The sequence below is a fragment of the Cervus elaphus genome, chromosome 13 (genome assembly GCF_910594005.1).
Source record: "Cervus elaphus chromosome 13, mCerEla1.1, whole genome shotgun sequence".
Lineage (NCBI taxonomy): Eukaryota > Metazoa > Chordata > Mammalia > Artiodactyla > Cervidae > Cervus > Cervus elaphus.
Window position 1 is genome coordinate 29,069,091 of NC_057827.1, and position 72,089 is coordinate 29,141,179.

Consider the following 72,089-nt stretch of genomic DNA (forward strand, 5'->3'; position numbering starts at 1 on the left):
GTTAGTAGTAATAGCAGTGTTATTGGTACTAACAGCTATGACTTTGAAAGGCAAACAGAACAATCAAACAAAGTCCCTGGTCAACCTTTTAACAATATAAGAAATACAAAATGGATCATTAAAAATGAAAATGAGAATCTAGTAACTGACAGTAAAAGAAAAATTTTAAGTTATGACATTATTACATGTAGTTGTAAGATAAGACATTTATCATCCTTTTCTCCACATCCTCACCAACATTTGTTATTTCTGGTCTTTTTGATAATAACCATTCTGACAAGTGTGAGGTGATATCTCATTGTGGTTTTGGTTTGCATTTCCCTAATAGTTAATTATGTTGGACATCTTTTCATGCACCTGCTGGCCATCTTAATGTCTTCTTTGGGAAAATGTCTATGCAGGTCTTCTGCCCATTATAACCAAGTTGTTTGCTTTTTGCCATTGAGTTTTATGAACTATTTACATATTTTGAATATTAACCGTTTATCTGTCACATCACTTGCAAATATTTTCTCTCATTTCATAGGTTGCATTTTTGTTTTGCTGATGGTTTCCTTTGCTATGCAAAGGCTTATAAGTTTGATTAGATCTCATTTATTTATTTTTGCTTTTATTTCCTTTGCTTTAGGAGACAAGCCACAAAAACAGTCTTATGATTTATGTCAAAGAGTGTTCTGCCTACATTTTCTTCTAGGAGTCTTACCTTTAGGTTTTGGTTTTGGTCTTACCTTTAGGTCTTTAATCCATTTTGAGTTTATTTTATATGATATTACAGAATGTTCTGAAAATGACCATTTTTGGCATAGTAAAAATGCAATGAAGTTAAATAAAAAGATTAGAAAATATATGTGTGACACTTCTAAAGACAAAAAATTAACTTCCAAAATACCTAAAGAGCCTCTACAAATTAGTAAAGAAAAGAAAAAAAGAAGGAAAGAAAAGAGAATGAGCAAAGATAACAACTGGGCAATTCTGAGATTTATAATGTACAACATAAAAAATAGAAATACCTCTATGCTCTCTAAAAATAGAGAAATGTTTTTTTCACAGCAAAACCAGGGAAAATATTCTAGAAATATTCATATCAGTTATATCTAAATGAAGTGATATTTTGGTTTTGACTCTCCCTCTCTCCACCCCATCTCTGCACTGTATCAGGAAATGGAATACATCTATATCTGTATGTGCTGAGTCATGTATGACTTTTGGGATCCCATGGACTGCAGCCCACCAGGCTTCTCTGTCCATGGGATTCTCCAGGCAAGAAAACTAGAGTGGGTTGCCATTTCCTTCTCCAGGGGATCTTCCCGACCCAGAGATTGAACCCACGTCTCCTTTGTCTCCTGCATTGCAAGCAGGTTCTTTACCTGCCGAGCCGTGTCTGTATATCTTACACTAAATGTGCTGCGCACACAGGCCCACAGTAAATGCAGAACTGCTGAACTGAATTATAAATTATACTAGGGGCATGAGAAAAAGTGGTTATTTACAAGAGAGGAAATCCAACTAGAAAACTGACATATGGAAAAAGATCTGGTCTCCCCAGCGATCAAAAACATTGCAAATTAAAACAGCCGGGCATTGCCATCTTTCACCTACTTCATTAGCAAGAAGTCAAATAAGATCACAGCCTGGTGGCCTCAAGCAACAGGGCAGCTAAGTTGTGACCACTCTCGCCCCTTCATTGGAACAGAAGTTGCTGAAGATTTACTGTGATGGTTTCAGCACTGCTGTTCCTTTGATTTGCTTACAAAAAGGTGGCAGTGAAAACAAGACGTAAGCACCTTGGCTGCCGGAGACCCTGTATGCCCCATCTTTCTCTCCTGCAGTTACCCAAAAACCTCGAAAGGCAGCTTTAATTTCCTTTCGCTGTTCATCTGAGATCTGGTTTCCCAGGCAGCCAAGGCGCTGGGGGAACGCAGGAAAACCCATCCATCAATTTTGTGGCTGCCATAGCATGGCGATTTCGAATCTTGCAATAAAACAAGATTAATGGGCTTGACTTCAGTTGCTCTGACATTTCAGCAATGAGGGCTGTGTTTGCCAGGTTTCTACACCGCGTTCCTTCTTGCCTCCAAGCCATTTTGTCATCACCAGCCGGGTCTCTCCCGCTCCCTCAGATTCCTGAAGAGAATTGTGTAAAAGAAGCATGTATTGCAAGCTCGGAGGAGGCAAATAGCTCCCATTTTTGCTCATCTTCAAAGGCCAACAGGGATTGCAGTGGGAGATGGACCCTCAGAGCCATGGTTATGAGACCAAGTATTAATTATTTCATTGGTTGAGTGATCATTTCATCCAAAAAAATGCACCTACTGTGTATCCAGCACCACGCAGACCCTGGGAGAGGCAAGAGGGGATATACAAAGAATTTCAAGGTGTCTTATCTCAAGGAGTCTGAGGGCTGCTGGTGTGGTTAGAGCTCGGGGACGTGGTTCTAAATAAAAGTACAAGGACGTAGAGAACAGATGTATGGACACCAAGGGGCAAGTAGGGGAGGGATTGGAGATTGGGATAGACATATATGTAAATACTACTATATATAAAATAGATAACTAATGAGAACCTACAGTACAGTATGGGCTTCCCTGCTGGCTCAGATGGTAAAGTGTCTGCCTGCAATGAGGGAGACCTGGGTTCGATTCCTGGGTCGGGAAGATCCCCTGGAGAAGGAAATGGCAACCCACTCCTGTACTCTCGTCTGGAAAATCTCATGGACAGAGGAGCCTGGTAGGCTACAGTCCATGGGGTCACAAAGAGTTGGACATGACTGAGCGACTTCGCTTTCTTCTTTCTTTGCAGTGTAGTACAGGAACTCTGCTCAATGCTCCTTGGTGACCTAAATGGGAAGAAAGTCCTAAGGGAGGGGATGTATTATAGGTATGGTTGGTTCATTTTGTTATACAGAGGAAGCTATCAAAATACTGTAAAGCAACTATTCTCCAATAAAAATTAATTATAAAAAAAGTACCAGGAAAGAGCACATGAGTTAGAGATTTTGAGACATGTTTCTTGGGAAAAGTGGACTTTATTTTTTTATTTTCTTGGCTGTGCAACAAGGTATGTGGGATCTTAGTTCCCTGACCAGTGATTGAACCTGTGCCCCCTGCATTGGAAGCACAGTGTCTTAACCACTGGACCACCAGGGAAGTCCTTTGAGCTGGACTTTAACAGAAGATGAGGGGACATTCTACAGGGAGGTAAACAGCATGGGGAGATGCTTGGAAGTAGAAAGCATCCATCAGGAACCCTGCTCTTCCTCCGGAGCCTGTCCTTCTCGGCTCTCCCTTTTGTCTTCTTCTTTCTGCCTCTTCCCCACCTGACTTATGTTGATGTGGTTCTAGTTGCTACACTGCTTTATAGCATTTTTTAAAAATTACTTTATATTCATAGTAAATTACTATTCATACTGCCTTATCATTCTTGTTGTAGCTATACGTTCCAGGAAACAAACTCACTCAGAAGGACAATGCAGATAGTGGAGAGCAGTTTATTACACCAGCAGGCCCAAGGCAGAGTCTCCTCTTAGCCAAGGATCCTGACCAGTTTTTGTGAAAACCTTATACACCTTAAATGTACTTGCTCAAACCCACCTCCCCAAATTCCTTGAAACTAGTCTGGACAAGGTAAAAGATACAATCAAAGTTAACCCATGATTCATGTGTCATAAGACTAGATAAACAGTGGACATTTATCAATAGGACTGTGGTCATATCCCGATAAACATAATGGAATCTGCCACTTTGTTCTGTTACAGAGATAATTAGCATATTCTTTTAGGCAACGGAGAGTCCAAGTCCAAGTCTTGAGGCTCTTTTATCTGGGGGGTCTGGTTTCCCATTGGTATGCCACTTCTACAGACACCGGGCACAAAGTTCAGAGTCCATTGGTAGGGTGACCATGCGTGTAGCCTAATGTTCGCAGCCTGGCCTAAGATGGAGTCCAGCTCTGTCTGTTTCCTCTTTCATTCTTATATTGAAATATCCATCTCCTGCAATAGTTACTGAGCAGCATGGCATCTGGAACAGAGAGGTTGCTGTTGTTCAGTCCCGAAGTCGAGTCTGACTCTTTGCAACCCCCTGGACTGCAGCACGCCAGGCTCTTCTGTCCTTCACTATCTCGTAGAGTTTGCTCAAATTCAAGTCTATTAAGACAGTGATGCCATCAAACCATCTCATCCTCTGCTGCCCCCTTCTCCTTTTGCCCTCAGTCTTTTCCATCATCAGGGTCTTTCCCAATGAGTCAGCTCTTTGCATCAGGTAGACAAAGTATTGCAGCTTCAGCATCAGTCCTTTCAATGAATACCAATTTTTCCAATGAATATATATACTATTAACATATATGCACACAGACATACATATTTGTATATGTACATATAATCTGGATATTCATGCAATATCCCAGGAAAGATATAGAAGATGTCAGCATTGGTAATGCCTCTAGAGAGGGGCAGTGAGTGATGGGGGGCAGGGGAAGGAGGGATCCTTTCTTTTAACTATGATCCCTTTGGTATGTTTTTAATTTTTTAGATAAGTGTATACTGCCCACTTAAAAGCAAACAGGGAGGGACTTCCCTGGCACTCCAGGTTAGGATTCCATACTGACAATGTAGGGGGCATGGATTCCATCCCTGGGTGGGGAGCTAAGATCCCACAGACCATGTTGCACAGCCAAAAGATTTTTTAAAAGGAACTGTTTTTTAAAAATGCAAATGGAAAATTCCTGAAAAGTAGGTCAGAAACTATTTCCTCTAAAACAACTACAAAAAACTTTTACAAACACAAAGCAAACGCTCTAAGGAGGAAGTTGATTGGGCAAAAGACAAAATGGAACAATTCACAAGAGAAGAATGGTCAGTCGACAACTAATTGTTCAGTCTTACCAAGAAACTGCTACTGCTACTGCTAAGTCACTTTAGTCGTGTCTGACTCTGTGCGACCCCTGTCCCTGGGATTCTCCAGGCAAGAACACTGGAGTGGGTTGCCATTTCCTTCTCCAGTTCATAAAAGTGAAAAGTGAAAGTGAAGTCGCTTAGTCATGTCTGACTCTTCTCGACCCCATGGACTGCAGACCACCAGGCTTCTCCATCCATGGGATTTTCCAGGCAAGAGTACTGGAGTGGGGTGCCATTGCCTTCTCCATTAAACCCAGTTTCTCAACTGAAAGTGCAGGCTGGGCAGTGATGTGCTTAGATGCTCCAGCATGGACCCCCAGTGGGAGGAGGTAAAGAGGCAGGGAGGCAGTCAGGAGAGATGTAGGGATGGAGGGGGTATATCTGATCTGGTCCTTAGGTGGGAGCATCACACCGGAGACTGGGATGGTTTTCTTCCTTGAGCAGGAAACAGGATCCCAGGCTACACGTTCGGTTTCCCAATCTAGGGTTTATCATCTCTCACAGTATTTATCATCACAGCCCCATGCAAATTTCTGTGAATTTTCTTCCCCTTCCCTGTTTTAAAGTAAAGATCTTAATGAGTCAAAGAACAGAGCCTGAGGAAGAGACTCTGAATGAGCTAACTGCCTCATTCAAGAGTTAACTGTTTCTAGAACAGTTGTAATGGCAATTAGAAACCACCCAAATGTTCAACAATTATAAGCTGTTGTTTGCTCTCCTCTACTTTTAATATCTCACCTCATTTAATTCCCCCAATAGCCCTATAAGTTAGAGTTTATTTCCACTTTGTAGGTGAAGTCGTGAAGGCTCAGAGCATTTAAATAACTTTCCGAACATCTCACATGCCAAAGGTGGGGTGGCCAGGACTTAAAACCAGGCTGCACAGTCCTCTTACATGATGTCCAGATGGAGACAATTTTCTCTCATCCTCACAAGGCTGAGAATAGTGTGGACAAGATGGCCAACTTTATAGTCAGGAGTGGGTAGGTCTCACCCCACCTGTCACCCTCTGGACCCCCAGACACATGGATGGAGTGAGGAGAAGGAGCCAGGAAAGGTCACTTGCTGACATGAGCACAGAGAGAGATGATTAACAAATCAACAAGATGAGTTTCCATGGAAACCATCCACCTAACGTGATACCAATGAGTTCCTGGATGGATGAAGGACCTTCTGAAATCTTAATAACCAGCTTGAAGAAAGGCAAGCTGTAAGGCTATAAGTGGAAGAATCCCCTTGTTCAACACTTTTTTATACACCACTGGACCAGGCAACAGAGTGGACAAGAAACTCTATTGCAGCCAAAAAACTTTTGTTGATTAATAAGGAATTTCAGAAAAGTGAAGTTGGGTAAATCACTAGTACTTGTCCATAACTATCCAGAAGTGAGACCTATCTGAGAAGCATCACCCCCAGATAATAAATGGCATCTCTCTTCCGTCAGTCCTCATCTCACTGCCCCTTTGTGGTACTTGATCACACCTGCCATCCTGTCTTCCTTTCTTGCCTCTCTGCATCACTATCTCAGTGTCCTCACCTGGGATATCTTCTCTGAACACCCCAATTGTTTGTCTGTCTTCTACCTTCTCTAGTGCCCAAGCAGCTTGTCCAATCCTCACCCCACTTTGAGTAACTATAACCCCCTCCATTCAAGCTCAAATTACCTCCCCCTCCTCCACTTCCACCTCCTCCTTCAATGCTTTTCTTGGGTCAAGAGACCACCCACCCTCCAAGTACCTTAAGAAACAGACTCAATCATTCCTTTCATTCACCTCCAGGGTTTAATCAGTAATCATTTTTTAATTGATCTGCTTTCTCAATATCTCATAAATCTAGCCTCTCTTTTCCATCTCCTTTTATACTACCTTGATGTGGGGTCCCCATATCTTGAACTTAAAGAAAAAAAACTTTATTGGCGTTTAGTTGCTTTACAATGTTGTGTTAGTTTCCACTGTATGGCGAAGTGAATCAGCTCTGGGCATGCATGCTCAGTCACTTCAGCCATGTCAACTCTGTGTGACCTTATGAGCTATAGCCCGCCAGTCTCCTCTGTACATGGGATTCTCCAGACAAGAATACTGGAGTGGCTTGCCATTTCCTCCTCCAGGGGATCTTCCTCATGTAGAGCTCAAATCCACATCTCTTACATCTCCTGCATTGGCAGTCTGGTTCTTTACTACTAGCACTACCTGGGAAACCCTTCCCATGCAGGTCTCCACAGAGCATTGAGTAGAGTTCCCTGTGCTATACAGGAGGTTCTTATTAGTAATCTATTTTTTTAAATCAATAGTGTGACTATGTCAATCCCAATCTACCAACTCATCCCATCCTCTCTTCCCCTCTAGGTTTGTTCTCTACGTCTGTGTCTCTATTTCTGCTTTGCAAATAAGATCATCTATACCATTTTCCTAGAGTTCACACTGGCTCTGATCCCCCTACCCCCAGAGGTTAAGCTTTTCCTGACTTCCTGTAAAACACTCTCTCTCCTCAGCTATGTGCTCATAGCTCTTTTTTTCATCAAAAAGAAGACGAGGGATAAAATTAACAGTAGCCAGCATTTATTGGGTGCTCCTGAGTCATGCACTGGGCTCATAACTACTCTGGTGCATTATTTCAGTGAATCCTCACCATAGTCCTCTGAGCTCACCTGCTTTAAAGGCAAAGAAGCCATCATCAACATGTTTATTCTGTATTGCCTGGTTTTTGTTTTGTTTAGACATTTTTTTCATGTGGATCACTTTTTAAAAGTCTTTATTGAATTCTATCTTTCAAACCATCTTCACCAGAATAGACAAGCAATGCACTAAGACTTGACTTTTCCTTTATTTCAGTTTCCCTCCCATCTAGCCATTTCTTGGGGCCTAAGTTTGATCTCATGTTCAGATCTACATATGTCATGTTGACAGGCTGGCTGGCTCAACAAACCGAGTCTTTCGTGCATTAAGGCAACAAAAGGACTTCCCTGGCAGTCCAGTGGTTAAGATACTGCCCTTCCACTGCAGAGGGCATGGTTTCCATCCCAGGTCAGGGAACTGAGATCCCACGTTCCACGAGATACAGCCAAAAAATAGGAAAGGAAAGAAAGAAAACAACAAAGAAACTGGCTTATGATTAACAAGGAAATGACTACATGGGAGAAATTTTCCAGACTGCCATCCAACAATTTATATATGGGCAGACAAGGGTACTGTTTAGATGGCCACACCACAATATTGACTTCCTGAGATGAAATATCAGAGCTAGACGCAGGACTTAAAGAGATCAATCTCACTGAGCCTGGCTGCACAGAACTGTTTTGTAGTGTGATTCAGCCCCAAAAGCTCGGTTACTTCTTTAATGCATCTGAGTCTGTGCTTCGTTTTTCATTAAATCTGTCATTTGACAAATGCAGGCTTCAACGTGGCCAGCCGCGGAGGCGGCTGGCTGAGAGAAGGTCTGTCTGGAATGGCCATTTTTGGAATCTGAGGGAAAAGAAAGTATACCAAGGCAATAAGAGATGCCCTGGGAAGCCTGGGCCTGGGTTAGGGATACAGGGTCAGGCTTGGTCATTGTCCCACATCAGGAGATCCTGTTCAAGTGTCCATGACCAGACCAAGAACACAAGGGAGTAAGATCTATTTCAGTCCCTGCCTTTAGCTGATGTGGTTGCTTTTCTCCAAAGAAATGAAAGGGGTAAAGATTCAGCACTTATTAAGCACTGATTGTGTGCCAGCCACTGGGCATTGTACTCTGTATTTTGTTCTTTTCAGTTGCTAAGTCGTGTCTGTACATGACCACTGGAAAAATCATAGCTTTGACTATACAGGTAAATGCTAATCTCTCAATTAACTTAAAAGCTTTTGCACAGCAAAGGAACCCATAAGTAAGATGGAAAGATAACCCTCAGAGAGTGGGAGATAATATTTGCAAATGAAACAGTGGACAAAGGATTAACCTCCAAAATATACAAACAGCTCAATATCAGAAAAACAATCCAATCAAAAAATGGACAGAAGACCTAAAAGGCTGTCTCTCCAAAGAAGACATAAAAAATTGCCAAGAGGCACGTGCAAAGGTGCTCAACATGTCTGTATGGATGTGAGAGTTGGACCATAAAGAAGGCTGAGCACTGAAGAATTGATGCTTTTGAACTGTGGTACTGGAGAAGACTCTTGAGAGTCCCTTGGACTGCAAAAAATCAAACCAGTTGATCCTAAAGGAAATCAACCCTGACTATTCATTCGCAGGACTGATGCTGAAGCTGAAGCCCTGATACTTCGGCCACCTGATACGAAGAGCCGACTCATTGGAAAAGACCCTGATGTTGGGAAAGAGTGAGGGCAGGAGGATAAGGGGGTGACAGAGGATGAGATGATTGGATGGCATCACTGACTAAATGGACATGAGTTTGAGCAAACTCTGGGAGATAAAGAAGGACAGGGAACCCCGTTGTGCTGCAGCCATGGGGGTCGCAAAGAGTTGGACATGACTGAGCGACTGAACAACAACCCAAAGCTCTGACATGTACACTACCACGTGTAAAATAGACAGCTAGATGGAAGCTGCTATATAGCACAAGGAGCTCAGCTTCATGCTCTCTGATGACCTGGGCCGGGGGGTGGGGGGGAGGGCAGGCAGGGAGGGAGCCTCAAGAGGGACAGGATATATGTATACCTATAGTTTATTCAATCTGCCTCACAGCAGAAACCAACAGAGAATTGTAAAGCAACTATAGTTTAATGAAAAATAAAAATAATTTTTAAAAAAAGGAAGAGAAGAAAAAGGATTCCACCAGAGAGGAGTCAGGAGGTGACAAAGACTTCCTGCTTCACCAAACTTGAGTCAGGCTCCTCTGAATCCTCATTCTAACCTTGTGCTCAGTTCCTGGCCTGCTTTTTCCAATTTTAGCAAGAATCTTGCCAGTTTAGTTTAAAGAAAATCCCCCATCCTTGATCCTATCTGATCAAATTCCTTGCTTTTCACCCTTGAGAGCTTATTGCCCTGGCCTGCCCTCAGCAAATATCCTGTCAAGTTGGTTTAGACAGGATCCTCCTTAATTCTGCTATTTCGTCTTAGTAATTTTCCATCTATAGCCCTTACCTGCTCTTTGGATATAAATCTCCACTTGCCCTTAATATATTCATAGATGAGCCCAGTCTTCCTCCCCTGCAAAAGCCGTTGTAGTGGGGTTTCCTTCATGGTCCAGTGGTTAAGACCCTGCCTTCCAATGCAGGGAGGGTTCAATCCCTGGTCAGGGAACTAAGATCCCACATGCCACAGGACAACAAAACCCGAGTGCCAAAGTGAAGACCCAGTGCAGCCTAAATAAAATAAATAAACTCTTTAAAAAAATCCTACCTTGAGTAAAGTCTTCCTTACCATTTTTAACAAGTACCATAAATTATTTTTCTCTTTGAGGAGGCAGCCAGTTCCCAGAAACAGAATGATATAGAGTGCATCTAAGTAGATGAAGAGCCGACTCACTGGAAAAGACCCTGATGGTAAAAGGAAAAGAGGGCAACAGAGGGCAAGATGGGTAGATAGCAACATTGACTCAATTAACATGAGTCTGAGCAAACTCCAGGGAGATAGTGGAAGACAGAAGAGTCTAGCATGCTGCAGTTCATGGGGTTGCAAAGAGTTGGACTCGACTTAGCAACTGAACAACAACAGTAAAGTAGATGAAACCTTATCTAGCCTCCTAAAGACATCCTTGGCAACTTCCCCACACCTCCACAAGCATACACCTGTGGACAGAAGGAGTGGAAATGTCCCCAATCCCCCAAGTATGACATGGAAACAACTTATAAAGGGACCGTTTGGACAGGAATAAAAGATGACTCTGCTCTTGCCTGCATAAGTGCTAAGTCATATCAGTTATGTCCGACTCTCTGTGACCCTATGAACCACAGACCGCCAGGCTCCTCTGTCCATGGGATTCTCCAGGCAAGAATACGGGAATGGGTTGCCATGTCCTCCTCCAGGGGATCTTCCCAATCCAAGGATCAAACCTGTGTCTCTAAAGTCTTCTGCATTATTTGGTGGGTTCTTTACCACTAGCGCTACCTGGGTGTGGACACACCATCAAAACTTTACCCCAGCACCTACTGACATGCAAGACTCTTGACACTACCCTTGACTGAGGTCAAGTTTCCTTGGCTCTCCCATGACGTGACAGAACTAAGTCACATTATGGACAGACAGGAATGTTTCTTGCATGCAGCAGAAGATGTATTGTCTTTCTATGCCCCTCACCAGCTAGACTGGGATACTTAACAGAGGTGTCCATGTCTTACTCACTTTCATATCTCTTATGGAATTGCACTTAAATAAGCGCTCAATGGATGCATATGAAATAACAGTTTAGAATTAAAAAAATCAATCTCAATTATCTTAGCATATTGAGTTGACATTCTTGATTGCCCTCTGACTTCTCCATCAGATGAGTAAGTCCTCAAAGGCAAGCACCATGTTTAACTCAAGCCTGGGTATGTAGAAGATGGACACCCAGAGTTGGTGGCCAATCAAAGCAATGGATGAAGGAGTATATGAATGCTGGTAGGAAACAGAGAAAAGGAAAGCTGTCTCTTTCTGAAACTTACTGATCTCTTAATTCATAAGATAAAGATAACAATATCTATTACACAGACATGTTTTGAAGATGAAGTTAAAGGTGACAGTATTTGTGAAAAGACTTTGCAATACAAAGCATGCAGGACACCTCTTAAAAATGTGAAAAACAATAAAAATTCACACTCATTGATTACATACAGATATGCCATTTGAAATAATTCCTTTCTCCTCCCAGATCCAAAATAAGAATAGTAGTTCCTGCCTCTGTGTAATGGTATCTTCTTGGAATTCCTTATATGTGCACAGATTTAAATTGCAATTTGGGTTAAAAAAAAGGAAATAAAACAGAAGAAATTCCCCAGAGAATAGCATTATTTTAAAAAATGAAGCCTCAAGTCAACCCCCAAAATGTTTACTTAGAAAATTGGAAATGTTGAGCCCTATCACAAATACATTATCATTTTAGATTATCTGACATTAGGATTAATAAAATGTCAAAACCAGGCTGCTCGAGTACATGCTATAGATCATTTTCCAGACACCAGGATGGGTACTGCTTCTGATAGGTGCTCCCAGATCCAGGAGTGTTGTCCAAATGGGTGGGCACATCACCTAGGAAGCTCTGACTCATAGATTCAAGCTCTGAATCCTGAGAGAGTCAGTCGTTAGGACCAGTCCTGGGTGGCTCAGTGGTAAAGAATCTGCCTGCCAATGCAGGAGACGCAGGTTTGATCCCTGGGTTGGGAAGCTCCCCTGGAGGAGGAAATGGCAACCCACTCCAGTATTCTTGCCTGGGAAATCCCATGGACAGAGGAGCCTGGAGGGCTACAGTCCATGGGGTCACAAGGAGTCAGACAAGAATGAGCGACTAAACAGCAGCAGCATTAAGGCTCCAGAAAGGCAGAGCAAGGGTCCCCTTGGAGAACTTCTCTATGCTTCCAGCAGGGGGTGAAGCGCATTCTATGGCATCTGAGGTCACATCACTGAGGTCAGGAAGCAGAGCCTCCCAACCAGCATGCTTCCTTTTCTGCACTGTAGCCTCCAGCAGGGATTGATTACTTTGTTCAGAAGGCAGAATCAGCAGATGTTACTGATATGGGACTGGAATTCTGCACTGCGGCTACCACACAAAGCTTTCTTTCTTTCTTTTTTTTTAAGCCAAAGCAGCATTAGTAAAGTCTCAGACATAAAAAGGAATGAAGTTGGGTCATTTGCAGAGATGTGAATGGACCTAGAGTCTGCCACACAGAGTAAAGTAAGTCATAAAGAGATTTAATATCATACATTAACTCATGTAGCTATGGAATCTAGAAAAATGGTACAGACGAACCTATTTGCAGGGCAAGAATAGAGACACAGACATAGAGAATGGACTTGTGGATACAGGGAGGAAGGGAGTGTGGGATAAATTGAGAGAGTAGCATTGACATATATATACCACTGTGTGTAAAATAGAGAGCTAGGGGGAAGCTGCTGTGTAGCACAGGGAGCTCAGCTCAGTGCTCTGTGATGACCTAGAGGGGTGGGATGAACAGAAGGAGGGAGACTCAAGAGAGAGGGGATGTATATATGCGTGTGAACTAAGTTACTCAGTTATGTCTGACTCTGTGACCCCATGGACTTAAGACCACCAGGTTCCTCTGTCCATGGAATTCTCCAGGCCAGAATACTGGAGTAGGTTCCCATTTCCTCCTCCAGGATATATATATATATACATATAGCTGATTCATATTGTTGTACAGAAGGAACTAACACAATGTTGTAAAGCAACAATTTCCCAATAAATAAATAACTTTAATAATAAAAAAAAGCCTTCCTGTTTTAATAGATTCAGTGTTGGGCCATGTGCGAGATCTGCTATTTAAGATGTGCATTTACAGGCCACTGTTGAAAATAGCTGCTTTTAAAATTCCTTGGGCTGCAGACTTGCTACACGCAGCAAGACTCTGTCATCAGAGTTGTCATTTTTACCAGCATCTGTCTGCCCTGCTCTGGTGGAGATGCAGGCATGTCTACTACGGCATCAGTTCAATTCAGTTCAGTCACTAAGTCGTGTACAACTCTGCAATCCCATGGACTGCAGTACGACAGGCTTCCCTGTCCATCACCAACACCCAGAGCTTGCTCAAACTCATGTCCTTCTAGTAGGTGATGCCATCCAACCATCTCATCCTCTGTTGTCCCCTTCTCCTCCTGCCTTCAATCTTTCCCAGCATCAGGGTCTTTTCCAATGAGTCAGCTCTTCACATCAGGTGGCCAGAGTATTGGAGCTTCAGCATCAATCCTTCCAATGAATATTCAGGACTGATTTCCTTTGGGATTGACTGGTTTGATCGCCTTGCTGTCCAAGGGACTCTCAAGAGTCTTCTCCAACACCACAGTTCAAAAGCATCAATTCTTCAGTGCTCAGTTTTCTTTATGGTCCAACTCTCACATCCACACATGACTACTGGAAAAAACCATAGCTTTGACTAGACGGACCTTTGTCAGCAAAGTAATGTCTCTGCTTTTTAACATGCTGTCTAGGTTGGTCATAGCTTTTCTTTCAAGGAGCTTTTAATTTCACGGCTGTGGTCACCATCTGCAGTGATTTTGAAGCCAGAGAAAATAAAGTCTGTCACTGTTTCCATTGTTTCCCCATCTATTTGCTATGAAATGATGGGATTGCATGCCAAGATCTTTGTTTTTTGAATGTTGAGTTTTAAGCCAGTTTTTTCACTCTCCCCTTTCACTTTCATCAAGAGGTTCTTTAGTTCCTCTTTGCTTTCTGTCATAAAGATGGTGTCATCTGCATATCTGAGGTTATTGATATTTCTCCCAGCAATCTTGATTCCAGCTTGGCCTTTCCAGCCCAGCATTTCACATGATGTACTCTGCATATAAGTTAAATAAGCAGTGATAATATACAGCCTTGACGTACTTCTTTCCCAATTTGGAACCAGTCTGTTGTTCCATGTGTGGTTCTAACTGCTGCTTCTTGACCCTGACCCTATGAGGGCATAACATACAACATTTGCCCCGCTTTTGTCTCCAACAGCAAATGAGAGAGCAAGGACACTGGGCACTGGTGAATGAGAGTGAAACAATCTAAAAAGAAATAGAATTTAAACAAACCTCTTTCCCTGAACACTCTGCCCCTAAGAGAATGCTCCAGTCACACAACCTTGCCTTTGAACCCTCAGTTTTTCTCTCCAGGCCCTACCCATGTGTCATCTTGAGCTCCCCCTAGAGGTTGGAGCACATTAGGATCAGGAATCACAGCTCCACCTGAGAGGACTGGACCTAACTCTCTCTCTTTTTTTTTTAAAGTGTGTGTGAGTGTCCAGTCACTCAGTCCTATCGGACTCTTTGAAACCCCATGGACTGTAGTCTAGTAGACTCTTGTCCATGGGATTTCCCAAGCAAGAATACTGGAATGGGTTGCCACTTCCTCCTCCAGGGGATCTTCCCAACCCAGGGATTGAACCCGAGTCTCCTGTGTTTCCTGCATTACAGGCAGATTCTTTACCCCGTGAGGCCCTGGGGAAGCCCCTTCAAAAATATGAGAAACTATATATTTACTGTCCTCTCTCTTTTTTTAACCTTAAACAATATCTATAATTGGCTTCCCTGTTGGCTCAGATGGTAAAGAATCTGCCTGTAATTCGGGAGACCTGGGTTCTATCCCTGGATTGGGAAGATCCCCTGGAGGAGAAATGGCAACCCACTCCAGTATTCTTGCCTGGGAAATCCCACGGGCAGAGGAACCTGGTGGGCTATACTAGGGTCGCAAAAAGTCAGACACGACTGAGCGACTAACACATACACACCCCTAACAACCCTTGCAGTTCCTACCATCCGCCATCTGGGTTCCTCTTTCAGGTCCTCCAGTCCTCAGGCTCACATTAATGCAGTGATCATGTGCAGTGTTGGCTGGGTTTGTGGACATCCACCATGAACCTCAGGAGTTAAGCCAGTCTGCCTGCACCATCGTCAGAGCTGGTCACTCAGAGCTATGTCTGTGGAAACCTATGGTCCATGAACAGATGGGCGTTTCCTCTCAAGATATCCCCTGTGAACTCCTTCCACACCACTTGGCAGCCTCTTTTCTCATCCAGACCCTGAGGGTCAATTTGCAGGCAAATGATGCCCATATGGACGATGTTTGAATGGAAGCGTGTGCAGCTGTTGGGGCTGCCAGGACCAGATGTTTAGCTGATCATATTCTTGGGCTCAAGATGAACTTGTCTGAAGTGGTGTTCACAGGAGACTGCCTGCTGAGAAACTACTGCTCTACCTTAGAAAACGGTTGTCTTTCAGCTAGTCTAAAATAGCCTGAGATTCAAGGAACTTGGTAAGAGAGACAGGCAAAGGTTTTGTAAAGCAGAGGTCCCCCACTGGTAGGTATGTAGTTTGCAGCTATTGCTGTTTGGCCTCCCAGACATTTTAAAAAATTAATTGCCATGATTTTATGAATTGCTCATGTAGGTACCACCTCCAACATTGCACACCTGGCTTGCTTTCTTATTTCACTACACCTGCCTGGCTAGAGCATGCCACTCAGTTCTGTTTTTCCCAGTTTTATGAATCTGAGGCATGGCAGGATTCAGGGACTTCTCCTGAGTTGCTGTTCTTGGCTGAGTGTTGAAGAGTAGCTCATAGAGTAATCATGTCTCGTTTTTTGTTTCACTAAAGTGGGGGAAATTAGTTTTTAGCTTCCTTTTGAAGAATACAATGATGCTTTTTACTGAAAGGAGTTTTGCAACTCTCACCCACTGCTGGAACCAGCCGAGAATACAGCCATGTCAGAGATCCTAGAGGCCCACAGGCTGCTCAGATAAGGGATTCTGAGGTCTGAGATCTCAGCCATAACCAACATCAGATGATGTCACCAGATGACATCATCTGTCAAAGGGAGCAGAAGTTTCATAGTCTCGACTGATGTAACCACATCTGTTGGGATGGTTCTTGGAGTAATGGCATGCCGCAGACTTTCCTACCCCACTTCCTTATCTTTCTGGGGGTTCAGAGGCCACAATTGCCAGCCTCCTTTACACATTGATGGGACATGTGGCTGAGTTCTAGCCAGCTGGGCGGAAGCAAGGTGTTTCCTATGCTCAGAGCTTCATCGTCTCTCCCTTTCCACAGGTGGCATGGGAGGAGCTTTGATGTTCAACAGAGCCATAAAACAGAAGAAGGATCCTGGGTTCCTGAGTCACCGCTACCTCCCACTGAAACGACTTTTCTTCCTTTCCCTCTTCCGCTGCTTTCCTTCCTCATCCCCTGCTTTGAATCTCCGTGTTCTCCAGGATGGAATACAGAGAAAACCTTAAAGATGCCACACACACACACACACACACACACACACACACACGCCCCTTAGAACTAATCAATGAATTCAATAAAGCTGAGCTGCAGGATACAAAATAAATATACAGAAATCTGTTGCATTTCTATACACTAATAATGAACTATCAGAGAGACAAATTAAGAAAACAATCCCACTTACAATTTCAATAGAAAATAAAATATCTAGGAATAAATTTTAATCAAGGAGGTGAAAGATCTGTACACTGAAAACTATAAGACACTGATGAAAGAAGTTGAAGAAGACACACATACATGGACAGGTATTTCATTCTCATGAATTGGAGGAATTAGTATTGTTAAAACATCCTTGCACAAATTCAAAGCAATCCATGTAAAATTTCCATGGCATATTTCACAGAATTATAACAAATAATTCTAAAATTTGTATGGAACCACATCAGTTGTGTTAACATTACTCAAACCTATCAGGTAGATTTCCTTTAAGCCATATCCTTCTCATTCTTTTTAAAATTTTTAAAATAATTTTATCTATTTATTTTTGGCTGCACTGGGTCTTTGTTGCTGTGTTCAGGCTTTCTCTAGTTTCAGCGAGTGGAAGCTACTCTCTGGCTGTGGTGCTCAGGCTTCTCACTGCAGTGACTTCTCTTGTTGCAGAGCACGGGCTCTAGGGTGCGTGGGATTCAGTAGTTGTGTCACATGGGCTTAGTTGCCCCGAGGCATGTGGGATCTTCCTGGACCAGGGACGAAACCCATGTCCCCTTCATTGGCAGGCAGATTCTTAACCACTGGACCACCAGGGAAACTCCTAAATCCTTGCTTTAATTAATTGATTTGGTGCCTAGCTAATTATCAAACACCAAAAACTAGTTTTACCCAATAAAGATCATCTTCAAAATGTGCTACTCCAAAGTTAAAAAAAAAATTACCTACCTAATACCCCATTACCTGGAACACCAGTCTGGAGTTCACAGATAGGACTCACAAGCCCCTGAGTATCTATGAAGACTCATCAAATTCTGCATCAGCCTGCCTGGCCAGCGATGTTTGCCAACTTTTCACATATATCTTCCTCTTCAAAATGGAAACAAGGCTATTTCTCAGCTGGAGATATTGAGGAGAATAAATAATAAGCACATGTTTGTAAAGCAGTTGACACAAGCTAAAGGACCTGCTGACAGAGAAAAAGTGAAAGAACTCATAAATCCCATTAACATCATCCTCTCTGTCTCGACCTCTCCCTGTCCACTTACTTACCATCACTCATTTTTAATCAGAAAATAAGTTACCTTAGCACAGAGGAGTTTTTAAAGAGCATACAGAAAATATGACTGAAAGAGATCAGGTGCAGGTTTTGAAAAACTGGCATTGACTGCCAGCAAACAAGTGATCCAAGTTACTCAAGCCCAAGCTAGTTGCACGCACTCTTGACTCCTGCTACCTGTATTCAATCAAGGCACTTGAGAGCAAACGGATGATATGCTTTCCTGCCAAGGCCTTGTATGTGGTTGCAGTCAGCACCTTGAGCCAGAGGAAAAAGATAGAGAAGAAAAGAAAATCAAGAGGGAAATGAAAAGAGAGAACACTTAAGCCTGAGAGTATGGGTGTCCATGTGTGACCAGTACATATGATTTTTCAAATGTTTATTACTATCTACTTGACCTACTGTGGACATGCCAGAGAATGGCTGATATACTCACATATCTAGGTAGGTGTCTGGTGTTAAGCAGGCATTCAATAAATCATTGTCACACATGGAATTTGCTTCAAACGAAGCAGCAGTTAAAACTAGATCTTTTTTTAGGTTCATCAAAGGTTTATCATATTTGATAGCAACTTTTTCGTTCGTCACAAAGCCTAAGCCCATATACAAAATTAGGAAGATACTTAGAAGCCTCTTTGAAGAACACTTTGTTCAGTCGCTAAGTTGTGTCTGACTCTGTGCGACCCCATGGACTGCAGCATGCCACTTCCCTCTCTTCCACTACCTCCCAGAGTTTGCTCAAACTTATGTCCATTGAGTCGGTGATGCTATCCAACCATCTCATCTTCTGTCACCTGCTTCTCCTCCTGCCCTCAATCTTTCCCAGTATCAGGGTCTTTAAAATGCCTTACTCTTTTTTTTTAACTGAGTTTTAAAAAGAATAAAAATGATGCAATATTTCAACACTGCTTTGAAAACTTAAATGTGCAGCCATAGGATGTCAGCTCATTGCTCTGTGATGACCTAGAAGGGTGGGATGGCAACAGGGTGGGGGGTGGGAGGGAGGCTCAGGAGAGAGGGGATATACATATACATATACATATACCTGATTCACTTCGTTGGCACGATGAGGGAAACAATAAACAAATTCATTTCTGTGTAACAACAATGCAAATCAAAACTCTGCAGTGTCCCCCTAGTATAAAATTTAACTTCTGCTTTGAGTCAAGGACACAATCTTAAACATTATCACGTGCCAGAGAAAGCCCGAACACATAGGTGAGAGGACCAAATTGTGGCTGGACGTTCAGTGTCATGCACTGGCCCCATGCAGACCTGATGGAGGTGTTTAGGGGCTGGTAGCTTAGTTCACTTGGGCTAAAGGACAGGAACAAAACTATAAACAAATGTTCGGGTTTTCTCTCCCTTACCTAATAAGGACTTCCATGACAGCAGTGAAGACTGAGGTTCAAATGTTCTCCCACTTTTTAAATTAATAATTTGTGTTTTTCTTTTTTTTTCTTTTTGAGCCATGCTGTGCAGCCTGTGGGATCTTAGTTCCCTGACCAGGGATCAAACCTGTAACTGATGCATTGGAAGTTTGGAGTCCTCACCACTGGACTGCCAGGGCAATCCCTAAATATTCTTCCACTTAAAAGTGCTAATAAACTATGGAAAGTACTCTTTCTGTGTATCTTTACGTACATATAACTGAAACCACTGATTTAAAATTCATGTGTCAGGGTGGTCCTAAGATGGCAGAGGAATAGGACGGGGAGACCAATTTCTCCCCGACAAATTCATCAAAAGATCACTTGAATGCTGAGCAACTTCTACAAAACAACTTCTGAATGCTGGCATAAGACACCAGGCACCCAGAAAGGCAGCCCATTCTCTTTGAAAGGAGGTAGGACAAAATATAAAAGACAAAAAGAGAGACAAAAGAGTTAGGGACAGAGACCCATCCTTTGGAGGGAGTCCTGAAGGAGGAGAAGTTTCCAAACAGTAGAAAACCCTCTCACAGGCGGGTCTGTGGGGAACTTTGGAATTTCAGAGGGCAACATAACCAGGAGAAAACAAAAACAACAACAAAAACCCACAGAATAAGCGCCTAACTGCAACTGCCAGTGGAGAAGTAGCCCAGACGCTTGTGTTGGCCACCAGCAGCAGGGGCTGGACAGGGAGGCATGGGCTGCATAATCAGTGCTTAGGGTAAGGACCTGTCCTGAATGCCCTGAGGACAATCTGAGGGAGCAAATGTGAGAGTGCAACCTAAACTGTGGGATCACCAGAGAGAAAAAAAAGAGAAATTTCTCGCCAAAGGCTCTAACATGCAGACTGGCCTGCTCACACAACAAAGGATTGAGCAAATACCAAACAGGCCCCTCCCGCCTGCCAGAGGCATAGAGGCAGGTGTGCAACAGCCAGAACCGGAAGGCAACGGGCTGCTGCAATCTCGGTCATAGAGACCAGCATCCTCCACTGAAATGTGAGCAGGCTCCCAGTTGCTAACCACGTCTTCCTGGGATCCTGGATGGTTAACATCTGCCAGGAGGGTCGCACTCAGAGATCAGCTCCCCAGAGGAGGCAAATGGCACACCTGAGACGGTGCTCTTGCAGCGTACCCGGGAAACCGAGTGGCTTGGACTGGGAAGGTGATTGGGACGCACGGCCCACGTGGGACAGCGCGCTTGCCAAACATCTGGTTGCCTGAGCTGCTCGGACCTGGGAAGGGCACAAAACGCATGCCCAACTGAGTCTGTGCCCTTGCAGAGTACCCGAGAACCTGAGCGGCTTAGACCTGGAAGGTGCACGAAATGCAGGGTCCGCTTTGGGCAGTGCCCCTGAAGAGCACCCTGGAGCCTGAGCAGTGTAGACCCAGGAAGCACATGCCGCCTTGAGCTGGGGCAAACCCAGTCCATACATGTGAGTACTCCCCACACATGCCAGCGATATTTGTTTGAGGTGTTCCTGCCTCCCCACAACACAACTGAATAAGCGAGTCTAAATAAGTGACCACTTTCACACCCTTGTGTCAGGGCAGAAATTAGACACTGAAGAGACTTGCAAACAGAGGAAGCCAAAATAAACAAAGAAGTGGGAACCACCCTGGAAGTGACTGGTGCAACAGATTAAAACCCTGTAGTTAACATTGACTAGGAATTGAAAGGGGCCTATAGACCTTGAGAACAAGTACAAGCTGGAACAAGGAATTATCTGAAAGTGAACTGACCCCACACTTCCCACAACAGTTCCAAGAGAAATTCCTAGATATATTTTTACTATTATCACTTTAAAATTTTTTTAATTTAACTTCTGTATTACTCCTTTAATTTTCATTTTTATAACCTACTATTATCTTGCAAAAAAAGACCTTATTTTAAAGCAAATTTCATATATATATATTTTATAATTTTTGTGATTTTGTTTTGTATTTTTAATATTTTTTTTGAGACTCTATCCTCTACTCTAATACCCATTTTGGATACTGACAATTAGGTTCTTAAAGGTACAAAATTGATAACAAATACCAAAAAGCAAAGATTACTGGCTTGATTGCTCTCTCCCCTTTTGACTCTCCCTTTTCTCCCCCAGGTCATCTCTATCTCCTCCCTCCCCCTTCTCTTCTCTACGTAACTCTGTGAATCTCTCTGGGTGTTCCAAACTGTGGAGAGCCCCTAGGGAATTGCTTACTGGCTATATTGCTCTTTCCCCTTTTGATTCCCCCTCTTCTCCTCCTGGTCACCTCTATCTCCCTTCTCCCTCTTCTCTTCTCCATGTAATTCTGTGAACCTCTCTGGGTGTCCCTCACTATGGAGAATTGTTTCACCATTAACCCAGATGTTTTATCATCTGTGCTGTATGGATGGAGAAATCTTGAAGTTACTGTAAGAATAAGACTGAAAGCCAGAGGCAGGAGGCTTAACTCCAAACCTTGAGAATATCAGAGAACTTCTGATTCCAGGGAACATTAATAGACAAGAGCTCACACAAAAGCCTCCATACCTACACTGAAACCAAGCTCCACCCAAGAACCAACAAGTCCCAGAGCAAGACATACCACACTAATTCTCCAGCAAAGCAGGAACACAGCCCTAAGCATTAAAAGACAGGCTTCCCAAAGCCATGCCAAACCCATAGATATCCCCAAACTCACTACTAGACACTTCATTGCACTCCAGAGAAAAGAGATCCAACTCCATCCGCCAGAACATGATGCAGGCTCCCCTAACTAGGAAGCCTTGACAAGTCACTAGTCCAACCCCACCCACAGGGAGCAGGCTCCACAATAAAGAGGAACCATGAACTTCTAGCCTACAGAAAGGACACCCCAAACACAACAATCTAAACAAAATGAAAAGGCAGAGAAATATTCAGCAGACAAAAGAACATGATAAATGCCCACCAAACCAAACAAAAGAGGAGGAGATATGGAGTCTACCTGAAAAAGAATTCAGAATAATGATAGTACATATGATCCAAAATCTTGAAAACAAAATGGAGTTACAGGTAAATAGACCAGAGACAAGGACTGAGGAGATGCAATAAATGTTTAACAAAGACCCAGAAGAAATAAAGAGCAGTCAATTAACAATGAATAATGCAATAACTGAGATCAAAAGCACTGTGGAGGGAACCAACATTAGAATAACTGAGGCAGAAGGTAGGATAAATGAGGTGGAAGATAGAATGGTGGAAATAAATGAAGCAGAGAGGAAAAAAGGAAAAATAATTAAAGGAAATGAGGACAAACTCAGAGAAATCTGGGACAATGTTAAATGCCCCAACATTCAAATCATAGGAGTTCCAGAAGAAGAAGACAAAAAGAAAGGGCATGAGAAAATACTTGAGGAGATAATAGTTGAAAACTTCCCTAAAATGAGGAAGAAAATAGCCACCCAATTCTAAGAAACCCAGAGAATCCCAAACAGGATAAACCCAAGGCAAAACACTCCAAGACACATATTAATCAAACTAACAAAGATCAAACACAAAGGACAAATATTAAAAGCAGCAAGGGAAAAGCAACAAATAACACATAAGGGGATCCTCATAAGGATAACAGCTGATCTTTCAATAGAAACTCTTCAGGCCAGAAGGGAATGGCAGGACATACTTAAAGTGATGAAAGAGAAAAACCTACAACCCAGATTACTATACCCAGCAAGGATCTCATTCAAATATGAAGGAGAAATCAAAAGCTTTACAGACAAGCAAAAGCTGAGAGAGTTCAGCTTCCAAACCAGCTCTTCAACAAATGCTAAAGGATCTTCTCTAGACAGGAAACACAGAAAAGGTTTATAAACTCAAACCCAAAACAGCAAAGTAAATGGCAATGGGATCATACTTATCAATAACTATCTTAAATGTAAATGGGTCAAATGCCCCAACCAAAAGACAAAGACTGGCTAAATGGATACAAAAACAAGACCCCTATATATGCTGTCTACAAGAGACCAACCTCAAACCAAGGGACACATACACATTGAAAGTGAAGAACTGGAAAAAGATATTTGATGCAAATGGAGACCAAAAGAAAGCAGGAGTAGCAATACTCATATCAGATAAAATAGACTTTGAAATAAAGAGTATGAAAAGAGACAAAGAAGGACACTACATAATAATCAAAGGATCAATCCAAGAAGAAGATATAACAATTATAAATATATATAAACCCAACATAGGAGCACCTCAATACATAAGGCAAATGCTAACAAATATGAAAGAGAAAATTAACAGTAACACAATAATAGTGGGAAACTTTAGCACCCCACTCACACTTTTGGGTAGATCAACCAAACAGAAAATTATCAAGGAAACAAAAACTTTAAATTAAACAATGGACCAGTTAGACCTAATTGATATCTATAGGACATTTCACCCCAAAGCAATGAATTTCACCTTTTTGTCAAGTGCACATAGAACAGAACATTCTCCAGGATAGACCACATCTTGGGCCATAAATCTAGCCTTGGTAAATTTTTTAAAAATAACTGAAATCATTTCAAGCATCTTTTCTGATCACAATGCAGAAAGATTAGATGTCAACTACAGGAAAAAAAAAAAACTATTAAAAATAGAAACATGTGGAGGCTAAACAACACACTTCTGAATAACCAAAAAATCACAGAATAAATAAAAAAGGAAATCAAAATATGCATAGGAACAAATGAAAATGAAAACATGACAACCCAAAACCTATGGGATTCAGTAAAAGTAGTGCTAAAGGGAAGGTTCATAGCAATACAAGTTTACCTCAAGAAACACGCGAAAAATCAAATAAATAACCTAAATTTACACCTAAATCAACTAGAAAAAGAAGAAATGAAGAACCCCAGGGTTAGCAGAAGGAAAGAAATCATAAAAATTAGAGCAGAAATAAATGAAAAAGAAACAAAGGAGATTATAGGAAAAATCAACAAAACTAAAAGGTGGTTCTTTGGGAAGATAAATAAAAGAGACAAACAATTAGCCAGACTCATCAAGAAAAAAAGGGAGAAGGATCAAATCAACAAAATTAGAAATGAAAATGGAGGATTCACATCAGACAACACAGAAGTACAAAGGATCATGAGACTACTATCAGCAACTATATTCCAATAAAATGGACAACTTGGAAGAAATGGACAAACTCTTAGAAAAGTATAACCTTCCAAAACTGAACCAGGAAAAAATATAAAATCTTAACAGACCCATCACAAACATGGAAATTGAAACTGTAATCAAAAATCTTCCAACAAACAAAAGCCCAGGACCAGACGGCTTCACAGGTGAATTCCATCAAAAATTTAAAGAAGGGCTAATACCTAGCCTACTCAAACTCTTCCAGAAAATTGCAGAGGAAGGTAAACTCCTAAACTCATTCTATGAGGCCAACATCACCCTAATGCCAAAACCAGACAAAGAAGCCACCAAAAAAAGAAAACTACAGGCCAATATCACTGATGAACATAGATGCAAAAATCCTCAACAAAATTCTAGCAAACAGACTCCAACAACATATTTAAAAGATCATACATCATGACCAAGTGGGCTTTATCTCAGGGATGCAAGGATTCTTCAATATTTGCAAATCAATCAATGTGATACACCACATTAAGAAATTGAAAGATAAAAACCATACAATTATCTCAATAGATTCAGAGAAAGCCTTTGACTAAATTCAACACCCATTTATGATAAAAACTCTCCAGGAAGTAGGCATAGAAGGAAGATACCTCAACATAATAAAAGCCATATATGATAAACCCACAGCGAACATTACCCTCGATGGTGAAAAACTGAAAGCATTTCCCCTAAAGTCAGGAACAAGACAAGGGTTCCCACTCTCACCACTACTTGGAAGTTTTAGCCACAGCAATCAAAAAGAGAAAGAAATAAAAGGGATCCAGATTGGAAAAGAAGAAGTAAAACTCTCACTGTTTGCAGATGACATGATTCTCTACATGGAAAACCCTAAAGACTCCACCAGAAAATTACTAGAGCTAATCAATGAATATAGTAAAGTTGCAGGATATAAAATTAATACACAGAAATCCCTTGCATTCCTATACACTAACAATGAGAAAACAGAGAAATTAAGGAAACAATCCCATTCACCATTGCAACAAAAAGAACAAAATACTTAGGAATAAATTTACCTAAAGAAACAAAAGACCTATATATAGAAAACTATAAAACGCTGATAAAAGAAATCAATGATGACACAAATAGATGGAGAAATATACTATGTTATGGATCGGAATAATCAATATAGTGAAAATGAGTATATTACCCAAAGCAATCTGCGTTCAATGCAATCCCTATCAAGCTACCAATGGTATTTTTCACAGAACTAGAACAAATAATTTCACAGTTTGTATGGAATACAATAAAACTCATATAGCCAAAGCAAACTTGAGAAAGAATGGAACTGGAGGAATCAACCTGCCTGAGTTCAGACTATACTACAAAGCCACAGTCATCAAGACGGTATGGTACTGGCACAAAGACAGAAATGCAGATTAGTGGAACAAAATAGAAAGCCCAGAGATAAATCCATGCACCTATGGATAGCTTATCTTTGAGAAAGGAGGCAAAAATATACAATGGAGAAAAGACAATCTCTTTAACAAGTGGTGCTGGGAAAACTGGTCAACCACTTGTAAAAGAATTAAACTAGAACACTTTCTAACACCATGCACAAAGATAAACTCAAAATGGATTAAAGATCTAAATATAAGACTAGAAACTATAAAACTCCTAGAGGAAAACACAGGCAAAACACTCTCTGACATAAATCACAGCAAGATCCTCTAGGACCCAGCTCCCAGAGTAACAGAAATAAAAGCAAAAATAAATAAATGGGGCCTAATTAAACTTAAAAGCTTTTGCACAATGAAGGAAACTATAAGCAAGGTGAAAAGACAGCCTTCAGAATAGGAGAAAATAACAGTAAATGAAGCAACTGACAAATAATTCATCTCCAAAATATACAAGCAGCTCGTGCAGCTCAATACCAGAAAAATAAATGACCCAATCAAAAAATGGGCCAAAGAACTAAACTTACATTTCTCCAAGGAAGACATACAGATGGTTAACAAACACATGAGAAGATGCTCAACATCACTCATTATCAGAGAACTGCAATCAAAACCACAATGAGGTGCCATCTTACACTGGTCAGAATGGCTATTATCAAAAAGTCTACAAACTATAAATGCTGGAGAAGGTGTGGAGAAAAGGGAACCCCCTTACACTGTTGGTGGGAATGCAAATTAGTACAGCCACTATGGAGAACAGTGTGGAGATTCCTTAAGTGAAGTGAAGTGAAGTCGCTCAGTCGTGTCCAACTCTTTGCGACCCCATGGACTGTAGTCCACCAGGCTCCTCCATCCATGGAATTTTCTAGGCAAGAGTACTGGAGTGGGTTGCCATTTCCTTCTCCAGGGGGTCTTTCCAACCCAGGGATCAAACCTGGGTCTCCCTCATTGTGGGCAGATGCTTTACCATCTGAGCCACCAGGGAAGCTCCAGAGATTCCCTAAAAAACTAGAAATAGAACTGCCATATGACCCAGCAATCCCATTGCTGGGCATACACACCAAGGAAACCAGAATTGAAAGAGACATGTGTACCCCAGTGTTCATCACAGCACTGTTTACAATAGCTAGGACATGAAAGCAACCTAGATGTCCATCAGCAGATGAATGGATAAGAAAGCTGTGGTACATATACACAATGGAATATTACTCAGCTATTAAATAGAACACATTTGAAACAGTTGTAATGAGGTGGATGGAACTGGAGCCTACTATACAGAGTGAAATAAGTCAGAAAGAAAAACACCCATACAGTATATTAACACATATACATGGAATTTAGAAAGATGGTAATATGACCCTATACGTGAAACAGCAAAAGAGACACAGACATAAAGAACAGAATTTTGGCCTCTGTGGGAGAAGGCAAGGGTGTGATGATTTGAGAGAATAGAAATGAAACATGTATATCACCATATGTGAAATAGATGACCAGTCCAAGTTCAATACATGAAATAGGGCACTCAAAGCTGGTGCACTGGGATAACCCTGAGGGATGGGATGGGGAGGAAGGTGGGAGAGGGGTTCAGGATGGGGGACACATGTACACCATGGCTGATTCATGTCAATGTGTGGCAAAAACCACCACAATATTGTAAAGTAATTATCCTCCAATTAAAATAAATAAATTAATTTTAAAATTTAAAAAAATTCATGCATCAGTCGCTCAGTCATGAGCTGACTCTTTTCGACCCCTTGGACTGTAGCCCGCCAAGCTCCTCTGTCCATGGGATTCTCCAGTCAAGATTACTGGAATGGGTTGCCATTCCCTTCTCCAGGGGAATCTTCTGGACCCAGGGATAGAACCCAGGTCTCCCCCATTGCAGGCAGATTCTTTACCACATGAGCCACAGGGAAGCCTTAAAATTCATAGATAGCACTGAACTCTGCCTACTTCACTAGTTTAGATGAATGCAACTTACCTTTAGCATTATATTCAGAAAAAATACATAAGTCTCAAGTCCCCAATAATCAAAAGTACTAAACTAGATAACCGCCAGAAAGATACTTTTACCAGAGGTAATGCAGTGCATAAAAAGGGGATTTCCAGAACTTGCAGTTAGAACCTAAGCACACACGGACCACACTGACGTCAGCCACTCCTCATGCCGGTTTGCTCTGCTGACAGTCCATCAGTCAACTCTACTAGCCTGAGTCCAGCAGGGAAGTTCATGGTGCACCAGAATCACCAGCCCTTAAGCTGTTACTGTTTTCTCTTCTTTACTGAAAGGCTGTCCTTAGCTAGGATTTACCCATTACAGGCCAAGAAAGTGGACACTTTTATTATGCTGTTCTTCAGGCTTTGTCTGAGTCATCATCTTCTCTCTGGCTTCAGCATGCACAGAAGGATTCTACGGAGAAAAGCTAAATATGTAGGGGTATCCTATTTTAGGTTGACCAAACAAATGAGCAATGCACACCTTAACACTGCCAACCACTTTACTTTTCAAAAGCTAGATTTTACACCCAGTATTGCAGTCTCTGGGTTTAGGGGACTTGTTGGATCAATCTTGTAGAAAACTCGCCTTGCACACATCAATACTTGCCAAATATGATTATGGTTCCACCTCCACTTTGCAATGGAGAAGGAAATGGCAACCCACTCCAGGATTCTTGCCTGGAGAATCCCAGGGACAGAGGAGCCTGGTGGGCTGCCATCTATGGGGTTGCACAGAGTTGGACATGACTGAAGTGGCTTAGCAGCAGCAGCAGCAGCCACTTTGCAAATACTCTTTGCATCCAGTTCACCTTTGTGTGTTCTCAGTGTGTGCTCAGTCACTCATTCATGTCCAACTCTTTGCAATCCCATGGACTGTAGCCCTCTAGGCTCCAATGTCCATCAGATTCTTCAGACAAGAATACTGGAATGGCAAGCCATTTCCTTCTCCAGGGGATCTTCCCAACCCAGGGATCTAACCCATGTCTCCTGCATTGATAGGCAGGTTCTTTACTACTGAGTCACCTGAGAAGCCCCCAGTTCATGTGAAATGGGATCAACTAGCAGGTGAAAGAGGGGAATATCAAACACCAAATGTGGACAGTCACCTTCTAGGTAGTTTTCAGGGATGTAAACTTAAATACACCACCTTGACAGAGTCCATGCCCTACAAACATGACTCCAAACCGCAGTAATGTAGATTGATAGGAAGGCAGCACATAGACACTTGGTAACTTCTGCTTCATAATCAAAGTAAAATCTGCAAGGAGGAAGTATTTCAAGTAGAAAGGTCCATAAGAAGCATAGATGCCATTTGTGTTGCTGGGGCAGGAGATGTACACTTAATTACGGGCAGAGCATTTTGGGGGGAAGAGAAGGCAGCTGTTTATTTGGAGCAGTGTGTGGAGGACTGGTTTTCACATCCCATTACTGTCTGCTCTTCACCATCAGATCGTTTGCATACAGAACTTGTAAACGTGCTCGGTTTACAAGCAAGCTTCGGAAGTTGGTGATGGACAGGGAAGCCTGGTGTGCTGCAGTCCATGGGGTTGCAAAGAGTAGGACACGACTGAACTGAAATGAAGTGAAACGTGCTCCAGAAAGGGTGATAACTTGTACTCCAAACAAAGAAATTCAGTGCTCTGTGTCATCAAACTCTTTCATGCTCAGAATTCACTTTACGTTGGTGTTTTCAAGGCAGTGCTCCCAGCTGCCCGACGAGCCAGCACTGTCACAGCCCTGCAGCATCTCTGGTTGTCTGGCCCCTGCAAGCGGAATCTTAGTTCCCCGATCAGGGATGGAACCCTGGAGTAGAAGTATGGAGTCTCAGCCACTGGACCACCAGGGGAAGTCCCAAAGCCACTCTGAACATTACTTGGCTTCTTCAAGAGCTAATAAGATGTAAACACCTGGCATTCTTTTCAAAATGGAACATGGTAATAGTCACCACTCATGAAAGACAGGGAAGGCCCTGAATGACATTGTTTGGAACCCAATCCCCCACCCCATTCCCCACCCCACCCCCTACCCTCTATAGGAACTACGCCCCAGTACAGAGATAGGAAACTGGGGTGTGGTTTCCACAAACCTGAGTTGGCAGCCCTGTGGGATTCTTAGCAAGGGCACTAGGGAGGAACTAGAGAACCAATGAAAGAACAAGTTGTAGTCTTATGTACAAGCGCCAGCCCAGTGAGACTCACCTGGAAACCCGGGGCCCAGCAGATTCATTGTGGGTAATAAACAGGGGGGCTCACTGCCATAGTGCCTCCCAGATCACTAAGCAGGTTCATAACCAGAAGAAGCCTGGAGGCAGAAAGCAGCTGGGCTTGGCTTCCCCCGTGCCCTCTATGAGGGTTCTGGTCTAGGCCAGTCTGCACAGCTTGTTGATGACTGCTCTCCTGACCCTTCCAAGCATCCAGGAATTGATGACCCAGAAGAGAGAGTGAATAATTATCAGAATTTTACACAGAGGCTCAGAGAGGTTGTTTAAGTTACCCAGGGTCACACAGCCCACTAGTAAAAGACTGGGATTTCAATGTCAGACTTCTGCTCTTCAAAATACCCCAGCTTCCTGAGACAGCAGCACTTAGACCTACTCCATCACCTGACGTGCCGGTCCATTTGGCATTTTGGTACCAACAGGTGTGGAAGGAAGATGCCTGTCAGAAGCTGCCAGAGTCTATGCCCTGGTTTTTGCAGTGAAATGAAGCCAGGTGGGTTGGAGAAAGGAAGCAGCATGTTTGGTAAAGTATTACACGGGGTAGGGCAGCAGGGGGCCACACCGATGGAGCAGTCATTAAGTTGTCTCCCAGGAAATTTGAAGCTCTAAAGAGAGCCGCTCCAAGTGCTTTCTAGGAAAGGAGAATTTTCAAAGGACTCGAGGCTACATTTCTCCCTTCCCCTCTTGTCAAACATCTTTTGCTAAACTCTGATTTTTAACAAAAGCAAGAGTTCTATACTCAGCGTCCCTTCTCACATTAAATATAGCCCTGGTTCTTATCTTTCTAGCCCGGGAAGAATTTGATATGGTATTGACATTAGGGAAATCAGTCGAGGAGACAATGTCACAGACAGATCGTCTGGGCTGAGCTTGAAGTAGTTATTTTCAAACAAAACAGCAGCCATAAAAGGGAAATGGGCAGCTGTGTGTGAGGAAGCCAAGGAGAGGAAGAGACCAGCTTAGCCCCTCCACCCCTTGCCCAGCAGCAGGGGGCAAATACATCACAACGAGGTGTCAGACAGTCTACATAGAAGGATTCTGAGCTTCAGACCATCACCCACTTCCAGACATCAAATGAAATCATAGAGCACTTTGAAGACATAAAACATTCAGGGGCCATAAGTGTCATAATTATTGTAACTCTTGTTGCTTAATCAGTGGAGCTGGGTGTCTGTCTTGGGGAGGATACTTTTAGACCAGGTGAATGAGAAATGTCTTTAGTGCACATTCAGGCTGTCTTCTCTGTATCTGTCAGCTCCCACGTAAGAGTCAGACTATAAACGGAGAATGACAGAAGGACGCTGCTGTGTATTCATAATAGCCATCCATCAGGTGTGCACAGCTGCTCACATCCTGCACAGCATTTCCATTCCCATCAGTTTGCATGTCCCCAGCACCATCCCCTAGTCATGGAGTTGGGACTTAAGTCCTCTCCCCAAGGTCAAGGACAGGACTCTCGGCCTTTCTGCCTTTGCCTCCGTGACATAAGAATTCTGCCTTCCATATACTCTAAAGTGAAAGTGAAGTCGCCCAGTCGTGTCCGACTCCTTGCGACCCCATAGACTGTAGCCCACCAGGCTCCTCCACCCATAGGATTCTCCAGACAAGAGTACTGGAGCGGGTTGCCATTTCCCACTCCACCATATACCCTAAGGAAACCATAATAGAAAAAAGCACATGTACCTCAATGTTCACTGCCACAGTATTTACAATAGCTAGGACATGGAAGCAACCTAGATGTCCATTGACAGAGGAATGGATAAAGAAGATGTGGTATATACATATATACAATGGAATTTTAGTCGTAAAAAGGAACACATTTGAATCAATTCTAATGAGGTGGATGAACCTAGAGCCTATTATACAGAGTAAGTCAGGAAGAGAAAAACAAATATCGTGTATTAACATATATATGTGGAATCTAGGAAGATGGTATTGATGAAACTATTTGCAGGGCAGCAATAGAGATGCAGACACAGAGAACAGACCTGTGGACACTACCCACAATGGGAACCAGCCCGAAGATCCAGCCACCCACTTGCTGGGGTGGGCAAGAGAGAGAGACAGTGTGTCCTTGATGACCATCCCGGGACCCAGAATTAGCCAACCCCAGAGCCTGTGCTAAGTTCAGCTTCTCAAGACATGAGATGATAGATGTCTTTATTGCATAAGCTGCTGTGGGTCAAGTGTTCTGCTCCTTGCTGAAAGCATCCTGATTAATTCAGCTCCTGGCAGGCAGCAGCTGGACATATCTGAGCTGTCCACTCAAGCAGCCGAAATCCAGACTAATAAAAACAGTTAACACAGACTATGTTCACTATGCCAGGCTCTCTGCCAAGTGGTTTATATGGATTATTTCTATCATTCCTCACAACCATCCTATCAGATGGTTACTTATGGGGAGGATTCATTTACAGATGTGGAAACTGAGGAAGAGACTGTTTAAAAAACTCCTTCAAAGATAGTGGCAGAGCCAGAATCTGAATCCAAGGAATCTGAACCTGGCATTTACAGTATCAAAGCCACACTGAGATGCTGCATGTTGAAGACTTGTTGTTGTTCAATCACTAAGTTGTGTCTTACTCTTTTCGACCCCATGGACTACAACGTGCCAGACTTCCCTGTCCTTCACCATCTCCTGTAGTTAACTCAAACTCATTGAGTCCATTGAGTCGATGCCATCCAACAGTCTCACCCTCTGTTGTCCCCCCTCCTCCTGCCCTCAATCTTTCCCAGCATCAGGGTCTTTTCCAATGAATCAGCTCTTCGCATGAGGTGGCCAAAGTATTGAAGTGTGTTGAACCCTGCTGGTGTTCGAACAGGCCCTCCTCCTTCAAGAAGGGTGGGGCTGAATTTGGTCAATAGGATTTTACCACCCAAGACAATTTGTTCATATCCACCAACCAAGGTACTAACCCATCCTGAAAGCATCTGCCAAGAGAGAAATGCCAACTTCCCACTGGAGGATCAGTGGTAGGGTTGGCAGCCTCAGGTGAGGCTTCTGGTCAGCCTCAGAGATCTTGAATATGTCCTATTCTCAGGCACCAGAGGGAGGTGGGGCCCAAGGAAGGAGCAATTGATGATCTTTTCTGTCCAGATTCTCCTGCCCTGTGAACTATACTGCAGTAACCCCAGCTGCAAATCAGGACCTGTCTGCTGATTTTAAATTCACCTGGACAAGAGCAGGGGATTCAAATGACAACTCCTCACGTTCCAGTAACTTTACAGGGCTCATCTCTGCTTCCTTTAGTTCTTGAAATGGAGATATTTTGCATAGATTTTAGAGGGGACTGTGTTTTTAAAATGAACAGATATAAAATATCAGCCTCCATGCATACAATACATAGACTTTGTCCAGATGAATTCCAAACTCCAGGGCCATAATATAAAGTCAATTCAATCAGCTAATGAAAGAAGAAAAAAAATGTCAGCCAGATTTTGTTCTGTTTTTTTTTGTTTGTTTGTTTTAACCAATGTAGATAACTAGTCTGTAGATTTTACTTTTCTTTTCCTTTTTAAAAAAATTTTATTGAAACATAGTTGACTTACAATATTGTGTTAGTTTCAGGTGTACGGCAAAGTGACTCAGTTATGTTCTTCCTTCTTTACATTCTCTTTAGGCTATTACAAGATATTTAGTAGAGTTCCCTGGGCTATTCAGTATATATTGTGTTAGTTTCAGGTGTACGGCAAAGTGACTCAGTTATGTTCTTCCTTCTTTACATTCTCTTTAGGCTATTACAAGATATTTAGTAGAGTTCCCTGGGCTATTCAGTAGGTCCTTATTGGTTAACGATTTTATATGTAGTGTTGCTGTTGTTCAGTCGCTTAGTCATGTGCATATTTAATTTATTTATTTACATAACTTTTACTTGTCAACTTCCTATTCTAGCTAGAGCTTTCCCTGGCTGCCCACATGGTGAAGAACCTGCCTGTAATATGGGAGACCTGGGTTCAATCCTGGGGTTGGAAAGATCCCCTGGAGAAGCGATGGCTACCCACTCCAGTATTCTTGCCTGGAGAATCCCATGGACAGAGGAGCCTGGTGAGCTATAGTCCATGGGGCTGCAAAGAGCTGGACATGACTGAGTGACTAACACAGACATATTCTAGCAAGTAGCTAAAAGCATGGTAGCATGTCTATTTATTAAAATATGTATATCTATCTATATATATGTATATGTGTGTATGTATGTATAGACACACAGCCACATCTGCTCCTAATATGCTCATAAATGTTTTACACTCTCAAAATCTTTGTGACATTTTCCTGGATCCCAGAATATGTATGCTTTTGACAAATACTGAATGAGATTCTGTGTTAGCCAGGGCCTGTGTTAGGCATCAACACTCTGCCACCCTGGGCGGGGTCCCCAGGCCAGCAGCTTCGGCATCACCTGAAAGCTCTCTAGAGACACAGCATCTCAGCCCTAACCCAGCCCTGCCGACTCAGACTCTGGTGGCCCCACTTCATTGCTCCAGAGGATAAGATGACAGATGAGACCTGGTCCTTGTCCTCAACAAGTTCAGACACTAGAGGAAGAGAGAAACATGAAACTGGGGACTTGCAATCCACAGAGCTAACTGCCATGAGGGAATCAAGCTCAGCAGGTTCCAAACGTCCAGAGGAGGGGTGTGCTGGCTCTGGGACATCAGGCAAGGCTCCTGGCAGGAAGTAAACCCGAGCTGGCCACAGTGGAATGGGAGGTGCCCTCCTGAGAAGATATGGGCAATGGTTCACAAGAAGAGGAGTCCCTGGGACTTCCCTGGTGGCCCAGTGTCTAAGATTGTGCTCCCAATAGAGGTTCTATCCCTGGTCGGGGAACTAAGATGCTGCATGCTGCATTGCAGGGCCAGAAAAAGTCTCTGGAGGCTCCTGGATGCTTACCTCTCGCAATACAAACAACAGTCCCTAGAGGAAGGCCAGGCATGGTGGGGTGCAAGGAAAATGGTTTGGCTACCCCATGCACAAGAAGCTTCCACAAAGGGACCCTGTTATGACTTCTCCAGCAGTCCAGTGGCTAAGACTCCACGCACCCAATGCAGGGGGCCTGAGTTCCATCCCTGGTCAGGAAACTAGGTCCCACATGCTAGAGCTGAGAGTTCACATACTGCAACTAAGACCTGGCCTGGTCAAATACATAAGTAAAAATAATCTTTTTTTTTTTAAAGAAGAGGGTCCCCCATTGAAAGAGTGATACTGTCTGGGACATTTTCCACATCCAAAGCCTTATTGGTAAACACTAGCGATGATACTCTTTAGGCAACAATGGCCTTTGCATACCACAGATCAAGAGGGGACTTCGTTTACATCTCTGAACCTGGGAAGCATGGATGAGTATCGGTGGAAGATAAGGCTGTGTGTACAGCAATAGAGATGTGGTCCCTGTCATTGGCCCTAATGTTTTCATTTTCACTTAATAAGCATGTAGTTTGCACATGCTCCTTGGGTAATCCTTCATCGCACCTTAGTAGGATGCAGGCACATCTGAGTCCCCTATAGAAGAAACAAATGAGATAAAAATGCCTCTATTTTGACCCATTGCATGGAAGAGGTCACTGACATCAAGTAATGTCATTTCTGGTACCTTCCAGGAAGGCACACATGACTGACATAGGACTGACGTCAGAGTCAATGGACTCAGCCTGAGACTGAACAGGCTCTGTGAGCAGCCTGGAGGTGATAAATCACAAACTATGACGTGGGAGGTGGATGAAGCTGACATGGGAGGGGTGGGGGGGGGTGGGGGGGGAAGGAGGTCTGCTGTATGCCTAGGGCTGTGCTAGGTGCCTTTCTTTTTAAAAATGTATCTTTTTACGGCTGTGCGGAATCTTCATTGCTGCACATGGACTTTCTCTAGTTGTGGTGAGCAGGGGCTGGCTACTCTAGCTATGGTGAATGGGCTTCTCATTGCAATGGCTTCTATTGTTGCAGAGTACAGGCTCTAGAGCACATGGGCTTCAGTAGGTGGGCTCAGCAGTTGCAGCTCCCAGGATTGATAGCACAGACTCAACAGTTGTGGCACATGGGTTTAGTTGCTCCACAGCCCAGCGGATTTTCCTGGACCAGGGATTGAACCCGTGTCTCCTGCACTGGCACGTAGATTCTTAACCATTGGACCACCAGGAAGGTCCCGCTAGTTGCCTTTCTTTCCGTGATCCTCACAGCATCCCTGGGTGTCACTTCCCCTTATGACAAATAACAAAGCAGAGGGGAGGAAGCCCTCTGTTGGTACCTGAAACAGACTCCAAACTTCTCCTTCTCCACTCCTGACTATTTCTCACCAAAGGTACTCCCTCCCCCAAAGATTTCTTTTTTCTTCTGCATCCATTCGCATCTCCGTTCCTCCCCTTCTGTCTCTCAGCTTTCCACTCCCGGCCCCCAGACTCTGCGTTTCAGGCTTTCAATAACAGTACTCATCACCATGGTGCCCTTGGGTCCCGCAGACATCCCATTAGTGCATGCTTCAAGATGCATTTAAATCTACAATTCTACTGCTGGTTATTTTCTGCCTTTTAAAAGCCTTGATCTTTATCTGCACATCAGGTCTTTTCTGTCTTGCAACCCTCTTTCTGAGAGACACTGTGGGGCTTTCACCTCTAACATCCTGTATCTTAATTTCTAGCAATCCTTAGTTTTCAGTTTCCCCCTCAAGGACACATTGGGAAGACTTATGGGACCCTAATACTGGAAGGGTAGCAATGCTGAAGCAGGGCCAGGGTAGAAGTGAAGCAGGGAGGGTGCTGAAACCATGTGGCCTGGGGGAGAAAAACTAGTGAGAGCCTAAATGGTGGTGAAGGAGGACACCGAGGTGGCTCATAGATAGACTATGCCCAATGTCCAATACAAGAGCAAAGTTTCAACGGAAATGAGACGAATGAGTTGCTTGAGACAAGTTGTTCCAGAGTCATCCTTTTATGCAGTGCCACGGACAGTTTCTGCAAGTGGAACTTGAGGGAACCTGCAGATCTGATTACATATGGCTTCAAAAACTCTTTCCCCAGGTGTGGAAAGCTGGATGGCCCGCCCATAGGCAACACTGTCTTCAGTTTGAAACATAATTTTTCTGTCTAATCCTCCTTGGGTGGTTTAATTAAAACAACAAAAGCAGAATGCTGCTCTGCTTCTTCTAAGAGCCCTGGTAACCATTTTCTGAACTTTCTTTGGGTGCATCTGTTTTGTATTTTGTGGAATAAAGGGAAACATTCAGACTTCACAGCAGGGTGGACTATTTTCACCCACAAACTAAGGAAGAATGACCTTCTCCCTATATACATCCCTACACCGATGACTAAGCAGCTACTGTCAAGTCAGTGGCAAGAGAGAGAAGTAGTTTAGAACAGGGTCACAAACCTTCTGTAAAGGTCACAGAATAAGTAGTTGAGGCCACAGACACATGGTCTTGAGCACAATTACTCAATCCCACAGCTTCAAGAAAGCAACATAGACAAAATGTAATTGAATGAGTATAACTGGGTTTCAATATATGAATTTCATATAATTTTCACATATCACAAAATATTATTCTCCCATTGTTTTCTTGCTGTTTAGTTGCTAAGTCATGTCTGATTCTTCTGTGACCCCGTGGACTGTAGCCCAGCAGGCTCCTTAGTCCACAGGATTTCCCAGGCAAGAATACCTAAGTGGGTTGCCACAACCTTCTCCAGGGGATCTTCCCAACCCAGGTACTGAACCCCTATCTCCTGCATTGGCAGGCGGCTTCTTTACCACCGAGCCACCAAGGAAGTTTTTTAACTGTTTCAAAATATAAAGTACTTTCCTAGCTCATAGGACAACAAAAGCAAGCAGCAGGATGGATTTAGACTTTGGGCCATGGTTTGGCAAACCCTGACTTAGTCCCACCCCTCTGATGACCTAGAGGGGTGGGATGGAAGGGTGGGAGGAAGGTTCTGGAGAGAGGGGATATATGTATGTGTATACATATAGCTGATTCACTTTGCTGAACAGCAGAAATGAATTCAACACTGTTAAGCAAGTATACTTCGATTTTAAAAACTAATTTACTTCCCAGGATATTAGATGTTCTCCTACTATCAGTGGTTCCTAATCCTATAGGTAAATCAGAATCACCTATGGCTCTTTTATTTTAAAAAAAATTTATTAGGGCCAAAGCTTTTCAAACCTACCTAACTAGAGTCTCAAATTAGAGGGTTATTCTCTGGAATTATGATATCATAATTTTAGTGATAATATTTAGAAATAATATTTCTATTTCTTAATAGTATTTAGAAATACTATAAATTATTGAATGCCTTACTGATGGACATTTAGGTTGGTTCCAGCTCTTTGCCATGATTTTAAAAAACTGTAGCAAACATCATTGTACACATATTATCCAATTGTGTCCTTAGGATAAATTCCTAGATTTTTAATTGCTGAGCCAAAGAGTATAAAAATTTCCAAGTTTCAACTGTAGCAGATGATGTTGTGAGTTTGCGTTGTAAGACATAAAACACAATCCTCTGCTCCAAACCAAAACAATGCTCCATCTTAAACCTTGGTGTATTAAAAAAAAAAAAAAAAAGTGATAAGAGACTTTCCTTGTGATTCAGTGGCTAAAACTCCATGATCCCAATGCAGGGGTCCCAGGTTTCATGCCCAGTAGGGGAACTAGAGCCCGCATGCCACAACTAAAAGTTCTTGCATGTAGCAAATAAGATTTGGTGCAGCCAAATAAATAAATAATTTTTTTTAAGTTTTAAAAAAAGTGATAAGCATCTTGATGGAAGAAAATGAGAGATTAATACATAACCTTGGGCAGGGCTAGAGCTGTGGACCTTCTGGGCTCCAAGGATATTAATACAAGTAGCCCATATTCAGCTTCAGTAGTGGGCTGATTTGAGGCCTGGCCTGTGAAATCAGGAGCTGGAATAGAATGAGGTGGGGCTCTCTCACTCAAGAACAAAGGTTAAAAGAAGCTGACCCAGCTTCCTGGCTGTATTCTACATTAAGCTGTTGCCCAAGGTAGCAGCGTTGGTAAAGAATCGGCCAGCAATGCAGGAGATGCAGGTTCGATCCCTGGGTCAGGAAGATCTCCTGGAGAAAAAATGGCAACTCAATCCAGTATTCTTGCCTGTAGAATCCCAGGGACAGAGGAGCCTGGTGGGCTACAGTCTATGGGGTCTCAAAGAGTCAGACACGACTAAGTGACAAAGCATGGTATGGCCTGGCAAGGCAGGAGAAGGAATTAGACATTCACGCAGGCGGAACTTGGGCCACACTACCCATCGGCCCCAGAACTGAATCTGAAGCATCCCTGTGAGACAGGAGCCTCAAACTTCTATCATAAGTCCTGGTTTTGAGTTGTGAAGCCTAGTTCTCTATAAAACTTCTAGATATAAAGAAGGCGAGTAGGAGAAAAAGAACAAAAAAGGCCAAGAATGGCTCCTCCTCATGAACCATACACTACAATTGTGAGTCATATGAGGACAACTGATGCCATAAAAGACAGACACTGAACACACCTCAGAGATCATTCAGTTCAGAGAAATTTAAGATAATAAAGCAATTTCCTTAAAAAAAAAAGTCACTAAGGAATGTATGGTTAATATTATCAGAAAGAAAACAGAAGTTGTAGTTGCATATTTTAAACATTGAAAAAAAATCTATTTTGGATATAAGTTAAAATTTTAAAGAAAAAGAAACTCAAGGTGTAATTTACACATTAGCAGAAGTGAGAGAAAGAAAGAGAGAGATAGAGGACAAAGAAAATTTTACCAATCCAAGAGAAGACAGGAAAGGAGAAACTAATAAATATATCACACTATCAAAAATAAGATAGAAAAAGTAAATATAGTTCACCCAAAAAAAACAGAAAATGTAAACTCATTGGACCCATATATTTAAATCAGAGACTATCAATTGGACTTTTTACTTCAGTTTTGTACTGATGAAAACAGACATTTACAATCTAACACAACGGACTTCTACTTCATTAGTTTCCTTTGCAATCCTATGTATTTTATTTTATGCATTTAAACTCTTGATTCAGAGAAGGATGTTCATAAACTTCACTTGACCACCAGACAGGTTAAGTGCACAAAAAAAGAGTTATGAAAGTCCCGCATTTGTCACTTTCCTAATAAAATTAGCAACAAAACACCAATGTCCACCATCTCCACCATCTCCAATGTCCACCATTCTCAGGCCAGAAATCTGGCAAATTTGCAAATAATAATCGAGCCCAGCATCACCTGATCATCCCCAGTATACACACACACACACACACAAACACACACGCGCGCGCGCGCGCAGACACTCAATTGTCATTTCTTGCGAAATGAAAAGCTAGGGCAGGGAGATGAAGACTGAGAAAGGGATGGGGCTTCCCTAGCAGCTCATTGGTGAAGAATTCTCCTGCCAACACAGGAGACATAGTTCGATCCCTGATCCGGGAAGATCACACATGCCAGGCAGCAACTAAGCCCGTGAACCACAACTCCTGAGCCTGTGCCCTAGAGCCTGGGAGCTGCAACTACTGAGTGCTGAGGTCCGCATACCCTAGAGCCCCAGCTCCACAACAAGAGAAGCCACCACAATGAGAAGCCCACACACTACAGCTAGAGAGTAGCCCCCACTTGCCACAACTAGAGAAAAGCCCATGCAGCAATGAAGACCCAGCACAGCCAAAATAAATAAATAAAAATTTTTTTCAAAAAGGAAGGAGAAAATTCATCCCCAGCAGGAAGCAATCCTTCTGCCCCCAACACTGGCAGATTCCTCAACGGAGGGCACAGCTCTAGCTGTGCTGCAAGATGCTCCAAGAGAATCCCAACCAGGCCTAGCAGGAGCTGCAGGTAGGGTCTGGGAACAAGGCTGCTACCCCCATCCAGTGCCCAGTGCATGTCGGGGGCTAGCTGAGTACCCTGCAAAGAGGTGCCAGCATCCACTCCTTTTCTACTTCTCCCCTGGCTCTGCTTGCTCCCCTGGACTCCTGAGCATACATGGCGGCCTGACCTTGAACTTCTGTCCATCTGTCTGGATCCCCAAATCTTTATCTGGCTTTAACAAACCCTATCCCCCAAAAATGGGACGAGAAGGGGTTGGGGTCTGTCCTGGGCCTAGGGGCTCACTCTAACCAGAGATCATGATGTTGTCATCAACCTACCAATGAAGATAACCGTTGCTTAGTGAAGTGTTGTAAACCCTAAGTTTTCAGAGTATCAAGCAGCTATAAACAATATATTTAGGGAGTTATGAAGACAGGAGCTGAGGTGGAACAAACATCTTCACCTGAAGACATTTAAGTAATATATAAAAATAAAGTCAAGTCAGACAGAGAAGGAAAACAATTGTACCACATCCCTTATAGGTGGGATCTAAAATGAAATGATACAAATGAACTTACATACAAAACAGAAAGTGACACACAGACTTAGAGAACAAACTTATGGTTGCCTGGGGAAAGGGATAGTTAGGGAGTTTGGGATGGACGTATCCACACTGCTATATTTAAATGGATAACCAATAAGGACCTATTGTGTAGTTCAGTGAACTCTGCTCAAGGTTTTGTGGTACCCTGAATGGGAATGGATACATGTATATGTGTGGCTGAGTCACTCTGCTGTGCATCTGAAACTATCACAACATTGTTAAATCAGCTATACTCCAGTACAAAATTTAAAGTTTTTTAAAAACATGTGTGCTTCACAAAGTAAGTCAAGCCAAGTGAATCTGCAGTTTTTATTCAGCCCCGAGGGCCATCAGTGTGCAAACTACACCAATATGTGCTGCAAATTACTCAGTCCTGAGCAAACAAGCTGTGCCCCAAACTATGCCTATGTACACAGCAGTCTCTGTACACCATAATCTGGACTATTTGTTCCCTGCCAGCCCAGGTGAAGCCTGGGGGCTGCCCACTGCCATCTCAGATTCCTTGTTTCTTGTACTCACCAGCTCAGCTGCTAAGCAGCCTCACAACTGGGGTCTGGGTAATGACCCAGGTCACCACACCCTCCTCGGAGTCCTCAGGGCCTCTCTTCTCAAAGGCATGCATAATACAGCTGCTATCACCAAGGAGAATATCTGGCCAAAGAAGGTGACATGGAGAATCTAAATATAGTTATCAGACACGTGCAATTTCTCCACTGAATAGAGAATATAGCAACTGGAGATTTCTAAACTCTTGGCATAGAATATATGATTGTGGGCTTCATTCATGAACCAATTATTTTACATAATTCATGCTTACTTAAAAATATCCTTGTCACCTGACAGCCTACAGAAAGGTAGGTTGAGTAGAAAATTATTAATAGCATTAGCACTGCCTGTAAATTGCAGGTTTTAATAGCTCTAGTCACAGCCTCAGAAATAACCAGAGAATATCATATTAAGGAAGTGGAGCAACCCTAAAGGCTGAACAGAAAGGGAGACAGCAGTGCTTACCATTTACATGGGCTTCCCAGGTGGCGCTGCTGCTGCTGCAAAGCCACTTCAGTCGTGTCTGACTCTGTGTGACCCCATAGACAGCAGCCTACCAGGCTCCGCCATCCCTGGAGTTCCCCAGGCAAGAACACTGGAGTGAGTTCAGGTGGCACTAGTGGTGAAGAATCAGCCTACCAATTCAGGAGACGTAAGAGACCAGGTTCAATCCCTGTGTCAGGAAGATCCCCTGGAGGAGGAAATGGCAACCCACTCCAATATTCTTGCCTGGAGAAACCCATGGACAGAGGAGCCTGGCAGGCTACAGTCCATGGGATCCAAGAGTCAGATATAATTAAGCAGCTGAGCATGCATGCACCATTTCCACAATAGTCTGCTGTTTGCAAAGGGTTTCCATGCACATTATCCACCGTGATGCCCACAGGCAATGTGTGGAGGGCTTATTATCCTGGATCCAGAGGTGAAGAAACCCATGTCTGCAATGGTTCTCTCAACACCCCAACTGGTAAGTTCTAAAGCCAGGAGTTGAAGCTGAATGTATTGGCTCCACCTTCAATGGCTCAGCAAACTTTTCCTATAAAAGACCAGACAGTACATATTTTTAGGACTTGAGGTCATGGGTCTTTGTTTGTAACAAACAGACAGGTCATCCTGTCCGTTTGTTACAATCCTCCTGCACTGGTAGGTGGATTCTTCGCCACTAGTGCCACCTGGGAAGCCCATGTAAATGGTAAGCACTGCCTTGTCTCCCTTTCTGTTCAGCCTTTAGGGTTGCTCCAGTTCCTTAATTTTGTCTTCTCTGGCTATTTCTGTGACTGTGACTAGAGCTATGTTTGTTTAGAAAGAGACTCACAGCCTTGGAGAATGAACTTATGGTTGGTGGGAAAGGGGGAGACAGGATAGTTAGGAAGTTTGGGGTGGACATGTACACTCTGTTATATTTAAAATGGATAACCAACAAGGACTTATTGTATAGCACAGGGAACTCTGTTCAATGTTATGTGGCAGCCTGGATGGGAGGGGAGGTTGGGGGAGAATGGGTACTCATATATGAATGGTTTAGTCCCTTCCTTGTTCACCTGAAACTGTTACAACATTGTTTGTTAATCAGCTATACTCCAAAACAAAATAAAAAGTTTAAAGAAAAATTATGCTGTTACATCTGCCAAAACTGCCAAAGACACTGTGTAAACAAATGGGTGTGGCTGTGTGTCACTTAAGCTTTATTTACAAAAATAGGTAGAGGGCTGCATTTGGCCCTGACTATAGTCTGATAGGGGCTTCCCTGTTGGCACAGAGGTAAAGAATCCACCTGCCAGTGCAGGAGACATGGGTTTGATCCCTGGGTCGGGAAGAGCCCCTGGAGGAGGAAATGGCAACCCAATCCAGTATTTTTGCCCAGGAAATCCTATGGACAGAGAAGCCTTGTAGGCTCCAGCCCATGGGGTTGCAAAGAGTTGGACATGACTTAACAACTAAACAACAACAACAGTAGTTTGGTAGAGATTGCTGCTCTACCACCTTTAAGCAGCTATTCTTCCTTGTAGTCTCATGAATCAACTCACAGTTGAACTGGCACAAAGAAGTAGGATGGTGCTGAAAAAAACAGGTAGCAGAAAGGAAACTGCTGTGATAAGAGAGTCCCAGGAAATGACATTGTTTTTGCTCAGGGTCCTGGGTGTTTGAGTGTTAGGGAAGAGGTAGGGGAGACATCCTGATGTTCATTGCAATAGCCAATTTGCCCATCAACAGATGCATAGAGAAGACATAGCTGGTCACTGCCTGGCACACAGTGGAAGCCACTCTTAGTTGTCTGCACAACAGGTACTCTCTGTAACTTCCCAATTTTGTTTGCAACAATAGTTTCCCAGCCCTAGTGATAAATGGTGATGGGACCTAACCCTATGGTTTTACTCCCACTCCATTTGTCAAACACATGACTTCCCAGCATGCTTAAAGAGAGGAAGCTGCCGCATCTCTTAGCTCCAGACAATGCAAATTTGGAATCTGCCAGAAGTGCTCAAGAAAGATTTGGCTTTCCTAATTAACAGGGTAGATGATGCAGATAGTCCTATTCCTCCACGTAGCTTCCCATCTTGACCGTAGCCATGAAGTCTGGGGTTGTTGTTTTGTTGTTTTGTTGTTTTGTTTCTCAGTCACTAAATCATGTCTAACTCTTTGTGACCCTAGGACTGCAGCATCCCAGCCTCCTCTGTCCTCTACTATCTCTGGGCGTTTGTTCAGATTCATGTCTATTGAGCTGGTGATGCTATCTAACCATCTTATCCTTTGCCTCCCCCTTCTCCTTTTGCCTTCAATCTTTCCCAGCATCAGGGTCTTTTCCAATGAGTCAGCTCTTTGCATCAGGTGGCCAAAGGATTGGAGCTTCACCTTCAGAATCATGCATGCTCTGTCGCTCAGTCGTGTCCGACTCTTTGTGACCCTATGGACTGTAACCTGCCAGTCTCCTCTGTCCATGGGATTTCCCAGGCAAGAATACTAGAGTGGGTTGCCATTTCCTACTCCAGGGGATTTTCCTGACCCAGGGATCACACCTGGGCCTCCTGCATTGCAGGTGGATTCTTTACTGTCTGAGCCACCTCAGCATCAGTCCTTCCAATGAATATTCAGGGTTGATTTCCTTTAGGATTGACTAGTTTGATCTCCTTGCTGTCCAAGGGATTCTCACGAGTCTTCTCCAGCTACAGCAGGCATCTGGTAGCCATACAGGAAAGAGCTATTGTATTTAAGGCAGCAGAGCAATCAGAGAGCAGGAACAGAGGCAAGGTATTGCCTCACAACATCGTGGAGCCCTGCACCATCCTCGGACTGCCTCTCTTTGGACTCTTCCTTACAGGAAAGAATTAAAAACCTTTATGATGTCTGGTACTGTTACTCTTCTGCTGTTTGTTCCTGAAAAAAATTCCTCCTCCTTCTTACCTTTTCTCTGGATGTGCAAATTCATTTCGTTGTATCGAAGATAATTTATGCATTTCACTTAGAATAATGTCTGGCTCATAGTAGGCACTCTGTAAGTCACTGCTCTTCCTGATTCTGCCATTTCTGGTCCTTAAGACTCAGATCCTTATTCTCTTGTACCTTCACAGTTTCAATTATCTGAGTCATTGCTTTAATAATGAACCACATAAAGTGAAAGTGAAAGTCATTCTGTGGTGTCCGACTCTTTGCAACCCCATGGACTACACAGCCCATGGAATTCTCTAGGCCAGAATACGGGAGTGGGTAGCCTTTTCCTTCTCCAGGGGATCTTCCCAACCCAGGAACTGAACCCTGGTCTCCCTCATTGCAGGCGGATTCTTTACCAGCTGAGCCATCAGGGAAGCCCAATGAACCACACAAGGTTGCCTAGAATGAATGTTGAAATATCACTTTTTTCTGGATATCTTTTCTTCTTTACTATATTATAAACTCTTGAGAGGGTGAAATCTATCAGAGTTTTCCCTCACAACATTGTATTTGGTCAAATCTAAAACGCAAAGAGTCGGACATGACTGAGCGACTGAACTGAACTGAACTGAACTGAAGATGTCAGTTATAAAAAAATAAATGACTAAAACAAGTCTATATTGAATTTGTTACAATATTGCTTCTGTTTTATATTTTGTTTTTTGTTTTTTTTTCACTGTGAGGCATGTGGGATCTTAGCTCCCGACCAGGGATCAACTCGGCAACCTTACATTGGAAGGCAAAGTCCTAACCTCTGTACCACCAAGGAAGTCCCTGTCACTTTTAAATGCACCATTTTTTTATGAACCAGAAAGAAAAGAAAAATACTATGTAAATTTAATTATGCCATGTTGTAAAATATAAGTCATAACCTAATTTTAGATATATTAAAATAGAGGAGGAAAATTTGCCTTTCAGAATGGAGAGACTGAATGTACAAATGATGGCTGGACTATATAACAAAATAACCATAACTCACCACCTTTTGCAACCAACCCAGAAAATTGCACCACAGTCTGTCACTGTGTCTGTCAGCCCCAGACACTCAAGGTTTGAGCAGTAACTGACAGCTTCCCTGATTCTTGCCCCTGCTCCCAACTTAGTACCAATCAGGAAATCTGTGACTGATCACAGAAGATGTCACACTCTGGTTAGCCTGCCTCCAGCATCCCCATGGCAACAACCTCCACTCAGGCACACCAGAAGCCTTCCCCTTTTCCCCACTGTATAGATATCCACTCCTTTTCCTGCCTTTGAGTCTTTGCCAAATACCAGGGACGTGACTGGCTCCCTTACTGCAACAAGTTCAAAGGTCCCACTCAGGGAGTCTGTGTTATTTCCACAGAATCAATGATTTTCCATAGTAGTAGTTCTCATGGTAGTGTTCATTTGTTCAGCAAGTATTGATCTTCTGGATTATAGGAAAGGTGCACAGTTTAGGGTGAGGGGATATTTAAAGAGAGGGCTTGAGAAGGGAACCACTGATTGTAATAGTTTAGCAGTGGGGTACTCAAGCCTGAATTGAAGGGACAGCTGTGAAGAGACAGAGGAACTGTCGGTTTTTAAAAAATGCACAACATGAGAGTTGTGAATTAAGTTTTATTTGGAGCAAAATGAGGACTATAGCCCAGGAGATAGCACCTCAGAGAGCTCTGAGAAACTGCTCCAAAGAGACAGGCGTGGGGGGAAGGTCAGGACAGACATGATTTTGGGGAAGGGGGAGTATGTGCAATCAAGAACGTATTTTTTTTTTTTTTGCAGAAAGTTTCTGCTAGTCACGGGGAGCAGATGTCACTATGAAGGAATTTAGTGCTTTCCTAGATATGAGGAGATACAAGAAGTTGGCTTATCAAAACAGCCTCTGAAAATATCGAACTATCTGAAGACCTGTCCTGCCACTATTTCCCGGATTACAGATGCCTCATTCCTGCATTCCACCCAGAACTCCTTTCAGGGTGTGTTGAAGGTCAACAGCCAAAACAACATATGATTTAATCCTTGTAGAGACAGATGGCAAGTGCCAATTTGTAGTTGACAAAGCACGGCTTTGGGTACAGTCTAAAGAAAAGAGATGACACATTTGAGATGGGAATTAAAGCAGAAGCAGAGACCACCAGGCTATGGATGGGGGAGAAATCCAAGGGGACCCTGAGAAGTCGATACCGACCAGGACCCTGTGTGGCTCTGGGGCACAAAGCCTTTCTGTGTCCCCCATTTCTCTAATTACAGGAAACAGCCTTCATTCAGTCTCCATGACCTTCCCTGAGTTCCATGGGTTCAAGACTCAATCAGTTGCTAACTAGTGAAGGGAGGGAATGGGAAACCAGGGAAAAACAGTCGAGAAGAACAATAGTGTAGGCTTGGGCAAGGTCCTGGTTCCCCATCAAGAGATAAATGCAACAGTATCTTCGATCTGTTTTGTCGATACTGAAACCCCCTCCAGGTGGGAGAAGTTAAGATTTATCCACCATGGCTGATTCATGTCAATGTATGACAAAGCCCACTGAAATGTTGTGAAGTAATTAGCCTCCAACTAATAAAAATAAATGAAAAAAAAGAGATTTATCCATAGTAAGCTGCCCACAAGCATGTAGACCCCAGACCAGTTGAACCTGAAAGTTGATGATGCTGACTCCTTCTTACCTCACCATCCACCCATTGGAAACATGTCTGTGAGCAGACCATGCCCTCTTTGAACTTTTACTATAAAATTTCTCACTGTCCTCTCCAAGTTGGGACACATGGTTTTGAGGGCATGAGTCCGCTGTGGCCCCATTTACCTGGCAAAGCAATAAAGCTATTCTTTTTTTGTGTTCAGACATTCAATCGTGTCCGACTCTGTGACCCCATGGACTATAACCTGCCAGGCTCCTCTATTCATGGGATTCTCCAAGCAAGAACATTGGAGTGTGTTGCCATTTCCTCCTACAGGGGATGGAGTGATCCAGTGGTTGAACCCATGTCTCTTGCATTGGCAGGCAGGTTCTTTACCACTAGCACCACCTTCACCCAAAATTCTGTCTTCAAGATTTAATTCAGTGTCCAGGTACAGAGGCAAGATTCACCTTCAGTGTGAAGCCCTGTTAAAGCTGGAGTCTCCGAGGAGATGGCTGTAACTCCTGGAGGTCAGGGCAGGGAGCAGGTTCTGGAGAGGAAAGCTGAAGCACAGGATGCTGAAAGAACATCCTTGTCACCATGAGGAGGGAGGGGAACAGGGGTAGTGTGTGACACTGTCACATGTGTGTTCTTTAAAGAGAAAAAGATGAGACACAGGGCCACCAATGGATATGGCTGAATGTGACTCTCCCTGGAAGGTATCATTGCTACTAGGCTGTGTTTGGTTAACCTGTGTTCTACTGGGATTTCCCAGGTAGCTCAGTGGTAAGGAATTGGTCGGCAGTGCAGGAGATGCAGGAGCCATAGGTTCAATCCCTGGGGTGGGAAGATCCCCTGGAGAAGGAAATGGCAACCCACTCCAGTATTCTTGCCTGGGAAATCCCATGGACAGAGGAGCCTGGCGGGCTACAGTCCATGGGTCGCAAACAGTATGGACCTCACTGATGAGGTATCACTGAATTACATTTAATACAATCATGTAATGAGCTCATCCAGAGGGCTGGAACCACAGAATAAAAGTCTTTTGTCAGGACTTCTTCCTAGAAGTCCTCTCATTTGGAATTATTAATGTCTGGAAAATGATTGGGTGTGCCCCCTCCTGAGGAGGGAAGCTCTTGGTCACAAGAGAGCAGAAGACTGAAGAATTCATTCATTGAGTCCAAGCCATTGAATTCACCCCTTTGAAAGCCTCAGGGGGCTGAGTATAATTAAACAACATTAATTAAAATACTAAAGAATAGAAAAGGGCAATCGGCAGGAGGGACAATGGAACAACATCAAAGAGTTGGAAAATAACAAAAATAGCAGCAATCACTATGCATTAAAGCCCAGGAGGTTGACAGCTCAGCTGGAGCGCCTTCAGAGAAAAGTTTCAGGGACAACAGCCCTGAGTGTGAGAGGAAACCTAGTGGCAGGAAGGAAGGGACCCAGGGGTGCACCCAGGGGCTTCTTTTCCTTTCCACAGATACCCAAGAGGCTCAGACCTGTGCAGATCATAATTAGACACTGAAATAGGATTGTCTTAGAAGTTTCTATGAACACAGAATGTACCACCGTCTTTGTGGTTTAATATGTCACTGCAGTCTCAGTGTTTTAGGTTATATTTCAAAAGAAGAATTCTAGCATCTTGCTAAATTACAGAATGATTCTCACACATGAATTTCTTCAGCTCAACCTCTGTTAGATATAAAAATAAAGCAGCTGAATCCATCATCAGTAGCGGTGTGGTTCCGGCTCAAGGTGTGCATACTTGCTCAGCTGAGCATGACTCTGCAACACGATGGACAGCGGTCTGCCAGGCTCCTCTGTCCATGGGATTCTCCAGGCAAGAATACTGGAGTGGATTGCCATTTCCTCCTCTGGGGGATCTTCCCAACCCAAGGATCGAAACTGCATCTCTTGCATCTCCTGTATTGGCAGGCCAATTCTTTGGCACTGAGACACCTGGGAGGTCCCTTCTATTTTCTCAAAGGTGGCCTATTTGTAAAGATGTTTTTGGTCAAGGTACTTTCATTTCTGGATATGTTCTCCCTAACATCTGAGAATAAAAATCAATCTTTTAAAATCAGACCTTACAAACTAATTTTGTTAGGAGTAAACTGAATAAACAACAACAACAAACAAAAGGAAATGCTTCTAGTATTTACATTTTAAACGAGTTTCTTCCTCTAGAAGACTGCTCAGAGGAGATATTTTTAAATGTTTTTTAAAAATAACATTTACAGTGTTTTTTCCAATTGCTAAGTTGAGACCTGATTCACACTTCTGATTCTGTTCATTGGATGGGAGAAGGGGGAATAGAAATAATGGCTAATTGCAGAAGAGCCACTTCAGAGAAGCCACAGTGGGAGGACTGGGGAGCAGGGAGGGGAAGCAGATGCCTCTGATTCATGCTGAAGGGGAGATTTGCTCCTCTTCTTCTCTGTCTTGTGCCTTTGGTTTGTGTCATTTTCACCCCCAACCAGGATGTGTTTTCATACTTACTTTGTGTTTAGAAAAGGACATATTCAAAGGGATGAAGCTGCCCTTGACTTTAATAAGACTGGTGAAGATTTTAAAAAGAGAAATGTAGGTATATCAGACATCACTTTGCCAACAAAGTCTGTATAGTCAAAGCTATGGTTTTTCCGGTAGTCATGTATGGATGTGAGAGGTAGACCATAAAGAAGGCTGAGCACCGAAGAACTGATACTTTTGAATTGTGGTGCTGGAGAAGACTCTTGAGAGTCCCTTGGACAACAAGGAGATCAAACCATTCAATCCTAAAGGACATCAACCCTGAATACTCACTTGGAAGGACTGATGCTGAAACTGAAATTCCAATACTTTGGTCACCTGATGCAAAGAGCCAACTCAATGGAAAAAACCCTGATGCTGGGAAACACAGGGCAGGAGGAGAAGATGGCAGCAGAGGATAAGATGGTTGGATGGCATCACCAACTCAATGGACATGAATTTGAGCAAACTCCGGGAGTTAGTGGAGGACAGAGGAGGCTGGAGGGCTATAGTCCATGAGGTCGCAGAGTTGGACCTAGTGACTGAACAACAATAACAAACTAATGGTTTCAACTCAGTGACTTCTTGCATCACTAAGCCATATCTGTTTCCTGAGCTCCAAATGCCAACTCAACTTCTTCATCTGGAGGCTCTTAGAGTCAGCATGACACGGATCAAACTCAGCTTGTACCAGACTCACAGTCACCAAATATCTCCAGGGATCTCACCTTTTTCAGTGGCTGTGACCACTAATGTAGCCCAGGAACTGGGGAATCTATCCTTCCTCTTTACTCAATCCACTCAAGAAAGAGGTCAAAGCGACTCTACCTCTGAAAGATCTCTCAGGGACATCCTTGTCCATCACTACTGTTCCTGCTAAGCTTGAGCATCCAGATCTCTCGTCTGAAAGACTGCAATAGCCCAACTAGTCTCTGCTGTAGGTGGTGTTTACCACGGTAGCTGCATCAGGGTCTTCTACCCCACATCCTCATATGCATGCAAGCAACACAATCTTGACTCTCCTGCATGAGGACAGGTACAAGAGGAGCCTACCCTCTGCCCCCTAAATCTGAGCTGTCATTGTGACTTGTCTCAGTCAATGGATGCAGCAAAAGTCACTCCCCCAGCTGGGCTTCAGGGGTCCACATTTCTGCCCTTTGCTACTTGGAATGCTCCCTCGGGAAGGCATTCTTCTGAAATCACTGTCTTCTGCAGAATTCTGAACTAGCACCTCCCCACTGGAGAGGGAAGGGCCATGTAGAGGAGTGCTGAAGGGCCAGACCGCAGAACAAATCCCTTGTAGTCAAGTTCAACTGCCAACTGAAGTGTAAACAGTGCTAGTGGAGTGGATCTGTCCAGCCCAGCCCTGCCTGGATCACCGACTCTCAGCAACAGGAGGGAATGAAGGGACTTGTGTTCATCCAGGAGGTTTGGGGTAATCTGTTACACAGAAATAGATGATGAAGACAGTTCAGGTATCTCTAGTCCTGCTACTCTAGACCCTTGGCCACCAACACTGTGCTCCTAAAGTCAGAGAGTGATCCCATTCCTGCCTTTCCTACAGAACCAGAGCCAACCATATTCAGCCCTTTACTGAATAACCTTCTCAGACAACCCCTTCTCCCTGGCCCTATATCAGCTCTTATCACCCCTTCCTTCACATGCCCAGTTTACTCAACACCCCACACATTCACATCCTTGTACATCTTATCACATAACCCTGCATCCTGCTGATGCTCTTCCTTCATCAAAATGCTACCAGATGGAAAGTTCAGTTCCTCTGTGAAGCCTCGGAGGGAGGGCCCATGGCTCCTCCCTTACCCAGCCCCTTCAATAGCTCTGCCTATTCCAGGCCTCCTCTCAGACCTGAATGTACATTGGAATCACCAGAGCAGACTGTTGCAAACTTTTTTTTTCCTTGTGACCTGTCATATCCCTCTCTTAATGGTGTCTTCTATAGAAAAGAAACGCTTAATTTTAGTGTAGTATATATTGAATTGGGCTTCCCAGGTGGCGCTAGTGGTAAAGAACCCACTTTCGAATGGGGGAGATGTAAGACATGGGTTCAATCCCTGGGTCGGGAAGATCCCCTGGAGGAGGGTATGGCTACTCACTCCAGTATTCTTGCCTGTATCCCATGGACAGAGGAGCCTGGCAGGCTACAGTCCATAAGATCGAAAAGCGTCAGACATGACTGAAATGATTTAGGACAGTAGAGCACATATATTGGGTTGTTAATTAGCTTTTAGAGGTGCTTAGCTTTCTCTCTCTTCTAACACATAAGGGAAAAGTGTGGTCACACTATCTCATAAAATCTGTGGAGCAATTTCTCATCTTTATATTTGACTCAGTTATTTTCCAAAGTGGAAAAACAATGTTTGATACACATACACATTTACCAGATTTATTTTATAAATGTGCTTTTCCATACATATAACACTGCCATATCACAAATTCAGCAAAGAGAAACTGCATTTTGATTTATGATCTTGTTTTTATAACATTATAAAATGGATAAATTAATTACATTAGTTCTGCATCATTTCAATCCTGATTTGACTGCTTTTATTATCTGTTCTGCAAGATGCGTTCTATAATTTTTTTCCCGCTGGTATTTTAATAGTCCTTGAAATTCTTATTAGCATGTTTGATTGAATTGAAAAAAAAATCAGATGTTATCTTAACAGACAGGAAGAACTACCTGACTGATTCGTTTTACAGTGAGGATTAGCTTTGCTAAGTAGTTGATATGGCAGACATTTTATATATATTTAATAAAACAAACTTATAGTTCCAAGTTTTGATGAAACTATACTCAAACACATGATAATAAAGAAGCACTGTATCAGAAAAGATTGTTTTAGCAAAAGTGGAAGGCCATTAACAAACAGTATGTTGTTATTCCCAACAATTTTTAAACTATATCTGATTAAACAAGGTGGATTCTTAATAATTTATATTATAAAAGTCTTTTCTGTATACTTTCCAGTAACTGAAAAAGTGAATGACTCTAAGTGGATAAGAATTCCATTTCCAAGCCTGGTGGTTCCTAATACTTTGTTTTTTAATAAAATTGAAAGTCATCTTGATGATAAATTAGTGTGAATTTTGGGAAATAACTCAAAAGGCATTCAAAGTATTAAGCAACAGTGACATAACAAAATTCTATTTCTGTGTAATTTTTTATATGAAGAAGTTTTCTCAGTGTTTCCAACTATTAAAAAAAAAAAAGAGTAGAAACAAAATAGATGCCTGACTCCATTTCACTGCCTACATAAATCACATTCACACAGAGATATAAGAAATAATTGGGAAAACCTAATTCTTCTCATTAATAAGTACATTTCCAATAAAAATGGCTTATATTTAATTATCATTAGTAAACAAAAAAGGTACATTAGTAGATGCCAGGAGCAACGGAGAATGGGGATAGGGAGGGGAGATGGGGAGTTAGTGTTTAATAGGGACAGAGTTTCAGTTTAGGAAGGAGAAAAATTCGGGAAGTAGATGCTGCTGAGTGTTGCAGAGCAATTGGATGTACTCAGTGCCACTGAACTGCACAGTTAAATATGGTTAAAATATTATGTTTTATATTATGTGACTTTTACCACAAAAAATTTTTTTAATCTGTGGAAGAAGTAAAATAAAAACGTGGACTCATGAATAAAAGAAAAACATGAAATTTTTAAATGTTGAGAAACAGGGTTCATGTATTTCATGGATTTCTGTAAGTGAATGAAGGGGTTTTCATGCCTTCTTGGCACAATTACAGACTGAATTTTATGGCTTATGTCCTTGCATTGAAAAGGAGATAAACACACTTGGAATTTTTAAGTCAAAAACAACAGAAAAACAAAAAAAAAATTTTGTCATAAGGCATTTGATTCAAGTTAAACTGAATATGACATTTTGGGACAATAGTTTTTGGTTATTTTATTTTAAACATTTATGTTCATCAAAGAGAAATGCCAAGAATAAAAAATGGTACCACTCAAACACATTTTTCTTGCTGACATTTAAAAAATAAAAGTAATATGTTTAAAAGGATGGAAAGACAAGCTATAGACTGGGAGAAAACATTTGCAAATTACAATCTGACAAAAGATTTCCATCCAAAGTATACAAAGAACTCTCAAGACTTAACACTAAGAAATTTAAAGTCTGCAGTTTGGTTAGTCATAATGTATGAATGCTGATTTCTTAGGTTCTGAGAAATATATCAAGGATATGAGATATATTAACAAAAGGAGAAACTGGGTGAGATTTATAAGGCAACTTTCTGTACTATTTCTGCAACTTTTTTGTAAATCTAAGTTTTTTTTTCCAAAATAAAGTTTAAGAAAACTCAACAAAAAGGAAATAAACAATTAAATTTAAAAATTGGCAAAAGACTTAAATAGACACTTTGTCAAAGAAGATATATAGGGAATAAATATGCATATCAAAAGGAATTAAGAACATCAGTGAAAATAATAGAAAAACTAAAGACTTTGAAAATTCTCTCCTCCATTTCTCCATTAAGGTAACAAGAACACAGGCAAAAATTGCCTAAGTCAACTTTTTAAAAACTCTAATTTTAACTAGAAGTTTGCAACAATCTAAAGAATATTTATTTCTTTCATTTATTTTTTAGAAAGAGCTGGATTTCAGTAAGAATAGCAAATTTTGTGACATTTAACTTGCCCATTTAACTCACACCTCCCTATTCTTCCACTTCAGTTCAAAGTGCCCTTGAAAACCAGTAACCTGCAACCACCACAGTTTTAGAGACTAAATAATGCACTTTTTTTTTTTTAATTTTTTTATTAGTTGGAGGCTAATTGCTTCACAACATTTCAGTGGGTTTTGTCATACATTGATATGAATCAGCCATAGATTTACACTTATTCCCCATCCCGATCCCCCCTCCCATCTCCCTCTCCACCCGATTCCTCTGGGTCTTCCCAGTGCACCAGGCTGGAGCACTTGTCTCGTGCATCCCACCTGGGCTGGTGATCTGTTTCACCATAGATAGTATACATGCTGTTCTTTTGAAACATCCCACCCTCACCTTCTCCCACAGAGTTCAAAAGTCTGTTCTGTATTTCTGTGTCTCTTTTTCTGTTTTGCATATAGGGTTATCGTTACCATCTTTCTAAATTCCATATATATGTGTTAGTATGCTGTAATGTTCTTTATCTTTCTGGCTTACTTCACTCTGTATAAGGGGCTCCAGTTTCATCCATCTCATTAGGACTGGTTCAAATGAATTCTTTTTGACGGCTGAGTAAAATTCCATGGTGTATATGTACCACAGCTTCCTTATCCATTCATCTGCTGATGGGCATCTAGGTTGCTTCCATGTCCTGGCTATTATAAACAGTGCTGCGATGAACATTGGGGTGCACGTGTCTCTTTCAGATCTGGTTTCCTCAGTGTGTATGCCCAGAAGTGGGATTGCTGGGTCATATGGCAGTTCTATTTCCAGTTTTTTAAGGAATCTCCACACTGTTTTCCATAGTGGCTGTACTAGTTTGCATTCCCACCAACAGTGTAAGAGGGTTCCCTTTTCTCCACACCCTCTCCAGCATTTATTGCTTGTAGACTTTTGGATAGCAGCCATCCTGACTGGTGTGTAATGGTACCTCATTGTGGTTTTGATTTGCATTTCTCTAATAATGAGTGATGTTGAGCACCTTTTCATGTGTTTGTTAGCCATCTGTATGTCTTCTTTGGAGAAATGTCTGTTTAGTTCTCTGGCCCATTTTTTGATTGGGTCATTTATTTTTCTGGAATTGAGCTGCAGGAGTTGCTTGTATATTTTTGAGATTAATCCTTTGTCTGTTTCTTCATTTGCTATTATTTTCTCCCAATCTGACGGCTGTCTTTTCACCTTACTTATAGTTTCTTTTGTAGTGCAAAAGCTTTTAAGTTTCATTAGATCCCATTTGTTTAGTTTTGCTTTTATTTCCAATATTCTGGGAGGTGGGTCATAGAGGATCTTGCTGTGATTTATGTCGGAGAGTGTTTTGCCTATGTTCTCCTCTAGGAGTTTTATAGTTTCTGGTCTTACATTTAGATCTTTAATCCATTTTGAGTTTATTTTTGTGTATGGTGTTAGAAAGTGTTCTAGTTTCATTCTTTTACAAGTGGTTGACCAGTTTTCCCAGCACCACTTGTTAAAGAGGTTGTCTTTTTTCCATTGTATATCCTTGCCTCCTTTGTCAAAGATAAGGTGTCCATAGGTTCGTGGATTTATCTCTGGGCTTTCTATTCTGTTCCATTGGTCTATATTTCTGTCTTTGTGCCAGTACCACACTGTCTTGATGACTGTGGCTTTGTAGTAGAGTCTGAAGTCAGGCAGGTTGATTCCTCCAGTTCCATTCTTCTTTTTCAAGATTACTTTGGCTATTCGAGGTTTTTTGTATTTCCATACAAATTGTGAAATTCTTTGGTCTAGTTCTGTGAAAAATACCGTTGGTAGCTTGATAGGGATTGCATTGAATCTATAGATTGCTTTGGGTAGAATAGCCATTTTGACAATATTGATTCTTCCAATCCATGAACACGGTATGTTTCTCCATCTGTTTGTGTCCTCTTTGATTTCTTTCATCAGTGTTTTATAGTTTTCTATGTATAGGTCTTTTGTTTCTTTAGGTAGATATACTCCTAAGTATTTTATTCTTTTTGTTGCAATGGTGAATGGTATTGTTTCCTTAATTTCTCTTTCTGTTTTTTCTAAATAATGCACTTTTAAATAACACATGAATCAAAGAAGAAGTTTCAAGAGAAATCTAAACATATTTTGACCTAAGTGAAAAGGCAACTTATAAAAGTTTGCATGATACAGTAAAAGCAGTACCTGGGGCAGGGGGAGTTTATCTTACTGAATGCATACACTAGAAAAGACCAAAGATCTAAAATCAGTCATCTGAGTTTTTATCCTAAGACTCAAGAAAGAAGAGGAAATGAATCTCAAGCAAGCAGAAGGAAATAAGCATCAAAAATTAGAGCAGGAATCCATGGAATTAAAAACTGGAAATCAATAGAGAAAAATAATAAAATCAAAATCTGGCTCTTTGAAAGGTCAGTAAAATTGATAAATCTCTAGTCAAGCTGAAAAGAAAGAAGACACAAATTATTAATAATATCAGAAATGAAAGAGGGGTCCATCACTACTGATTCCAGGGACACTGAAAGGATACTGAGGGAATACTAACCTTTTCTGCCAATGCAGGAGACACAGGACACATGGGTTCTATCCCTGGAAGATCCCTGGAGAAAGAAAGGATAACTCACTCCAGTATTCTTGCCTGGAAAATCCCACAGACAGAAGAGCATGGTGGTAGGCTTCACTCCATAGGGTTGAAAAGAGTCAGACATGACCAAGCACAACCTTTCTGAACAACTTGAATAGTACAGATGAAATGCAACAATTCCTTGAAATCCACAAACTGCCAAAACACACAAAGGAAAAATAGAGTATATGAACAGGTCTAGGTCTATTTTTAAAGTTGAATCGATAATTAAATTTCCGAAATAGAAAGTACCAGCCCAGATGGCATCTCTGATGAATACTGCTGAACATTCAAGGAAGAAAAGTTACCATTTCTCAACTATCACATCCAGAAACTAGAGGAGGAGAAAACACATCCTTACTCTGTGCATCCTGCATTAACCTAATACCAAAACTAGACAAAGACATCACAAGGAAGAAAAACTGCAGTCCAATATTTCTCATGAACGCTGATGCAAAAATAACAGCAAACTGAATTGGTAATGAGATGGAGCAGGACCCTATGGTCCTTGCCGCACATGTCCTCCACCTGCCTTTTGTCTCTGGAACAACTTTAGCCAAAGGATAAATTTAATCAGAGTAGTGAGAAAACTCAGACACAAAGGAAAAGAGTCCAATGAGACTAAATAATAGTTTAGTTATTAAGCAAAGTCAAGGACCTTTAGCTCCTCTTCAAGGGCTATAGAAAATATTCCAAGCCATATTCTGTGAGCTGTCTTATGGATACTAAACTCCCCACCAGGTGGAAGAAGTTGACTATATGATGACCAGACTGTAGCCATGACATAAGCTGCCATGATTCTGAGAAAATCCTAGAGAATAAAAAAAAAAAAAAACTGCTAGAACTAATAAATGTATTCAGAAAAGTTGCAGGATACCAGACCAACATGTGAAAATGTTAGTTGCTTAGTCATATCCAACTCTTTGCGACCCCATGAACTGTACTGTCCATGTAATTCTCCAGGCAAGAATAGTGGAGTAGGTTCATTTCCTTCTCCAGGGGATCGTCCCAACCCAGGGATTGAACCCAGGTCTCCCATATGGCAGGCAGATTCTTTACCATCTGAGCCACCAGGGAAGTCCAGACCAATATATAAAAACCTATTACATTTCTGTACACTTGCAACGAATGAACCAAAAATAAATTTAAGAAGATAGCTCTATTTACAATAGCATCAAAAAGAATGAAATGCTTAGGAGTGAATTAGGCAAAGGAAATGAAAAATGTATACTCTAAAACAACAAAACATTGTTGAAAGAAATGAAAGGAGATCCAAAGAAATGGAAAGGCATCCCATATAACTTGGGAACCAAACTGATCTCTGATTTCAAAGCAATTCCTGTCCAAATCCCAGCTGACTTCTTTCTGTAAATTAACAAGCTCTTTTTGAATTTATTAGGGAATTGCAAATAACCCAGAACAGCCAGAACAATTTTGAAAAAGAAGAACAAGGTAGGAGAACTCATACATTCCAATTTCAAAACTTACTACAAAGCAACAGTAATCACGAGAGTGTGGGTACAAAATAGGCATATAGTTCAGTAGAATAGAACTGAGAGTCTAGATATGTTCCAGGGCCTCCCAGTTTATTGTCTATGGGAACTTGAATAGAATTTGTACTACTGCTGCATGAAAATTGTATAAATCTTAATCATGTTGAATTGATTCATGGGGCTTTTCAGGTCTCCTATATCTTTCTTCTTTTCTAGTCATTCTATTAATTTTTGAGAGCTTGATATTGAAACTCCAACTAAAAATCTTAATTTATCTACTTAAAAATAACTATAATATATAGTGGAATATATAATGGATTGAAGGCAGAAGGAGAAGAGGGCAACAGAAGATGAAATGGTTGGATGGCATCACCGATTCAATGGACAGGAATTTGGGCAAACTCTGGGAAATGATGAGGGACAGGGAGGCCTGGCGTGCAGCAGTTCATGGGGTCACAAAGAGTCAGACATGACTTGGTGACTGAACATTCACACACATAGTAGAACTATATGTAACTTTGTTCTGTGTTTTCCAAGTCTCCTGTAAATGTGTTATTATACTTTTGTAATTTAAAAGATAAAAAAGAAAGAGAAAAAAAAGAATTGAGAGTCCAGAAATATCAATACATCCATATGTCTACTAATATTTGTCAAGACTGCCAGGACCATTCACTGGGGGAAAAACCATCTTCTAAGTAATCACCTCTAACACCTCGCATGCTGATACTAGACTTTTATTAATTAAGCCTAATAAGCGACTGAGTAAGAAGCAGATGTCATTCTGGACAGTGATTGCTTTGTTTTTGTTTTCAAAAATTTAAAAATGCACAGCAAATCTTGTAATTTTTGAAACTAGATGGGACCTACGTTATCACATAAGAACTTATCTTTGCATTTTTCAGCTAAAGAACTCTGTGATTTGCTCAAGGACACACAAATAACTGTTGTAATTGGGAAAAGGACTGACTAGTCAGGTTTCCTGCCTCTCAATTCTGGGTTCTTTCCATCTAATGAGGCTGTGTCTCTAAGTTATGTCTCTTCTATGAAGATTTGAAGAAAATGACTAACCAAGGCCATATATCAGAGTGACTAAACACACACACACATACACACACACACACATACACACCCAACACAGCTTGTTTTCTGTATTATGACAAAGATCCTTTTCTTATTTAAAGCATGCACAAATCTGGAAAGATATTTTAAGAAGACCATTAATGGTCTTAGAAAAAAAGAATTGATTTATTCAAAATGTAACTCAATATTCCATTTGAATTCATGCCTCATTTGTGTAGAAGCTACCTAGACTTGATTTTTCTATTAGTCATAAGATCATTTGGACCACAGCTTCAGTTCTATCCATTTCTAGTTTATTCCCTCCAAGTCTTGTGCCTCATGGTTCACTCCTAAGACTAGAGTTGTGTCACAAGGAGAGGGGAGCAGTGCCCATGCCATGGATGCTTGTAATTTTAGGCCATCAGTTTTACCCTCTATTGACAGCAGAGAGTGTTAAAAGACATCTTCCCTCCCTCCCTCCCTCTCTCTCTCCTCTCTCCCTCTCTCTCTTCTTCCTTTTTCCTTCCTTCCTTTTTTCCTTAACATACAGTGCGTCACCTCATTCTCCTTGTAAAGGCTGAAGTAATACAAAATTACAAAGCATAAAATGTGACTATACCTTTCCAAACACTCCTGCAGTCCTCCCTGGAGATAGCAACTGTTCATAGTTTGGTGGGTTGTCCTGTTCCATAGTCTTTCTCTTTATTCTTTTTCATCTATATGAATGTAAATATGAACATATTTTTATTAAAAAGGAACCACACTCTATACACTATTGATACTGTGTATAAAATAGATAACTAATGAGACCCTACTGTACAGCACAGGGAACTCTACTCAGTACTCTGTGGTGACCTCAGTGGGAAGGAAATCCAGAGAAGAGCAGATATATGTATAGCTGAAGAAACTAGTACAACATTGTAAAGCAACAACTCTCCAATAAAAATTAATTTTAAAAAACAAAAAGAAAATAAAACATAAACTCTTTAACATCACAGTAATACCATTATACCATTATACCTTAAAATTTAAAAAAAATTATGGATATCATCTAAAAGAAATGGGACCACACTCTATATCTTGTCCTGCTTTCTTAATAATAATTTGAGATTATATGAATCATCACACATTGGCTTCCCTAGTGGCTCAGCAGTAAAGAAACCACCTGCCAATGCAGGAGACCTGGGTCCCATCGCTAGGTCAGGAAGATCCTCTAAAGAAGGAAATAGCAACCCACTCCAACATTCTTACCAGGGAAATTCCATGGACAGAAGAGCCTGGCAGGCTACAGTCATCACACATTGTCATGCCTCATTCTTTTTTTAAGTGCCACATGATAAAGTTGCAATACTTAAGTGCAGGTATGTAAGGATCTATTTAAAGCACTTTCCATTATTAATTCACTTAATCCTCACACTAACCCTATGAAAGAAAATCCTCATGCTTAATGTATAGATGGGGAAATGGAGGAAGTAAGATAGTTTTCCCCAGGACACCTGGCTAGTTAAGTGGAGGAGATGAGATTCAGTCTCGGGCAGTCTGGCATCAGAATGTCATGCTTTTCACTGCTAGGCAGCATTGCTCCTCCATAATGTAAATGCTCCTTAATGTATTTAAATAGTTCCTTATTAAGGAATCTGTAGATTGTTTCTAATTTTTCACCATTATAAACAATGCTGTAATTACCTTCTCGTACATGTAATCAAGTCTATCAATCTTTTCTTTCACAGCTTCTGAATTTGCATCTTGTGTGGGAAGGCCTTTTTTCCTCCCTCAGTTATAAATAATCCTTCATTTTCTTCTATAACTTTCATGGTTTGGCTTTATTCATTTAGCACTTGAGTTCCTTTGGAATTTATATTGATATAGGGCATAAGTTAGAGGTCTAATCTGATTGTCTTCCATGCAGGCATGCGTGCTAAGTCACTTCAGTCCTGTCTGACTCTTTGTGACCCATGAACTGGGTCGCCTACCAGGCTCCTCAGTCCATGGGATTCTCCAAGCAAGAAAACTGGAGTGGGTTGCCATTCCCTCTTCCAGAGGACCTTTCCGACCCAGGGACTAAACCCGAGTCTCTTATGTCTCCTGTGTTGGCAGGCATGTTCTTTACCACTAGTGCCACTGGGGAATAAGCAAATGCTCTCAAACAATAAACACTCTACCGCATAAAGAATTTGGGATGTAAGAACCAGACTGTCTTTTGGAGACACTTCAGTTCATTCACAGACAAAAAAATGGGGAATCCTCCCCTAGTGCAGTGTTTGAGAGCATTTTCTTTTATGAGACATTGTGCAATGTTCTCAGTTTGACCTTGGTTGCAAGGTACAGATTTCCAAAAGCAGATGTGAAGGTTATCGTTGATTTCTTGGTGAAAGAAAGAGAATTCAATTACTTTTACTTATCTTTACATTCTCAGAAACATGAGAAGGGGAAAAAAAAAAAAGAAAGAAACTGTTGAAAGGCAAATTATGGCTCCCCTTGTCCTATCTTCCTTCTTCATGTCTGCTGTTTCCAACCTTGCTCTTTCTCAGAACTTTTACTCTGCTGCCATTTTGACAACAAGCCTCATTGCATCTCCTCCATCAGAGAAAATGAAACATCTTCCCTCCACTTCTTGCCACCAGAGTCACCAGCATTTGCACCTGTCCTTGGTCCATTCTCCTTTCCACCGGTCCTTCCCACCCCAGTACTGGTCATCTGCCTGTCTCTCTCACTTGTTGGTGAGCCTAGGGACCAGGTCATTGGACAACTGTTTCCCATCACCTAATGTAATGTAGGATCAGAGTAGACACTCCAAACCCTAAAAGTGGGACTTTCTGGTGGTCCAGTGGCTAAGACTCCTGTGCTCCTAATACAGGGGCCCAGGTTTGATCCCTGGTCAAGAAACTAGATCCCACATGCTGCAATTAGAGATACTGTATCCCACAGCTAAAACCTGGAGCAGCCAAATAAATAAAATTTTAAAAAAACACTAAAGGAAACCAGCATATGCCACACCAAAACGTGCCTCTTTGACATAAAAATTATTTTGAGCTGACAGTAAACATATTAAGAAGCAGCAAACATAGTTCATGGGGTCACAAAGAGTCAGACACAACTGAGTGACTGAGCAACAGCAAGACACAGTAAAAGCTGAAATATTCCACACCAAATTTCTCTATATCCCAGCTGTTTTATTGGACATACTAGCAAACTAACTCATATTTTCCTAATATAATTCACCTGAACTGAAACTAAAGCTTTAACAACCCAGTATTATACATGGAGCCCCTTTCTATGACCATCAAGGATAAGCAATTATTCACCACAATAGCTCTCAATGCTTTCTCCTACCAAGGGGAAATCTAAAGAGTACAAAAATTAAAATAAAAAATAAAGAGTCCAAGCCATTGGTAGGACCTATATTAAGTTAATCTCAAAAATGCACTCCAATATACATTAGGTGCAGACAGATATTGTTTGATTCCCCTTATATGAGGTACCTGCCCTTCCCTGGTAGCTCAGCTGGTAAAGAATCCGCCTGCAGTGCAGGAGACCCCAGTTCAATTCCTGAGTAGTGAAGATCCCCTGGAGAAGGGATAGGCTACCCACTCCAGTATTCTTGGGCTTCCCTAGTGGCTCAGATTGTAAAGAATCCGCCTGCAATGAGGGAGACCTAGGTTCGATCCCTGGGTTGGGAAGATCCCCTGGAGGAGGGCATGGCAACCCACTCCAATATTCTTGTCTGGAGAATCCCATGAACAGAGGAGCCTGGCGAGCTACAGTTCAGAGGGTCACAAAGAGCTGGATATGACTGAACAACTAAGCACATACCTGGAATAGTCAAATTCATAAAGTCAGAAAGTACACTGGTAGATGCCAGGGGCCAGGGGTTGGGAGGTGGTTAGGGTGAGGAGTTCATGTTTAATGAGAACAAAGTTTCAGTTTAGGAAGGTGAATGATTAGGGAGATGGATGATGGTGAGAGCTGTACAACAATGTGAATGTACTTAGTACCACTGAACTGTGTAGTTAAATATGGTTAAAATAGTATGTTTTATATTATGTGACTTTACTATAATAGAAACAAATTTTTTTTTAAAGTTACAAACAGTGGGTCGTTACTAATTTCTCTTTCTATTGCTCTCTCAGAATCACTGGAAATTTGCTTTTTACCCTGTCAAACTGCTCTGTTAAGAACTGACAGAGGCAACATTATACAGAGAACATGGAGTTGCAATCATACAGATCTGGGTTTGACCTTGGCAATTTACTTAACCTCTCTATGATTCGATGTCTAAAAAAATAGGAAAACTATAACAACTTCATAAAGTTGGTGTGAGGATATGGCACGAAGATATTACCACCAGAGATTTTGACTTAATTATCCTGAGATGGGACCTTGGCAGGTATTTTCAAAGCACATTCAGGTGATTTTGATGCACAGCCAGGGTTAAAAACCACTTGGTAAATTCTTCTCAAAAGTGTTATCTCCACATTCACCCTTGAGAAACTTTAAAATGACTTTGGAATATTAAAAGTGAAATTAAGAATACAAAGCAACCTCTTTTCACATGTGTTAGCAAAACTAGAATATGCTTAGGGATGGAAAATGCTAACATTCATAGTAAAACTGTCCAACAACTGAGTTAAGAATGAATATACATAAAGGGCTTTTGAGAAAAGCTTTATCTTCAACAAAGATCCTACAGTTGTATATTTGAATTATTATGTCCCTTCAAAGTAGTTACTACATGAAGATCAGCTATAAAACCTATTTTAACGATGCTGCCACTCTGGAAAAATAAATTTATTAAGAGAAATTGCCCTTTGAAGCTGAAGTAGATTTATTAACATGTTTTAAATGGTGAAAAATTTGGATCTCTGGTTGCAGATTTAATCTCTGGAATAAACAAAATATCACTTGGAATCAAGTCAGGTGAGTTGTTTCTTAACCAAGCTGGGAGCTTTCTCTACAGGTATTACACCCAATGTCTCTGAGGGGCAGACAGGTATGATATTGTTAAATATCATACCTTCAGTAACTAGAAGTCAACCTAGCACAAGGCATGGCTCAGTGATTGAATTTAAATGAAATTTTCAGTATTAATACAGGTCTATCACAAGTGGCCTTGAAGGTCATTCTCAAAGAAGAGATGAGAAATGGTTGAAGCAATAGTGACCTCATTGGAACAAGGACGTGGTTTTCCAGACAGGCAGTGTTCATGCCACATGCCTGCTACAAAGACCATTTCAATTCTTCCTAAATATGTTTGGATTAGTGGGAATAACCCATGACAAAACCATGGTGGCTCTAAGAGATGATAGTGGCTGTGACTTTGGAGCCATCACAGGGAAACATTCATTATAATAATGACCCAGAATATAAGTCTGACCTTTGGCTGTGCAGACTCAGAACCATAATTGCCAGTTTGTGGAGAAGGGGTCTGACGCCCAAGGCTGGACTCCCACTAACCAAGATGATGAGAAAGATGTATAACATCAGGATTCCAATTAGTGATGTTACAAAGAGAAGTATAACAGTTGTAATTACAACCAGTACACTTTCTTTCAGAAAACAAACCTGGGTGGGAAGTTAAGTCCCACCAGAAAGTGTCATGGTGAGCAGGAACTCAAGATCAGTGAATGAGTGAGGCTTCTAACGGATCCAGTTGGGATAACCTAAGCACTATTTCTCACATTAAGGAGAGCCCTTCAGTGGGAATGCCACTCAAGTTCAATGACCAGGATTGCTTCTTCCCCTTATTTAAGAGGCATTGGCTTAAGTTCACCCCTCCACTATCTTTTAAAGTTCATTTCCATCGCTGTCCAGCCTCATCTCTTTTTAAAAAACATTTATTTATATATTTGGCTGCACTGGATCTTAGTTGCAGCACTCAGGAACTTTGAGCTTCATTGTGGCATGTGGGATCTTTAGTTGCAGCATGCGAACTCTTAGTTGTGGCATGTGGGCTCTAGTTCCCTAACTAGGGATCAGACCACTTGAATTTGGAGCACAGAGTCTTAGCCACTGGACCACCAGGGAAGTCCCCTAACCTCATTTCTGAATGACATATTTTTAATCTATGCTAGTATATTCAGTCATGTTATATCCACACTTACAAGCCTTTAAAACAGTGTCTTCTTCCAAAAAAACTTTTTTTGTATAGAGTATAACTGATTAACAATGTTGTGATAGTTTCAGGTGAACATTGAAGGGACTCAGCCACACATCCATGTATCCATTCTTCCCCAACACCCACTCCCATCCAGGCCACCACATAACATTGAGCAGAGTTGCTTATGCTATACAGTAGGTCTTTGTTTGTTATTCATTTAAAATATAGCAGTGTGTACATGTCCATCCCAAACTCCCTAACTATCCTTTCGCCCCATCCCTGCCACTGGCTACTATAAGTTAGTTCTCTAAGTCTAAAACTGTCTTTTTAAAATGACTTTGATCTTTTGCTCTGGTCTATTGCGAATTGACCTTAACGTTTGACTCTTATGTCCCTGTTTCCCAAATTTATGAAGTTCAAGAGACACCTAACTTCTTATATTCTGGCTATACCTTATTGTGCCAGAAGTCTCCCATGTAGAAAAAAAAAATTGACAAGAAAATCCATTACTCTCTCAATATCAACTGTGCCAGATTCTTTTCTAGATGCTGGCAATTCAGTGGTAAACAGATAGATAAAGACCAAAACCTCATGAGGCTCACATTCTAGTTGAAAAAAAGCAAAGAAATGAGAGGATAAATAGTTATTTAAGATATTTTCACCTGGTGATAAACTGAAAATAAAATTAGAAATTCCTACTGAAATATTCATTGGTAAATGAAGAGAAAATTGTTACCTCTGAGAGATTTTCAATTCTACCTTACCTGGTCTCAAGATGATAAGAAAGATCGTGATCAAAGTAGAAAAATTAAAAAGAAGGGCCCCACTTTAAAAAAAATAGACAGAAAAATATGAGAGCAGAGATGTTGGAAATTCACAAACCCATGATAATGAGGACTAGACCTGTAAGGTTCCACAGTCCCAGAAATCTATGCCCATGAATTTTCTCCCCGCTGGCACTGCCTGCATTTGTGACAGTTTCCTCAGGATCTATGGCCTTAAATGATGCATGGAGAAGGGGCAGAAATGGAATTACTCCTTTGTGCCATACTGGAATGTAATGTCTTGCAGCAATGCCCCAGATTTTTACTTCGGGCCTTGCAAAAGTAATCTCTCTTCATGAGGGGTGGGCAAAAATGGAAGTAAGAAAGATCTGAGAGCCTGAAAAGAGAACCATCATACTTAGCCGAAGAAAAATGGAAGTGGCAACCAGCAGTGATTTTGATTGTTGTAGCATGTATCATTTATTGAGGACCCTCTATGTCTCCTGTATCAAAGAAGCATCTGCATATTTTACCCAAATAAAACCAAAGACCCAGTGTAACCCAATTTCCAGGCAAAAGCACATTCAAAGAAACGCAATCTGGTAGTCAAAAGAAATTTTAAAATAGTTCCATTCATTACTTGCATTTGAAATCAACTCCTTAACATTTCCTTTCATCTCCTCTCTATTCTCATATTCCCTTTGCAGTTCTGCAGTCTCTTATCCCAGTGTTACCTTTCATTTCTGCATAGAATTCACTGACAACCCACTACCACTGGGACAGACTCTGGTCTCCTCTTTTCCTTCCCCCCTTTTGCCCATTTTTCTGGTTCTCCATCTCTAACCATTCTCCTGATTCTAAATCACAAACATCCAGAGAGTCAGACAAGCAAGCCAGAAATCATCTTACAAGAAGGGAAATGAGTGGGACTTCCCTAATGGTCCAGTGATAAAGACTTCACCTTCCAATGCAGGAGGTGGGGGTTCAATACCTGGTTGGGGAGCTAAGATCCCATATGCCTTGCAGCCAAAAAACCAAAGTATACAACAAAAGCAGTGTTGCAACAAATTCAGTAAAAACTTTAAAAATGGTCCACATTAAAAAAAAAAAAGATAGGGAATGGGTGAAATAGGAAAGACAAAGACAATGTTCATTGAGTATTCATTGGAAGGACTGTTGGTGAAGCTGAAGCTCCAATACTCTGGCCACCTGCTACAAAGAGCCAACTCATTGGAAAAGATCCTGATGCTGGGAAAAATTGAGGGCAGGAAGAGAAGGGGGCAACATCAGATGAGATGGTTGGATGCCATCATCGACTCAATGGACATGTGTTTAAGCAAGCTCCAGGAGATAGTGAAGGACAGGGAAGCCTGGATTGCTGCAGTCCATGGGGTAGCAAAGAGTCGGACAGGACTTAGCGACTGAACTACAACATATATGGTTAAGGGAATTGTGTGATCTGGACTTTTAAGGCATTTTAATGGCTGTCTCACAGTGGGAGTTTTAAAGCAAAGAACTTGATTTCAACTATGTATTTTAGCAAGAAAACTCTGGCAGGCTATCAGAGTAGATTAGACCAGAGAAAAGGAGACCCCTGTCGATCCAACAAGTGATTGTGAACTTGAACTAGGAGTGGGGACGACAGGAGGGTTTCAAGGGGAATATCAAGGATGGACAAGCCTGGTAATAATGACGTGAGAGAGGTTCCAATGTCTGGTAAGGGCGGCTGTGTAGATGGCGAGGCTGTGGGAAGCACTGGAAGGTTGAGGGTATGTCTTATGAGGAAGGATGTGGCCTTACTAGTTCTTGATATGTCGTCAGTGGTTGAGGAGGAGGATCTGGAATGCTAGAGGCTGAATGAGGAGCCATTGGGCTTGGAGGTTCCTATCTCCTGCAACCAGCCACCCACAGTTTCTCCTCCAGGGGCCAAAACTCTTGACAATGTTGATCTGAATCTCAGTTCAGAGCGCTGAGTGCTGAAACACTAGCAAAAAGGTAAAAGAGATTTTGTCTGAATAAATAAGGAGGTGATGTACAGTGGCTGCTGGAAAGATAACGGCTTTACGTGGCAGTAAATAGAATCTGGTAGAAATTAAAATGTAGGGCAGTAGTTTAGAGTCACAGCCAAAAGTCTCAAGATAGTAATAAATATAATAGAAGTCAAAGAAATTGGAAAACCAAGATTCCATTTTAAGATGAATTTTTTCCCATAAAATAAATTAGTTTTCCTCTTTTGTATATATGAGAAGATTCAGAAAATGACAAAAAAAAAATAGAAAGAAGGAGAAAACTATAAAACATGGTTTTCATACAAAGAATGCAGATATAAACATTTTAGAATTTTTTTCCTTCAGTCTATTTTACTATGTGTAAGTTTCTTTTATTGTATAGTTGAGAATATACATTTCTTTGTATTTTGCTTTTCTGCTTAACATTATAACAAAAGCAATTTTTGCAAGAATGTACAGGATAATTCACTCAACAGAAAAACTAATCTTAAAAGGGACCATTTCACATGGAAGACTTTATCACATTATGAAAGGAATATTAAAAAAAAGAGAAAGGAAAATTTTACCAATAAATAGTGTTGGAAAATTGATTAACAATTTGAAAAAAGCATTTATTTAAGTTCCTATCTTCTCCCACTGAAACAAATTACTGGTAGATTTTTTAAAATCAAATACAAAAACTAGAGCAAATATAATTAAATATTTATTGGACTTCTGGAGAAACAAGACTACCTCCTTTCTAAGCTAAGACTTGGTAGAATAAATCAAACATAAACTAAGAATTAATATCCTTTCTCCTTTGAGAACTCAATCAATAAGAAGATAACTAAATCCCTAACGATAAAGTGGTAAAGGCCATAAACAGACAAGAGAGTCAACTAGTCAACAAACAGAAAAAGTTGTGTCTCTAGTAATAATCGAAGAAATGTAAACTAAACACAATGTTACCTTATCTTTTTTTTCACCCATTAAATTAGCAAACTTTAAAAATTGTACTCAGGAAAGCAATCAGGAGAGGCTAGTATGCTGTAGTAACCACTACAAGAAGTGACTGAAAACAGTAATTTCCAAATGTTTTCTGTGAATTACTGTCAAATAGTAAATATTTGGGACTTTGTGAGCCACACAGTCTCTGTGGCAACTACTCAACTCTGTCATGATAGCAAAAAAAGCAACCATAGATAATTCATAAATGAATGGGTGTGACTCTGTTTACTTAAAGAACAAGAAATAGTCCAGATTTGGCCTGTGGGTCATAGTTGGCCAACTCCTTGCTTAGGTTTTATGTCTCCTGATATGGACATGTACATCACAGGTCAGCAGAGACGTTCAGTTCGTCACAGACACTCAGGGATGCAGGATGCTGAGGGCTCCAAATCCACTTCTGCCTCTACAGTCACGTCATCAGGGAAATTTTAGAAACTCAAACATAGGCAATTACATGCCCCCACCTAGAAGTGACATTCATTTGTTGCTATTCAGTTGGTAAGTTGTGTTGAACTCTTTGTGACCTCATGGACTGCAGCATGTCAGGCTTCCCCGTCCTTCACTATCTCCCAGAGTTTGCTGAGATTCATGTCCATTGAATTGGTGATGCCATCCAACCATCTCATCCTCTGCCGGCCTCTTCTCCTTTTGCTAAGGATGAAGGGAAGCAAGCAGTGTCATGTTAGGCTGACTTTTTTTTAATTTGTTTATTTTTTATTGAAGGATAATTGGCTTTACAGTATTTTGTTGTTTTCTGTCAAGCCTCAACATGAATCGGACATAGGTATACCTATATCCCCTCCCTTTTGAAACTCTCTCCCATCTCCCTCCCCATCCCACCCCTCTAGGTTGATACAGAGCCACACAGCAAGTTCCCATTGGCTGTCCATTTTACATATGATAATATAAGTTTCCATGCTACTCTTTCCTCGCATCTCACCCTCTCCTCCCCTCTCCCCATGTCCATAAGTCTATTCTCTATGTCTGTTTCTCCATTGCTGCCTTGTAAATAAATTCTTCAGTACCATTTTTCTAGATTCTGTATATATGCATTAAAATATATTTCTCTTTCTCTTTCTGACTCACTTCACTCTGTATAATAGGTTCTAGGTTCATCCACCTCATTAGGACTGACTCAAATGCATTCCTTTTTATGGTTGAGTAATATTCCATTGTGTATATGTACCATGACTTCTTTATCCATTCATCTGTCAATGGACATCTAGGTTGCTTCCATGTTCTAGCTATTGTAAATAGTGCTGCAATGAACGATGAGATACATGTGCCTTTTTCAGTTTTGGTTTCCTCAAGGTATAGACCTAAGAGTGGGGCTGGCTGGGTCATATGCTGGTTTTATTCTTAGGTTTTTAAGGAATCTCCATACCATCTTCCATAGTGGCTGTATCGATTTACATTCCCATCAACAGTGCAAGAGTGTTCCCTTCTCTCCACACCCTCTCCAGCATTTATTGTTTGTAGACTTTTTGATGATGACCATTCTAACTGGAATGAGGTGATATCTCATTGTAGTTTTGATTTGAATTTCTCTAATAATTTAAAATAAATTTTATTTTATATTGGAGTATAACTGATTGACAATGTTATGATAATTTCAGGTGAACATCCAAGGGACTCACCCATATATATACATGTATCTATTCTCCCCCAAACTCCCCTCCCATCCAGGCTGCCACATAACATTGAACAGAGTTCCCTGTGCTATACCGTAG

General features: G+C 41.7%; 1 pseudogene; it reads right to left on the bottom strand.

The window, feature by feature from the left end:
• Positions 1-28,229: 28,229 nt before the first annotated feature.
• On the bottom strand, positions 28,230-30,199 carry LOC122706388 (annotated as a pseudogene).
• Positions 30,200-72,089: the final 41,890 nt, after the last annotated feature.